The following is a 64,765-nucleotide window of genomic DNA, read 5'->3' on the forward strand; positions in this document are numbered from 1 at the left end:
TGAACCCAGGAGGCAGAGGCTGCAGTGAGCTGAGATTGCACCATTGCACTCCAGCCTGGGGAACAAGAGTGAGACTTTGTCTCAAAAAAAAAAAAAAAAAAAAAACCACCTGAGTCAGCTTGCTCTGGATGAGAAGAATGAGGACTGTGTAGGAAAAAAGGGGGCTTTCTCAGCTTCTCCTGCCCTACTGGTAATATTACTACTGTCTTACCCTTAGATTGCAGCAGTTTGAGGTCATTAACTCCCTGCACGGTGACATGAGCTAAATCTGATGGTAACTCAGAGAAGCAACCTCCCTGAGTTGCCCTTACAACAGTATTTGGCATTTTTTGTTTTGGTTTGTTTTTTGGTTTTTGGGTTTTTTTGAGACAGGGTCTTGCTGTGTCACCCAGGCTGGAGTGCAGTCACGCAGTCATAGCTCACTGTGTCCTTAAATTCCTGGACTCAAGCAATCCTCCCACCTCAGCCTCATGAGAAGCTGGGACTGCATTATACCCAGCTAATTTTTTTTTTTTTTTTTGGAGAGACAAGGTCTCACTATGTTACCTCAGCTGGTCTTGAGCTCCTGGCCTCAAGCAGTCCTCCCACCTTGCCTCCCAAAGTGCTGAGATTATAGGCATGAGCCACCACACCCCATTTTTACTACATGTTTAAGATAAGAATAACTATCTAATATGGGTCGGGCGCAGTGTGTAATCCCAGCACTTTGGGAAGCTGATACAGGCGAATCACCTGAGACCAGAGGTTCAAGACCAGCCTGAGCAACAAGGCAAAGCTCTGTCTCTACTAAAAATAAATAAGCCATATATGGTAGTGCATGCCTGTAATCCCAGCGACTCAGGGGGCTGCGGCATGAGAATCACTTGAACCCAGGAGGCGGAAGTTGCAGTGAGCCGAGATCTCGCCACTGTACTCTAGCCTGGGCTACAGACAGAGACTCTGTCTCTAAAAAAAATAAATAAATAAAATAAAATAACAATCTATTTTGCATAATTATCATGAGGATTCAGACATTCAGAGGAACATCCAGATTTTCTTCTTTTTCTAAACATCCTGGATGCTATCCTGGATGCTTCCAGTGGATGCTCTCCATTATCCTGGCTGCTCATTGGCCAAGGAGAGTGAGGTGGGGTTGAATGTGCACAGGGCTCCTTCCTTATCATCCTGGTCTCATCCTCTGACTCAGGAACCTGGCGGACCGAGGCTGTGTTCAGCGAGGAAGCACTGATCCAAGTTCCGAGTGACATCCCTCTTCAGAGCGCTGCCACCCTGGGTGTCAATCCCTGCACAGCCTACAGGATGTTGATGGACTTCGAGCAACTGCAGCCAGGTAGGAACCCGGAGTTGGGGGAGCAGGCCAGGGTCTCCCAACTAGGGTGCCACTCACATCCTGACCCCAAGGCCAGGAGAACTTGCAAGGTGGAGGTTTTGGCAGGGTGATGGACCTCCCACCTGGGTGAATGTTGTTGCTTTCATGTAGAAAGATGTTAGCTTGGTTTCTAGGAAGCATGCTGAAACCTCACGAGGAGTACACTCTCGAAAACTGCTGCAGGGTCACATTCCCTAGAGCTTGGGATTGAATTCTGTCATTCAGCAAAAATGTGTTGAGCTGTGTTAAGCTCTGGGATACAAAGCCAGACAAGATAGACACAGTCCCTGTGTTTTCAGTAAAACGCTGAACTTAGTGTTAATAATTCCACTCAGCGTTTACATAGCACTTTCCAGTTCACAGAAGTGCCTTGACAGGCATTATCCCCATTGAGTGCATTAAATCTTCAAAGTGTTGCAGTGAGGTTGGTACCATCATTGGTTAAGAGCTCAAGCTTTGGGCAGATAACCTGGGTCTGACCCCAGGCTTCACCTTTCCCTGACTGTGAATTCGCCTCTCAAATCATCAGATTTTTCTTCTGTAAAATGGAGACTAAAGAACGTGGAGGGTGAAACACTACAGCATAACACTTCACACAGTGCTGGGCATACAGTGCAGAGACTGTCCACTGCTTTTATTCATCTTCCCTTTCATAAATGGGAAAACTGAGGTCCAGAAAGGTAAACTATTGGCAGGAGATCAGCCAGCAAGTAAATGACAAAGCCAAGCGTTTTATTTGGGTTCCCCTGAAAGCGGAGCCGAAGACCAGGACTGGGTGCAGACAGTTTGTTTCGGAAGCAGAAGTGAGGGGAGTGGGGAGAGTGAGACCGAGATGGAGGCAAAGCCCAGGAAGCCCGGTTACCGCTATGGGCAACTACTGCTCGGGCTGTTTTTTTGAGACGGAATCTCACTCTGTCGCCCAGGCTGGAGTGCCGTGGCACGGGCTCACTGCAACCTCCGCCTCCCGGTTTCGAGGGACTATAGGCCCCTGCCACCACACCCGGCTAATTTTTGAAGTTTTAGTAGAAACAGGGTTTCACCACGTTGGCCAGGCTCGTCTTAAGCTCCTGACCTTGTGATCCGCCCACCTCAGTCTCCCAAAGTGCTGGGATTACAGGCGTGAGCCACGCCCCCCACTGGCCTGCTCAGTCTTGCTGGGGGCCCTCTGAAGACTCTCATAGAACCCACCGCAGAATTAACCCTTAAGGCCGGGCATGGTGGCGGCGCCTGTGATCCCAGCTCCTCAGGAGGCTGAGGCAGGAGAATCGCTTGAACCTGGGAGGCAGAGGTTGCAGTGAGCCGAGATTGTGCCGCTGCACTCCAGCCTGGGCAACAGAACAAGACCCATCTCAAAAAAGAAAAACTAACCCTTGAATGATGAGTTTTCCACTAATTCTCATACCCCATTGTTTAAGAGTCACCCTAAGGGCATTAACTTCCTGGGCTGCCTCTGCACACCTTGCTCATCTGTGAGGCGCAGTGGCTATAGAACTCACCCAAGCCACCTCTCATGCCAGTGAGGAAACTGAGGCCCAGAGCTGTTGGAGTGTGATGAAACATGGTGCCCAGCCACTGTCCAAGGCCTGGCTGAAAGCCGATGCCAGTTCCCACAAAGAGAAATACAGGATTCTCACAACTATGGCAGAGGAGTCCTGGGAGCGTTTGGTAGAGAAAAACAGTGGCTGTGACCAGGGACCTTTGCTGGAGTCCTAGTGCAGCAGACGCTTTGTTTGCCTGCATCCCATGCCCTAAAGCCACCTCCCATTTGGGCTGCAGCTGTGGTAACAGATCTAGGCATTTCGACACTGCCCACCCTCAGTACCCACTGTGCACCTCTCCACTTTCCTGCCTCAAGGCTGATGTGGCCAGAACTGTTGAGTAAACTTAGGATCTTGACAAATGGTGAGAATTACATTTTACATTGTGATCAGTTTATACAAATAGGGATATATATATATATAATGGAAACCAAAGTTTCGTGAAATACCCTTACTATGTGTGACATACTCTGTTATTTTTTATTCTCCTCTCAATTTTAACTTTAAAAAAATGCTGCTTATAGCCAACTAGATTGATTCATGATCCACTAGTGGGTGACAACCTGTACATTGACCCCTGGTGAAGGAGGGTGGGCATTCTTCTTCCAGGAAGTCCTCTATCTCTAGTTTCAGCCTATTGTGTGACAGATCCCTGCTGTCTCTCAAAAACCAGAAAGCATTTCAAAGTCAACAAAGCACTTTCCCAGACACGATGCATTTGACTCTAATCAGGGGCACTTTTTTTTTTTTTCATACAGAGAGTCTTGCTCTGTCGCCCAGGCTGGAGTACAGTGGCATGATCTTGGCTCACGGCAACCTCCGCCTCCCGGGTTCAAGCGATTCTCCTGCCTCAGCCTCCCTAGTAGCTGGGATTACATTTTAAGGGAAGGAAACTGAAGTTCACAGAGGTCATAACTTGCCCTGTCTGTTTAGTTACAATCATTGGTGAAACTGAGACTCATGCCCAGGTCCGTCTCATTCTAGAGCCCACATTTTTCCCAGCATGCCACACTGCCTTCCCCAGTGGCCAGGTCCAAAGCTAAACCTGGGCTTTGCCATAAAACTGTAGGACCCTGTTTCAGGGGCTGCCAATTTCTCCAGCACAGCTCTAATCCCATTTCAAGGCAGTACGCCTTTATTAAACACTGCGGAGGGGAATAGGGCATGGTCCTTCCCTCTCAAGAAGCTACAAGCTTTTCATAGAAATGGACCTATATACAACAAAGTGTAAGACTAAGACGGGGCAGACCAGCACTGTGGGAGCACATAGAGGGAACAATCCAGGAAGGCTTCACGAAGGCTGCACTTGAGCTGCACTTCAAAGGATCTACAGGATTTCAATAGGAAGGAAGAGAGAAGGAGGGAAACATTGCAAACCAAGGAAATAACCTAAGCAAAGACCTGAGGACATAAAAGTTGGGAGGATTATGAAGGCTATAAAATCTTTTCCATAGCAGGGCAGGGTCTAAATTATGTCCAGTGCAGATGCTGAATTACCAAGTCCTGGGAGGCATCGTGAGTGTTGTGGAAGTTTAGGAAGCATTAGGGAAACAGTGAGAAACAATGTAAGCTCTGAGAAGACTCAGCAGCCAGGTTCTGGGTCCCTGTTGAGCCTGAGGACTCCCTTGCCTATAGTAGGATCCCCAGCTGGAAGCCTTTGACCTATTGCAGATCTATACAGGGCTTGATTTGGTTCTCTTCCTGGCTCCACAGGGGATTCTGTCATCCAGAATGCATCCAACAGCGGAGTGGGGCAAGCAGTCATCCAGATCGCCGCAGCCCTGGGCCTAAGAACCATCAATGTGGTCCGAGACAGGTGCGTGGGGAGGAGGCTTCATCCCAGACCACAACTTCAGCCTTTCCCACCTCCCATCCCTGCGGTGCCCACTTGTACACCAGAGGGCGCCCTTGCATAAGCATAAACTGGCCTTAGGTGTCACTAACGGAGTTGGTGGCTGAAACAGATGAGTCAGCCCTAAGAAATGAAGTCCAGCTGAGTTTTGGCGATAGGATGAGTGAATCTGAAATGTAAAGAGAGGGCAGGAAGGAGGTGGAGACTGCCCTTACTGAACAGCTAAGACTTTCTGAGACTCTTGGCTTGTGATAACCTCATGTTTTCAAAACCCCAGTTCATATTTGGGAATGTTTTGAGATGTATTATTCTTTCTGTGAACTGTCTAACCCAAGGCCCCTTTACCCTTGCTTTTGTGTGGTACTTGGAAGTGCACTAAATACAGACAGGAAGGAGACAGAGGCAGGTTTGTCATCTGTCTTTTACAGATGAGGAAACTGAAATTTTAGAGAGCAGCTTGCCCTGGAAGACACAGCAAGTCAGTAACAGACTCGGTGTCCTCACTCTCTTTCCATCATATCGTCCAGTTTCTCTAAGCCTCAGTGTTCATGAATGTGGCTGTGGCTGTCATGGAAGCCCAGTCTTAGTATAATTGACACCAGCTTCAGTTCCTCACTTGTACTAACAAAAATCATTCTGTTTGCCTTAACCAAAGAGACCCAGGACCACTCCCGGGCTAGAGTGTGTGTGCACAACACTCTGAAGGGCCCTTGAAAAGAGGGGGAAGTGGAGTTTGTCTTTTCAGTAGAAGAAATCAGGAAGTTAAGTGACTTCTTCCTGGGCACAGATGGCTTCTAGCACTATTGAGCTGTCAGGGCCTGTGGAAACCACCCAGTCTCACTCTATTTCCAGTGAGGAGACAGCCAAGAGCTATTGAAGCCAGATGAAATTAGGTGGCTGTTCCCTGCTCAAGCCTGGCTTAAACCTAACCCCAGCTTCCTGCAAAAAGAAGCATGGTTCTCCCAGCTGTGGCAGAGGGGTCCTGGGAGACTTTGGTGGAAAAAGCCAGCAGATGTGACCAGGGAACTATATTTGGTTTCCAGACCTGATATCCAGAAGCTGAGTGACAGACTGAAGAGTCTGGGGGCTGAGCATGTCATCACAGAAGAGAAGCTAAGAAGGCCCGAAATGAAAAACTTCTTTAAGGTACCTAGTAAGAGGGACACTGCTCCTCCAGTCCACGCACATCTCCCTGAAGAAAGTTGACATGCATTAGAGAAGCTGGGGACTGGCACCATTGTTCCTCTCTGGAAACCTCCCTTTGCCTCTTCTTGGTTGGTTAAAGCCCGTTCTCCCAGCCAGGTGGCAAGCAGCATGCATTAAGTGCCCAGATGCTGGGAGGGAGGCACGAGAAACAGACAGAGTTTAGGAAACCCAGTGTGACTTGCAGTTTTAAACATTTGTGGTGGGCCACGTCAGCCCACATGTGTGACTCTAAGAACTGGCAGGAGAGGACCTGAGGAAACAGAGACACAGAAAGAGAAAGGAAAGAAGTAACCTTTCCCAACTACCTGCCTTGATTTTATCTGATAATTTCCACAAAAGCTATTCAAAGGAACTGCTATCTGTTTTACTCAGAAAAGAGGAAGTGCTTAACCAAAATCATGCAGTTTATAAGGGGGAGGATCACAGCTGGCCTCAGTCTCTCTGAACTTAAAGCCTCTTAACCTTCCAGAACCTCCACCCCACAACATGCCTAGTAAGTGACCAGACCCCCAGCCCCTTTTTACTGAACCATCTGGAGGAACCAAAGACACACACTCGAGAGCGTGCGCTTCTTGCAAACATTTCTGAGGCAGTAGATCAGCATATATAATACTAGCTGAATCACAAGGACTGAAAAGGGGAGCACACAGGGAGCCGAAGCCCACCAAACTGCATGCAGATGCCCTCTGCCTATTCTTTCCCAGAGAAGGTGAGTTCTGCCAGGTCCTAAAATGGACAACAGGATTAAGTTGCTACAGAAAAGGCCCTTGGCCAGATGAGGTGGGTCATGCCTGTAATCCCAACACTTTGGGAGGCCAAGGCAGGCGGATTGCTTGAGTCTGAGAGTTTGAGACTAGCCTGAGCAACATAGTGAGACCTCTGTCTCTACAAAAACATTTTTAATTATCTGGGCATCATGATACACATCTGCAGTTCCAGCTACTCGGGAGGCTGAGGTGGGAGGATTGCTTGAGCCTGGGAGGGTGAGGTAGCAGTGAGCCACGATTGCACCACTGCACTCCAGCCTGGGTAACAGAGCGAGACCCTGTCTTAGGAAGGAAAAGAAAAAAGGAAGAAAAGACCCTTCCTAAGCAGAGAAAAAGGTGAGTTCAAAGGCATAAACACATACACACATGCGTGTACGCAAACAAAGGCATAAACATCTCATTTTATTTACTCCCTCCTTCTAACACAGCACTTGGGCAAGCTTCATACCCCACATGTAGAGGGGGGTTGCTCCCTCACTGCACTTCTATTGCTTTCCAGGACATGCCCCAGCCACGGCTTGCTCTCAACTGTGTCGGTGGGAAAAGCTCCACAGAGCTGCTGCGGCAGTTAGCGTAAGTCCCTTGGGCCTGCAGGTCCAGCTCGCCGGAGCTCTCCAGGTCTTTAGCTGGGAGGACCATCAAGTGACCGAGTCCCAGTGGCCAGTTCAAGCCAAGACCAGGTCAGCACAATGTTGAGTGGAAACTAGGACCAAAGTCATCCAGCTATTTGGGCACTGCTTTCTCAGCCTCCTCCTTTGTAGATGACCAAAAGGCCTATCCAGCTTTATTTTTCCAAGGGACCCCAGAAGTAGACTGCTAAGCTGTCTGCCAGAGAGGAATAGTCAAGGATTTATAACCTAGGGATGTCTGAAAAAATCACTTAGTCCTGGCTTATTTAACCTTCCAAATTTGTACTACCTTTTAAAATAGATTCTAATTTTAAAGGGAACATTATGCTTATTACAAAACATTTTGAAAACATGTAAAAGTGCAAAGGAAAACTTAAGCATAAAAGTTTCCTGTTGGCTGGGACTGTGGCTCATGCCTATTATCCCAGTACTTTGGGAGGCCAAGGAGAAAGCATCACTTGAGGCCAGGAGTTCGAGACCAGCCTGGGTAACACAGCGAGACCCGATCACTACAAAAAAAAATTTGATTTTTTTTTTTAAGTTACCTGGCCAGGCATGGTGGTTCATGCTTATAAAATCCCAAAAAGACGAGCAGATCACTTGAGGTCAGGAGTTTAAGACCAGCCTGGCCAACATGGCGAAACTCCATCCCTACTAAAAATACAAAAAAACTAGCTGGGTGTGGTGGCAGGCACCTGTAATCCCAGCTAGTCGGGAGGCTAAGGCACAAGAATCATTTGAATCCAGGAGGTGGAGGTTGCAGTGAGCTGAGATCATTCTACTCCAGCCTGGGTGACAGAGGGAGATTCCATCTCAAAAAAGAAATAAAAGTTACCTATCACCCCACCACCAAGGGGGATAAGCCTTGTTGACAATATTAATGCATGTCCTTCCATTCTTCTTTCCTTTAATATAAGCTTCTAGGCCGGGCACGATGGCTCACGCCTGTAATCCCAGCACTTTGGGAGGCCGAGGTGGGCTGATCATGAGGTCAGGAGATTGAGACCGTCCTGACTAACACAGTAAAACCCCGTCTCTGCTAAAAATACAAAAAATTAGCTGGGCATGGTGGTGGGCACCTGTAGTCCCAGCTACTGGGGAGGCTGAGGCAGGAGAATGTCGTGAACCCAGGAGGTGGAGCTTGCAGTGGGCCGAGATCGCGCCACTGCACTCCAGCCTGGGCAACAGAGGGAGACTCCGTCTCAAAAATAAATAAATAAATAAAATAAGCTTCTTGAGCTAGAGTGTGCGTAAAAAGACACTTCCTAACTAAAGCAGGAACCCCCTCAGTAGCACGGATTCAGCTAGCACATACTTGCTAAGCACTTACTAGCAACCAGGCACAGAGAGGGCCGTGGCACTGATGCGCCCTCTGAGATCTCACAGGCTAGATGAGCAGGTGAGTCACGTGGCCAGAGCGCTGTGGCGAGTATTCATCGTGTACCAGACTGTGCAGTGCTTGACTTACCTCTCCCACAACCACCTAGACAGGGGGTGCAGTTCTAATCTCTGTTTTATACTTTTCAAAAATGAGGCCCAGGCCGGGTGCGGTGGCTCATGCATGTAAACCTAGCCCTTTGGGAGGCCGAAGCAAGTGGATCACCTGAGGTCAAGAATTCGAGACCAGCCTGGCCAACATGGTGAAACCTCGTCTCTACTAAAACTACAAAAATTAGCCAGGCATGGTGGTAGGCACCTGTAATCCCAGCTACTTGGGAGGCTAAGGCAGGAAAATCGCTTGAACCCAGTAGGTGGAGGTTGCAGTGAGCCAAGATCATGTCATTGCACTCCAACCTGGGCTTCAGTGACAGACTGTGTCTCAAAAAAAAAAAAAACAAGGCTCAAAGAGGTCAAGTACCTGGCCCAAAGTCTAGTCAGCAGGAGAGCCAGGCTTGACCCCACATTTGAGCACGCCGCTTCAGCCCTACACCTGACGCCCCTGTGGCAGACCTCAATCCCAATGTCATTGCAGGAGGAAGCGTTGTGCAGTGGTTATGAGTGTAGGCACTGGAGTCAGAATGACTGGGTTCAAGCCCCAGCTCTGTCTGTGACTTACTAGCTGTGGGCCTATGGAAAGTTAGGCAATACGTGAAAAGCAATCCAGGCCTCCGTCTCTTCATCTTTAAAATGGGGGTTTTATAAACCCTCTGCCTCTGAAGGGTAATCTAACACAGGGGCCCCCACGTCTCAAACCAGTGCCAGTTCGTGGCCTGTTAGGAACCAGGTCACACAGCAGGAGGTGAGTGGTGGGTGAACGAGCATGACTCCCTGAGCTCTGCCTCCTGACAGATCAGCGGCAACATTCGATTCTCATAGGCCTGTGAACCCTGTTGTGAACCACGCATGCAAGGGATCCAGGTCCCGTGCTCCTTATGAGAATCTAATGCCTGAGGATCTGAGGTGGAACAGTTTCATCCCAAAACCATCTTTCCTCCTCCAGTCCATGGAAAAATTGTCTTCCATGAAACTGGTCCTGGTGCTAACAAGGTTAGGGACCACTGGTCTAAAGGACACTGGGTGATATACAAATTGCTGTACAAGTGATGGATGGGCTTCAGCTTTCTCGTCTCTAAAACAAGGTTGTTATGAGGATTCCCTGAGGCAGTACATGCAAAATGCTTAGAACTGTGCCTGGCACATAGTAGAAGCCTGGTAAGTGTTAGTTACTAGTCTGGATAGACCAAGTGCGGCAGGGATACAGAGGAGAGAGGGCTTGGCTCCCAGGAGCTACTTTCTACAGCAGGTGGCAGTCGAGGGGCACTTAAGACCAAACTACCCAGCAGCCTCAGGGACAGAGGTACCTGCCCTAGGACAGCAGCTCCTTCCATTCGGTAGTTTTCAAAGTCTACCTTGTGTTGTCCCCAAATGTGCTTGAGGTCATCCTTGATCAACAGACTCCTAGAAGAGCCAGGGAGTGGGGAGGGGAACACAGGTTAAGTCAAGCATGTGAACTCCAGGCTTATTCACTTAGAAATTATATTAGCTTCACTCCTGTATGTCAGCTGATGTCGGGGTGTGAGTGTCAGACAGTAGGTACTGAGAAGGCACCTCCTGCAGTGAGAGGACGCTTGTCATTGTTCCTTCCACCATCCACATCACTCCTTATCTGTAGATATCTGTAGAGCTGTTTCCTCACATTGATTCTTAGAATGAGCATTGACAGATGAAGAGATGAGGTCTGGGCCATTTTCACTGCATCACCCAAGGTCGGACACCTGTAGTGAGAGCAGAGCCAAGGCTGAACTCAGGCCTCGAGCTCATCTGGGGAGAGCAAGTTTCTTTTCAGCACTTAATCAAAACCTGACTGATTGGGTTAGATCAGTGGATTCCCAACCCTGGCTAAACATCCAAGTCATCCAGATGGGGTGTGTGTGTGTGTGTGTGTGTGTTTAATATACATTCTTGTCTCCTGATTCACTGGGTCTGGGATTGGACCTAGGAATCTGGTTTCTTTGTTGTTTTGTTTTATATTCAGACGGTCTCACTGTGTTGCCTAGGTTGGGGTGCAGCAGTGCAATCTCAGCTCACTGCAGCCTCAACCTCCCAGTCTCAAGTGGTCCTCCCACCTCAGCCTCCTGAGTGGGACCACAGACATGTACCACCATGTGCAGCTGATTTTTTTTATTATTATTTGTAGACACAGGGTCTCACTATGTTGCCCAGGCTGGTCTCAAACTCCTGGGCTCAGGCAATCCTCCCACCTTGGCCTCCCAAAGCGCTGGTATTACAGGTGTGAGCTGCTATCCCCAGCATGCATGCATTTATTTATTTATTTATTTATTTATTTATTTACTGAGATAGAGTCTCACTCTGCTGCCCAGTCTAGGGTGCAGTAGTGTGATCAGGGCTCACTGCAGCCTCAATTTCATGCCCTCAAGTGATTCTCCCACCTCAGCCTCCCAAGAAGCTGAGATCACAGGCATGCCACCTTGCCTGGCTAATTTTTTGTACTTTTTTTGTAGAGATGGGTTCTCCTTTTGTTGCCCAAGCTGGTCTTGAACTCCTGGGCTCAAGTGATCCACCTGCCTCAGCCTCCCAAAGTGCTGGAATTATAGGCATGAGCCACTGCACCCAGGTGGAATCTGTATTTTTCAACCTTCCCCAGAGATTCTGAGAGCAGGATTTAGGAACCAGGGTTGAAGTAGAAGCACCATGTTCAGGAAGGGCTCTGTCTCTGCTTTGCACCCAGTCTTTGTTCTCTTTGGACTCTTTAGGCGTGGAGGAACCATGGTAACCTATGGGGGGATGGCCAAGCAGCCCGTCATAGCCTCTGTGGTAAGCTGGGTCGGAGGGAGGCATGCCTGGAGCCGGGCCGGACACCTCAGCCTGGCCACATCCCCTGGCACGACAGCTGTCTTAACTTAGGCAATGCCCTGTCCCTGGAGGGGAGTCTGTACCCTTAAGCGACGCCTGAAGTTCTTGCCCTCAGAGCCCAGCATGTCCTTCCTGTGTCTGCAGAGCCTGCTCATTTTTAAGGATCTCAAACTTCGGGGCTTTTGGTTGTCCCAGTGGAAGAAGGACCACAGTCCAGGTGAGTGCACGGTCCAGTGCAAGGAGTCACAGATGAGGGCGGTGCCTAAAAATGGCAGCAGAAATGACCAGCTACTGAGCCCTGGAGGGGTGATTGGGTCCCCAGCCCCACAGAAAGATCAAAGAGAATAGCCTTAGGCCAGCTACAGTCAGCAAATAGTTATTGGACTAAACTAGGTTAGTCTTAGGGGCACAGAACAAAACAGACACTGCCCCCATCCTGAAGAGCTGACAGTGGGGAAAGATGGATAGCGAAGTAGAGAGAATAGACTCTGGAGCCAGCCTGCCTGGGTTCAAATCTGCTTCCACACTACTGGGTAGAGGTTCTGCCTAGACAGTGGTGGGACCCTGGGCAAGTTACTTAATCTCTGCCTCAGTTTAAATTCATAAGTTTAAACTCTTGTTAGCCGTGTTTGACAGAGGAGGAAATCGAGGTTCAGAGTGATTAAGTAGTATGCCCAAAGTCACCTCCCCACGGGGAGGGATGCAGCCAGGATGTGAACAGATCATCTCCTGTTCATCTCCTGGAGGACTGGCTCCCTAGAGTGGGATCTCCAAACTCAGGATGAAGAATAACATGGGATTATCCAAGTGAAGGGGAGGAAGGTGGTGGCGTGAGTACAGTGTTTCAGGCAGAAAAAATCGAAAATCACATGTGCAACGGGGCACTGAAAGTGCTTCCGAGCGACCTGGAGTACTAGATCTGAGCTGGGGCTGAGAAATTGGGTGAGTGGGTTGTGACCAGGTTACAAAAGGCCTTATAAACCTGATTAAGGCATTCAGACTCACTGGGGGTTTTTTGCTGTTTTGGGGGGTTATTTGTTTTGAGGCAAGGTATCGCTCTGTTGCCCTGGCTGGAGTGCAGTGGTGTGTTCACAGCTCACTGCAGCCTCAACCTCCTCGGCTCAGGTGATCCTCCCACCTCAGCCTCCCAAGTAGCTAGGACCACAGGCACATGCCACCATGTCCAGCTAGTTTTTGTATTTTAAGTAGAGATGGGGTTTCTTTTTTTTCTCTTCTTCTTTTTTTTTGTTTTTTTTTTTTCGAGATGGGGTTTCATCATGTTGCCCAGACTGGTCTCAAACTCCTGGGCTCAAGGGATCCACCCACCTCAGCCTCCCAGAGTGCTGGGATTATAGGCATGAGTTACTGCGCCCAGCCAAGACTCACTCTTAAAGGCACCTGAGGAGCCACTAAAGTGTTTTAACCAGTAGATATGACTAGATTTGAAGGTTGAATGAATGTATGTCTGTGGGAAAACACTTCTTCGCCAAGGCCTTCACTGCTCAACTTCCTGTACCATACAGGATCCTTCACAGGAGGCAGGCCCAGGGAGGGGATGTGCGTGGCCTCAGGTCGTGGGGTTCTAAGGGAGTCCTGGGCTCTCAGGGAGAGCTCCTTTTCCTGAGCAGAGCTCGACTATTCCACATCACTTGGCATCCCAGGCACACCCACTCCCTCCCCAGGCCTCCTCTGGCCTCCCTGCCTCCGCCATCCTTCTCCTCCCGCCATTCAGTGCTCCTGGCTCCACTGCGGCTAGGTTCTGTGAGTCTGTGCCATCTTAATCACCACTCTGAAGAGTGGTCTCTGCCTGCCGCCCCTCAGACCCTAGAGCCACTCCTATGTTCCTCTCTCCCCACCTGGACCTCACTGTCCTGAAGACAGGCAGGGACCGGGCTGCCTCCACAGCTACCCCTATCCTTGGCACAGCCAGGACTCAAGGCTTTATTGGAGCTCGGTGCCAGCTCCTGTCCATAGGGCAGCCCCATGCCACATCTCACCAATCTCCAGCTGCTGTTCCCCTGTCTGATTTCCTCCAACCTCCCACAGACCAGTTCAAGGAGCTGATCCTCACACTGTGCGATCTCATCCGCCGAGGCCAACTCACAGCCCCTGCCTGCTCCCAGGTCCCGCTGCAGGACTACCAGTCTGCTTTGGAAGCCTCCATGAAGCCCTTCATGTCTTCAAAGCAGATTCTCACCATGTGATCATCCCAAAAGAGCCGGAGTGACGTGGGAGGGGAGGCGGATCTGAGGGGCTGGGTGCAGGCCCCTCAGTCGGGGTTCCCACCTTCCCCAGACTACTGCTCTCCTCACTGCCTCTTCCTATTAGGAGGATGGTGAAGCCAGCCGTGGTTTTCCCCAGGGCCAGCCTTAAGGTATCTAATAAAGTCTGAACTCTCCCTTCCAAAAAGTAGAAGTCATCCCTGTCAAGAAGGACCGTCACTCTGCACTGGTCAGCTCACAGCACCAAGAGGCCCCCTTCCTGCTTTTCTGTCACGTGTTCCCCCAGTAATCATTTTCTGACCACCCTGAAAGCAAAGCCTGGGTGGGCACTGCCAGGGCAAAGACCAGTAGGCCACCATCCCTGGCTTCAAGCTGCACAAGCCCACAGAGGAGGGTCCTGTAGAACAAGTGCTTTGCTGTGCTTCTCAGGAGTGTGCGGCCCGGTCCAGGGCTTCGGGAGGATCAGCTGTACGGAAGAGTCAGTGCCAGGCTGAGGTCATCAGAGCCCTGAGGAATGAGGACGTGGGGTCTCCATTCTCATGGAACTGCCGTTCTAACTGGAGACATAGACAATATACCAGTGGTTCTCAACCAGAGGCAGTTTTACCCCCAGGAGACATATGACGACGTCTGGGAATATTTCTGGCAGTCACAGCTTGGGGAGGAGGTTGCTACTGGCATCTAGCAGGCAGAGTGAGTACTGCTGTTAAACCCACCACAGGACACACAACAGCCTCCTGCAACAAAGAATTACCTAAGGCCTGGCGCGGTGGCTCACACCTGTAATACCAGTACTTTGGGTAGCCAAGGCAAGCAGATCACTTGAGCCCAGGAGTTCAAGGTCAGCCTAGGCAACATGGTGAAACACCATCTCTACAAAAAATACAAACATTAGCCAGCCGTGGTGCTGTGCACCTGTAGTCCCAGCTACTCAGGAGGCTGAGGTGGGAGGATCACCTGAGCCTGGAAGGTCTAGACTGCGGTGAGCCATGATCATGCCACTGCACTCCAGAGCAAGACCCTATCTCAAAAAAAAAAAAAAATCAGCTCCCAAATGTTCAATGTTCATGAGGTCATTGATAAACCCTGCATTAAACAGTCTCACAGTAATTACCATAGTGACTAATGCTGTGAAGAAGATACGTGGGGTGCTGTAAGAGCAGAATGAAGATCTTGCCCTAGGCCCCAGGGTCAGGGGTATGCTTCTGTGAAGTTTGAAGGTGGGCCCTGACAAATGAGTGAGCTTTATTCAGGCTGAGAGAAGAGCTTGACATATGACATGTTGGTATTTGCTTCACGATTCATTTGCTCAAAGCAAAGAACAGAGGCTTCAGGGTGTCTCCCTTATCACCTGGCCCTCTGTACCCAGTACTCAGGAGCCTCAATCAGGACTCATTTATTGAGTGCCTAGTGTGTGCCCAAAGCTAAGGATACCAATGAGAGAAGTGCTACTGGCCTTCAGGTTGCTTAGCCTAGTGCAAGATTGACCAGTACAGTGTAATGATGAGGTCACTGACATGGAGGTGTTCAGAGGGCCTTGGGAGGACACACAGGGGCCCCAGTTCTGCCTGAGGGTATCAAGGAAGGATTCCTAGAGGAGGTATCTTCCACAGCCAGTCTTGAATACCGAGCAGGAAACTGCATATCAAGCAAAGCCAACAGCACATATGAGAGTTCAGAGGCCTGAGAGCCTGGCACTCAGGGAACTGCAGTCAAGTGTAGCTGCTGCCTTAGACATGGGGGAAATGTGGGAACTGAGGTGGGAGACATGGGCGAGGGTCAGATCACAAAGGACCATGATGTCAGGACTTACCCTGAAGCCCTAGGGAGGTACCAAGGGATTTTAGGAGTGGAGCAATATGGAAAAAACTGGCTCAGAAGGTTTTATTTATGTATTTATTTTATTTATTTATTTATTTATTTATTTTTGAGACAAAGTCTTACCCTGTTGCCCGGGCTGGTGTGCAGTGGGGTGATCTCGGCTCTCTGCAGCCTCCGCCTCCCGGATTCAAGTGATTCTCCTACCTCAGTCTCCCGAGTGGCTGGGACTACAGGCCCATGCCACCACACCCGGCTAATTTTTGTATTTTTAGTAGAGACAGGGTTTCACCATGTTGGCCAGGCTGGTCTTGAACTCCTGACCTCGTGATCCACCCACCTTGGCCTCCCAAAGTGCTGGGATTACAGGCGTGTGCCCCCGCGCCTGGCCAGAAGTTTTAATTGCATGCCAGTTTGCACACAGACTCCCAGCATAATCATCTTTTCTTTGGGAGCATCTTGTGTGTCCGCTGGAAAAAAGGACTCAGCTTCAGCCTGGGGCTGGGAAAGGTCTGCATTGCCCTCTGGGGAAAATTTGCCACCTTCTGGGCTCAAGATCAGCCCCAACTCTTTCCTGTTCCCTGTCCTCTAAGTTAATGGGACAAGTGATTGTACAGATGATCAATGCAGGCAAGCGAAAAAAGCCTAAGAAGGAGGGAAGGCTGCCAGAGGCCACAGGAGTAAAATTAAGATCAGGTTCTTTTAGGCCGGGTGAGGTGCCTCACACCTATAATTAGCAGGGCGTGGTGGTGCGTGCCTGTAGTTCCAGCTACTCAGGAGGCTGAGGCAGGAGAATCACTTGAACCTGGAAGGCAGAGGTTGCAGTGAGCTGAGATCGTGCCACTGCACTTCAGCCTGGGCAAGAGAGAGAGACTCTGTCTCAAAAATATATATATATGTAGGATTATTCCAGGAGAATCCATAAGGTTGGGGTTTAGGGAGAGTGGTGAGCCTGAGTCCTGGTGAAGGAGCAGGCCCCTGGTGCCCATTCTAAGAGTAGGCATACAGGAATGTAAGTAACACCATGCTTCAAGATCTGGAGGAACATGCAGAATGTCCTGAGAACAGTGAAGGCAATGATTCCTTGTACCTTTAGGGGTCTGGAGGTGACACTTGGACTGATCTTTTTTTTTTTTTTTTTTTTTTTTTTTTTTTTTTTTTTGAGGCGGAGTCTCGCTCTGTCGCCCGGACTGGAGTGCAGTGGCCGGATCTCAGCTCACTGCAAGCTCCACCTCCGGGTTTACGCCATTCTCCTGCCTCAGCCTCCCGAGTAGCTGGGACTACAGGCGCCCGCCACCTCGCCCGGCTAGTTTTTGTATTTTTAGTAGAGACGGGGTTTCACCATGTTAGCCAGGATGGTCTCGATCTCCTGACCTCGTGATCCGCCCGTCTCGGCCTCCCAAAGTGCTGGGATTACAGGCTTGAGCCACCGCGCCCGGCCTAAAGGATGATTATAATTTACTCAGGGAAGGGTTTTGACAAGCATTACAGACTAAGAGACCAGATTAGGCAGTTATAGAAACAGGGCATTTATGTTAGAACTGTTTCATTTTCCCCATTCTCTTCCTGAGAATTAAAACCTACCACTTTTAGGTGGGTATATAGTAGGCTGGAATAAACACCGTGTCTCTGCATCCATTGCAGCTAACAAGATCTGCCCCAAGTGATGTAAGCAGAGGTGTTAGGTGTCAGTTTCTTAGGAACCTCTTTTTTTTTTTTTTTTTTTTTTTTTTTTTTTTGGAGAGGTGGGGTCTTGCTGTGTCACCTAGGTTAGAGTGCAGTGGCACAATCTCGGCTCACTGCAACTTCCACCTCCCAGGTCCAAGCGATTCTCCTGCCTCAGCCAAGTAGCTGGGATTACAGGTGCCCGTCACCACACCCAGCTAGTTTTTGTATTTTTAGTAGAAACAGCGTTTCACCTTGTTGGAAAGGCTGATCTTGAACTCCTGACCTTAGGTGATGATCCGCTGGCCTCTGCCTCCCAAAGTGCTGGGATTACAGGTGTAAACCACTGTGCCCAGGAACCTCTTTAAAATATAGCTGGCCTGCATCCTGTACCTTTTTCTTCCCCTTCCCCTTCCACCTTCCTTATAGCTGGATACACAGACGTGATTCCTGGAGTTTACCCAGCCATCTTTGACTGTGTTAAGAATGGGATAGCAGGTCAGGCGCAGTGGCTTATGCCTGTAATCCCAACACTTTGGGAGACCAAGGCGGGTGGATCACGAGGTCGAGAGATCAAGACTATCCTGGCCAAGATGGTGAAACCCCATCTCTATAAAAATACAAAAATTAGCCGGGCATGGTGGCGGGCACCTGTAATTTCAGCTACTCGGGAGGCTGAGGCAGGAGAATCACTTGAACCTGGGAGGTGGAGGTTGCAGGGAGCCAAGATCCCACCACTGCACTCCAGCTCGGTGACAGAGCAAGACTCCCTCTCAAAAAAAAAAAAAAAAGCCGGGCGTGGTGGCTCACGCCTGTAATCCCAGTACTTTGGGAGGCCTAGGTGGGCAGATCACTTGAGCCCAAGAGTTCGAGACCAGCATGGGCAACATGAGGAGACCCCATCTCTACAAAAATACAAAAATTGGGCATGGTGGCTCACACCTGTAATCCCAGCCCTTTGGGAAACTGAGACAGGCAGATCACCTGAGGTCAGTTCAAGACCACCCTGGCCAACATAGTGAAATCCCATCTATACTAAAAATATAAAAATTAGCCAGATGCAGTGGCTCACACCTATAAATCCCAGCACTTTGGGAGGCCGAGGCAGGCAGATCACCTGAGGTCACTTCAAGACCACCTGGCCAACATGGTGAAACCCCGTCTCTACTAAAAATACAAAACTTAGCTGGGAGTGGTGGTGCACGCCTATAATCCCAGTTTTTCGGGAGGCTGAGGCAGGAGAATCGCTTGAACTCAGCAGGTGGAGGTTGCAGTGAGTTGAGATCGCGCCATTGCACTCCAACCTGGGCAACAAGAGTGAATCTCCTTCTCATACAAAAAAATAAAATAAAATAAAAATTAGCCAGGCATGGTGGTGGGCGCCTGTAATCCCAGCTACTAAGGAGGCTGAGGCACAAGAGTCGCTTGAGGCCGGGCGCGGTGGCTCAAGCCAGTAATCCCAGCACTTTGGGAGGCCAAGACGGGCGGATCACGAGGTCAGGAGTTCGAGACCATCCTGGCTAACACGGTGAAACCCCGTCTCTACTAAAAAATACAAAAAAAACTAGCCGGGCGAGGTGGCGGGCGCCTGTAGTCCCAGCTACTCGGGAGGCTGAGGCAGGAGAATGGCGTAAACCCGGGAGGCGGAGCTTGCCGTGAGCTGAGATCCGGCCACTGCACTCCAGCCTGGGCGACAGAGCGAGACTCCATCTCAAAAAAAAAAAAAAACTGCACTCCAGCCTGGGTGACACAGCAAGACTCCGTCTCAAAAAAAAAAAAAATTACCCAGACTTAGTGGCACGTGCCTGTAATCCCAGCTATTTGGAGGCTGGGGTGTCAGGATCACTTGAGCCCAGGACATCAAGGTCTCGGTGAGCTGAGATCAAGATCGAGCCACTACACTCCAGCCTGGGCATCAAAGCAAGACTCTGTCTCAAAAAAAATTCAGACTGAATAATCTCTGTGGAGCTGGGACAGCTCTCCTGGCCCACTAAGTAAATATATTCCCGCTTGTTTTTTGTTTTTTTTTTTTGTTTTGAGACAGTGTCTTGCTCTGTCACCCAGGCTGGAGCGCAGTGGCATGATCTTGGCTCACTGCAACCTCCGCCTCCTGGGTTCAAGGGATTCTCTTGCCTCAGTCTCCCAAGTAACTGGGACTATAGGCGCGTGCCACCCTGCCTGGCTAATTTTTCATATATATATATATATATATTTTAGTAGAGACAGGTTTTCACCGTGTTAACCAAGATGGTCTCGATCTGACCTCATGATCCGCCTGCCTCAGCCTCCCAAAATGCTGGGATTACAGGCATGAGCCACCGTGCTGGGCCAATATATTTCTTTTAAATGGCTAAAGGAGGACTCCCTGGCTCCAGGAGATTAAAAGAAGACAAAAAGGCCGGGCACGGTGGCTCACACCTGTAATCCCAGCACTTTGGAAGGCCGAGGCCAGCAGATCGCCTGAGGTTGTGAGTTCGATACCAGTCTGACCAACATGGAGAAACCCTGTCTCTACCAAAAATACAAAATTAGGCTGGGCGCAGTGGCTCACACCTGTAATCCCAGCACTTTGAGAGGCCGAAGCGGGCGGATCATGAGGTCAGGAGATCAAGACCATCCTGGCTAACACAGTGAAACCCCGTCTCTACTAAAAAATAGAAAAAATTAGCCTGGCATGGTGGCGGGCACCTGTAGTCCCAGCTACTTGGGAGGCTAAGGCAGGAGAATGGCGTGAACCTGGGAGGCGGAGCTTGCAGTGAGCCGAGATCGTGCCACTGCACTCCAGTCTGGGCGACAGAGCGAGACTCCGTCTCAAAAAACAAACAAACAAAAAAACAAAATTAGCCGGGCATGGTGACTCATGCCTGTAATCCCAGCCACTTGGGAGACTTGAGGCAGGAAAATCACTTGAACCTGGGAGGTGGAAGTCACAGTGAGCCAAGATGGCACCATTGCACTCCAGCCTGGGTAACAAGAGTGAAACTGTGTCTCAAAAAAAAAAAAAAAAGACAAATAGGCATTACCTGCTAAAACAAAGCTTCAGCGTTATCGGAAGCCCTGTGGCTTCATGACTTCTGGGACCATCCACCCGGTGACTACCTATAGTTGCTGCCATAATATTGGTAAATGGAAGGCAGGCACAGTGGTTCATGCCTTTAATCCTAACACTTTAGGAGGCCAAGGCGGGCGGATCGCCTCAGGTCAGGAGTTCGAGACCAGCCTGAGCAACATGGAGAAATACTGTCTCTACTAAAAATACAAAATTAGCCGGGTGTGGTGGCGCATGCCTGTAATCCCAGGTACTCAGGAGGCTGAGGCAGGAGAATCACTTGAACCTGGGAGGTGGAGGTTGCGGTGAGCCAAGATCACACCATTGCACTCCAGCAATGAACAAAACTCCGTCTCAAAAAAAAAAAAGAAAAAATATATATATTGGTAAATGGAGGCCAGGTGTAGTGGTTCACACCTGTAATCCCAACATTTTGGGAGGCCAAGGCAGGCGGATCATTTGAAGTCAGGAGTTTGAGACCAGCCTGGCTAAAATAGTTAAACTCCATCTCTACTAAAAATACAAAAATTAGCCGGGCATGGTGGCAGGCACCTGTAATCCCAGCTCCTTGAGATGCTGAGGTAGGAGAATTGCTTGAACCCAGGAGGTGGAAGTTTCAGTGAGCCAAAATTGCACCACTGCATTCCAGCCTGGGCAACAAAGTGAGACTCTGTTTCCAAAAGAAAAAAAGTAAACTCCAAATCCTTCCCATGATCCTTGAGGCCCCTCAAGATCTGGTCTCTCCAGGAGTTCAAGGCTAACCTGGCCAATATGGCGAAACCCCATCTCTACTAAAAATACAAAACTTAGCCGGGCGTGGTGGTGTGCATGTTTAGTCCCAGCTACTTGGGAGACTGAGGCAGGAGAATTGCTTGAACCCAAGAGGCAGAAGTTGCAGTGAGCCGAGATCGCACCACTGCACTCCAGCCTGGGCGACTCTGTCTCAAAAAAAAAAAAAAGAAAAGAAAAGAAAAATTGGTGTGTGTTCTGTCTTGGGAGATAAGATAATTACGCCCATTTTCCTCCAGGGAAGACTGAGGCCCAGAAGAATAAAGCTCTTGTGGCCAGGCATGGTGGCTCACGCCTGTAACCTAGCACTTTGGGAGGCCGAGGTGCACAGATCACCTGAGGTCAGGAGTTTGAGACCAGCCTGGCCAACAGAGTGAAACCCAGTCTCTACTAAAAATACAAAAAAAAAATTAGCCAGGCATGGTAGCTCATGCCTGTAGTCCCAGCTACTCGGGAGGCTGAGGCACAAGAATCACTTGAGGCCGGGCGCGGTGGCTCAAGCCTATAATCCCAGCACTTTGGGAGGCCGAGACGGGCGGATCACGAGGTCAGAAGATCAAGACCATCCTGGCTAATACGGTGAAACCCTGTCTCTACTTAAAAATACAAAAAAAACTAGCCGGGCGACGAGGCGGACGCCTGTGGTCCCAGCTACTCAGGAGGCTGAGGCAGGAGAATGGTGTCAACCCGGGAGGCGGAGCTTGCAGTGAGCTGAGATCCGGCCACTGCACTCCAGCCTGGGTGGCAGAGCGAGACTCCGTCTCAAAAAAAAAAAAAAAAAAGAATCACTTGAACCCGGAGGCAGAGGCTGCAGTAAGCCAAGATCTCACCACTGCACTCTAGCCTGGGCAACAGAGTGAGACTTGGTCTCAAAAAAGAAAAGAAAAAAGCTCTTGCGTTAACCTGTGTGTGCCAGGCTGTACTTGTGCATGGAAACTCTCAGAACACCCACCAGCCCTACGCTTATTGTCAGGCACCATGCCCTGAGTAGAGCACTAGGCCAAGCCAGAGCAGCTGGAAATGGTGGAGAAGAGAAGGTCCAGTCCTGGTACAACATCTGCTTGCATCTGAAGGCAGGAACATTCCTGGTAAGACAGCAGGGCTAGCTGAAAGGTAAGTGGAAAGGAGACATTGGCACCTTCTGAAAGAGAAAAAAGAGATTCTTACAACTTTCCTATGTCATTGAGATATTAATGTCACCACTTGACAGAAGCAGCAGCCTTGAGAGACGTGAAGTGAGTTGTTCCAGATCACACAGCAGGCAGCAGAGCTGGCACTAGAAGCCAGGTCCCCTGAGCATATCTGGTCACTACAACAGACAGTTCCAATTCTTTTGGTTCCACAGGTGGCCTTGGAGGTCACACTCTTCTCAAGACTCCTTGATTTTGTTCTTGACATGTCAACTGGAAGGGAGTTCAAATTTCCCTGAGTCTGTGTCTCATGGGGAGGCATGAGAAAAAGGCAGAATCAGGAGGCCACTGAAGTAGTCCAGGTAAGAGATTATTTATATATTCATTCAACAAGTATTTTAAACACTCTTTATGTGAAAGGCACTGTTGTTAGGTGCTAGGGATAGAGCAGAAAACAAAAAACATGGCCCCTGAGACCAACAAGCTTACATTCCAGTGGTGGAGAAAGACCATGCACCAGTAAATAAATAAACAAGGTAATTACAGACTGTGTAGTAAGCGTTGTGAAATATGACAGATAGCATTTGCGACAAGGTGGACAAGGAAGGCCTGAGGCCTGAATAAGTAGCCAGACATATTCCAGGCAGAGGGAGTAGCGCATACAAAAGCCCTGACTGTGAACAGTCTGATGAGGCCTGAACTAGTTTAAGAAGTGGGAATGGCCGGGCGCGGTGGCTCAAGCCTGTAATCCCAGCACTTTGGGAGGCCGAGACGGGCGGATCACGAGGTCAGGAGATCGAGACCATCCTGGCTAATACGGTGAAACCCCGTCTCTACTAAAAATACAAAAACTAGCCGGGCGAGGTGGCGGGCGCCTGTAGTCCCAGCTACTCGGGAGGCTGAGGCAGGAGAATGGCGGAAACCCGGAAGGCGGAGCTTGCAGTGAGCTGAGATCCGGCCACTGCACTCCAGTCCGGGCGACAGAGCGAGACTCTGCCTCAAAAAAAAAAAAAAAAAAAAAAAAAAGAAGTGGGAATGGAAAGAAGGGATGAATTTGTGAATATTTAGAAGGAATAATCAGAAGGACAGACTGTGTAATCCCAGCACTTTGGGAGGCCGAGACGGGCGGATCACGAGGTCAGGAGATCGAGACCATCCTGGCTAACATGGTGAAACCCCGTCTCTACTAAAAATACAAAAACTAGCCGGGCGAGGTGGCGGGCGCCTGTAGTCCCAGCTACTCGGGAGGCTGAGGCAGGAGAATGGCGGGAACCCGGGAGGCGGAGCTTGCAGTGAGCTGAGATCTGGCCACTGCACTCCAGCCTGGGCGACAGAGCGAGACTCCGTCTCAAAAAAAAAAAAAAAAAAAAAAAAAAAAGAAGGACAGACTGAATGCGGTGGTTGAAGGTTGAACTTTGGCACCTTGCTGATGGTGGTGCCACTTGCATTGGGAAAGGAGGAGCAGGTTTTAGAGACAAGCATTTCCCCTCTGGAGGGCTCTCTTTCCCATCTGTACAATAGGTTAACATAACAACCAAGCTTAGTGCTAGGATTTTTGTTTTGGTGGTTTTTTGTTGTGTGTGTGTGTGTGTGTGTGTGTGTGTGTGTGTGCATTTGATAGGGTCTCACTCTGACACCCAAGCTTGAGGACAGTGGCATGATCACAGATCACTGCAGCCTCAACCTGCCTGGGCTCAGGAGATTCCCCCCTACCCCAGCCTCCCAAGTAGCTGGGACTACAGGCATGCACCACCATGCCTGGCTAATTTTTTTTGTTGTTTTTTCTGTAGAGATGGATTTTCACCATGTTGCCCAGGCCAGATTGCTAGTTCTTAAGAATGTTATGTTCCTCACACCTTACTGAATTCCAAATGAATTAAAGATTATGACCGCACGTGGTAGCTCACTCACACCTGTAATTCCAGCACTTTGGGAGGCCCAGGCGGGTGACTCACCCAGGGTTGGAAGTTCAAGACCAGCCTGACCAACATGGAGAAATCCCTTCTCTACTAAAAATACAAAATTAGCTGGGCGTGGTGGCACATGCCTGTAATCCCAGCTACTCGGGAGGCTGAGGCAGGAGAATCGCTTGAACCCAGGAGGTAAAGGTTGCAGTGAGCGGGGATCGTGCCATTGCACTCCAGCCTGGGCAACAGGAGTTAAACTCTGTCTCAAAAATATACATATAAAAATTAGCTTGGCGTGGTTGCACAGGCCTGTAGTCCCAGCTACCCAGGAGGCTGAGGCAGGAGAACCACGTGAACCCAGAAGGCATAGGTTGCAGTGAGTCAAGATCATGCCACTGCATTCCAGCCTGGGTGACAGAGCAAAACTCTGTCTCAAAAAATTAAATTTAATTTAAAAAATAATAAATTGGAGGTCGGGGGCAGTGGCTCACGCCTGTAATCTCAACACTGGGAGGTCAAGAAGGGAGAATTGCTTGAGCCCAGTTGCTTGTTTGTTTCTTTTTTGAGACCAAGTTTCACTCTTGTTGCCCAGGCTGGAGTGCAATGGCATGATCTTGGCTCACTGCAGCCTCCGCCTCCTGGGTTCAAGCTATTCTCCTGCCTCAGCCTCCCAAGTAGCTGGGATTACAGGCGCCTGCCACCATGTCCGGCTAATTTTTTGTATTTTTAATAGAGACGGGGGTTTCTCTATGTTGACCAGGCTGGTCTCGAACTCCTGACCTCAGGTGATCCACCCACCTCGGCCTCCCAAAGTGCTGGGATTACAGGTGTGAGCCACTGTGCCCGGCCTGAGCCCAGTAGTTTAAGACCAGGCAGGAAAACAACGAGACTCCATCTCTAAAAAAGTAGAATAGGCCAGGCGCTGTGGCCTGTTTTTGAGATGGAGTTTTGCTCTTGTCACCCAGGCTAGAGTGTGATGGCACGATCTCAGCTGACTGCAACCTCTGCCACCTGGGTTCAAGCAATTCTCCTGCCTCAGCCTCTTGAGTAGCTGAACTACAGGCCCACAAAATCACACCTGGCTAATTTTTTGTATTTTTAGTAGAGATGGGATTTCCCCATGTTGACCAGGCTGGTCTTGAACTCGTGACCTCAGGTGATCCTCCTGCCTCGACCTCCCAAAGCGCTGGGATTACAGGCGTGAGCCACCGCACCCAGCCACTAATTATTACTTTCAAAATAGAGTTCTTGCCGGGAGTGATGGCTCACGCCACCTCACCTGAGGTCAGGAGTTTGAAACCAGCCTGGCCAATATGGTGAAACCTAGTCTCTACTAAAGATACAAAAAAAATTAGCCAGGCGTGGTGGCACATACCTGTAATCCCAGCTACTTGGGGCTGATGCAGGAGAATTGCTTGAACCCAGAGGCAGACACTGCAGTGAGCCAAGATTGCACCACTACACACCAGACTGGGCGACAGAGCGAGACTCCATCTCAAAAAAAAAAAAAGCCAGGTGCAGTGGCTCACACCTACAGTCCCAGCACTCTGGAAGGCCGAGGCAGGCAGATCACGAGGTCAGGAGATCAAGACCAGCCTGGCCAACATAGTAAAACCCCTTCTCTACTAAAAATACAAAAAAATTAACCGGGTGTGGTAGCAGGTGCCTGTAATCCCAGCTACTCTGGAGGCTGAGGAAGGAGAATGCTTGAACCCAGAAGGCAGAGGTTGCAGTGAGCCGAGATCGTGCCACTGCACTGCAGCCTGGGTGACAGTGCGAGACTCAGTCTCGGAAAAAAAAAAAGTAGAATAAATAAAAATTTAAAAATAAAATCCAGAATCAAAGAAAAACAGAGGATGGATAAATTAATCCCATAAATATCTAATGTTTTTGCATGGCTAAAAAACACTCTTGGCAAAGTCAAAAGTCAACAAATGGAAAACATATTTGCAACTCATTTGACAAAGAGCTGATTTTCCTCATATATAGTGAGCACCTATGAATAAGAAAAATGGGGAAAGGATATACACAGACACAAATAGGAAAATATATCTTAAATATATGAAGAGAGATTCATATCTCTGCAAAATATAGTATTTGCAAATTAAACCACTTGGAGATAACATTTTTCACCTCTCAGATTGGCAAAGATCAAAAAGTTTGATAACATGGTGTTGATGAGGATATGAGGAAACAGCCACTTAAGGGGAATTGAGCAATAACTATTAAAACTCTGACCCAAATATCCTACTTCTAGGAATAGATGCTATATATATATAGAGAGAGAGAGAGAGAGAGAAATGCAAAGTTACTGTAGCAGTGTAATAACAAAAGGTTGGAACTTATTCCAATGTCCTTCACTGGGGCACTGGCTAAATAAATTACTGTGTATAAAATGGTATGAGCCATAAAACTAGTCCTTTTACACTCTTATGGAATAATTTTCAAAATATGCTTTGTGCAGAACCATATGTATAGTATCCTACTATTTGATTTATAAGGGTAAATTAACCTCCTAAAGGACATTTCAGAAACTGTTTGCCTCTGGGAAGAGAAACTAAGTGGCTGGTGGACAGCAAAGACTTTTCACTGTATATCATTTGAACCTTGAGTTATCCTTTCAAAATATTCAAAAAGCAAAAACAAGCAAAGAAACAAAACCCTTTGTGGTTCTAGGTACATGGAGTTAGTGAGAAGGGAACCAATATTTATTGAGCTCTTACCATGTTTCAGACACTGTTCCAAGTACTTTCATATATACTACCCCATTTAGTGACCTATGTAATCCTTGAGATGGGTATAAATTATCCTAATTTTACAGGTTAGAAAATAGATTGGATAGGCCAGGCGCAGTGGCTCATACCTGTAATCCCAGCACTTTGGGAGGCCAAAGCGGGCGGATCACCTGAGGTCAGGAGTTCGAGACCAGCCTGACCAATATGGTGAAACGTCGTCTCTACTAAAAATACAAAAATTAGCTGGGCATGGTGGCGGGCGCCTGTAGTCCCAGCTACTTGGGAGGCTGAGGCAAGAGAATCGCTTGAACCTGGGAAGCGGAGGTTGCAGTGAGCTTAGATCACGCCACTGCACTTCGGCCTGGGCGACAGAGTGAAACTCCTCTCGGGGAAAAAAAAAAAAATAGGTTGGATTGTGGTCAAGTAATTTGCTCGGTGTCATGCCTAGTCTAGCTCCAAAGCTCCAGCCTTCTCCGCTTCTCACACTGCTTCTATTTAAGCAGTGTCTTCTCTTAAAAATAATACTGGTCTCATTTATTGGGTATTTGACATGACAAAACTACTAAGTGCTTTATATACGTATTCTCTCATAATTCTCAAGACAACACTGGAAGGTAGGAACTACTCTCCCCCTTTTGCAGAAAAGATAAAGGAGGGTCCAAGACATCGCGCGTAACGAGCCCAAGGTCACGGGTACACAACCGTTTGGAAGCCAGGTTTGATTCCAAAGCTCCGGCTCCAAAATCCAAACCACACCCGGTTCAAAGGACAAAAGCAGGAACGCTCGCTCCCTCGGCTCTGGGAGGTGCGGGCACTTCCGGGGGAGGGGCGAAGCCAGCCGGCTGCGGAAGGCGGTGCAGGAACCCCTTTGGCGAGCTCGCAGGAGGACGTGCCGCAGCGCCGCCTGTCGATCACCTTGCCCCGCCTCACGTCGGCGCGCCCCCGGGCAAGCTCCTCCCCCAGTCCTGGCCGGGCGGGAAGCGAAAGCGCGCTCTCTCCGGTTACCCCCCGCCTAGGGGAAGGGTGGGGGAAGTGGAAGCGCGCGCTCGCGAGCTGCGTGCTCGCGTACGTCGCCGGGGTTCGGCTGCGTCCGTCCCGCCGCCCGTCCGTTGCCGCCGCCGCCGCCGCTGCCGCCGCGCTCTCGCTTTGCCCGCCGCCGCCTGAGGGGGGCTGGGGCCGGGGCCAGCCACCACTGCCGTTGCCGGGATGCCGCGGGTGTACATCGGCCGCCTGAGCTACCAGGCCCGGGAGCGCGATGTGGAGCGCTTCTTTAAGGGCTACGGGAAGATTCTGGAGGTGGATCTGAAGAACGGGTGAGGAGGGCGAAAGAGGGTCCGGCCGGGCGGGGACAGACCCCAGAGACCCCAGCGGTGGTGGGGAGACCGTGGGGACGGGAGAGGGACGCCTGGTCCGCGCGGAGCGGCTACCGGCCTGACCAGGCTCCGCCATAGTGGCGGCGCCTCGGGGGCGCGGGTAGGCCCCGATTCCCACTGCGCCTGCGCGGGTGGGGGTGGTAGAGGCATAATGGGAGCTGTGGTGAGGCCCTGAGTGGGACAGGGAGAAGGAAAGCCCGAGTGGGGCTGGTGCTCCGGGCAGGAGGGCACAGCTCCAGGGCGCCCGGGAGACCTGGGTTTTCCCTTCCTAGGCCCGGGACTGGGGCCTGGTTCGTCTCTGGGTAGAGACCAACCTTTCCCGCTCTGAGGATTACTGGAAATAAACAGGATTTCCTGCTCCCTTTCACCTCTTCCCCAGTCTCGTGGATCAGACGGTCACAGCGCGTCTTTCCCAGGGACTGGAGCGTTGGAGGGAGGCCCTTTTTAGCCATGTGCCATGTTCTTTTGGGCGGGAGACTCCAGTTTGAGTAGTCTAGTGACAGTTTCGAAAGTATCGTCTTGCCGTGCTGAAAGCCTTCACCGTTCCATCTGCAAGAGTAAATTAAAGTCTTAGCTCCTTATCTTTAAGACTCCGTGCAGAGTTTCCACGCTGTGGTTTCCGTTCTCCAACTTACCGAAAAATTGCTTTGCCGTTTTAGAATTTGTTAGCCACCCTGGCTAGTATCTGCGTATCGTTAACGCAGAAGGAGACGAAGTTGTTAAGTTACTGCCTCCCCCAGAGTATCATCTATTGTATTCCTAATCTACTTCGGCAAAAATAGGGCCAGTATGAGCTACAGGTTTCAGGGGAATAAGGTCTGGAGAAAATACTCAACTGGGAAAACTGGGAACCAGGAAGTGTTAGATAGGGCTTGGAAGGCATGGATATAAAATTAAAAGGACTGGGATACATTTTAGGGCACTAAACCTTGGGTGTCAGAGAACTCCCGACTTAAAAAAATACCTCTACTTTGCAACAGGTCTAATATAGCTACCGTTTACTCCCCGGGGTTATACTAGCAACTGACACCTGAAACATTTTGAAAGTTGCCTAAGTATGTTTCACGTTTGAGACAAGTTGGTAGCTACCATATTCTCAAATGATTGTCTGGGTTTAGAAAGTCGTTCCAAATTAATCGTTAGGAAGAATCGTTTTCTGAGGACGTCATTAGTAAAGTACTGATTTCTTTTACAGTTAAAGGCTTAGAAAATTACTCCTTTTGTACAGTAAAACGTTCAGTTCTTAAGGATATATTGAAGTGGGGGCTGGATGTTATTGTATACATATCGTATATGTGAAAGTTAAAACTCCAGTTGTTTACAGAGCCCAACTAAATTGACAGTAACTAACTTTTGTGAGCAGAGTGTGGGCTTTGAAGCCAGCCAGTTCTAAGTCAAATCGTGGTTCCACCACTTACTACGTATGGGCAAGTTACTTCTCTGAACCTGGTTTCTCATTCATGTGGAAAAGGAAGATCAGAGATAATAAATATAAAGCATTTGGTTTAGGCAGTAAGTGGCAGCTATAATCAGAGGGATGAGGAAACATCTTTGCTTGTTGGTGTTTGATAACATAAAGCATGTTTGGTGAGGTCTGTTTTCTAAGGTTACTCAGGTGATAGTGTGTGGGAAATGACAAGACTGTTAATGGGAAACTGATTCATCAACCAAATGTATTGATAACCCATCAACAAAATGTCCACCACTGTGCTAAATGAATTGGGGGAGGAGGCAGAAAACTGTTCTGCTCTTGAATAAATTAAGCATTATGACATGTGCACGTTGAATTAAGAAATGTTTGCTTTCGCTTTAAACTCTAACTAGTAAAACTTGGAATGATTTGCTTGAAAAGATGTGTTGAAATAGGCTTTGAAGAATAGATTAAGTAGAGCTTGAAGTGAAGAATTTAGGTGTCTGGGAATAGCATATGTCGTAGTTGGGGCTCAGACATGGTGACCTGTGCCTGTAATCCCAGCTGAAGTGTGAGGATTACTTCAGGCCAGGAGTTTGAGACCAGCCTGACCCCATCTCTACAAAAATATTTTTTTTAATTAGCCACACGTGGTGGCACTCGCCTATAGTCCTAGCTGGTTCAGAGGATGAGGCAGGAGGATCACTTCAGCCTAGGATTTCAAGGCTACAGCAAGCTATGATTGTGACACTGCACTCCAGTCTGGGTAATAGCAAGACCCCCACCTCTAATAAAAGTACAATGATGACTTTTTTTGCTTTTTGATGAATAGGGAAAAAATATTTTTTAATGTCATAATTGGTGTTGAAGACATGGTCTTCAACAAAGAAGCAATTATGAGAAATAATAAATAATCTAGCATGGATTGAGCCTTATGAAGGATCTAGAAATTTAACAACATAAACCAGAAACAACAACTATTAAGATTTTACAGTAAAAATTCAAAATCAGTAAGTAGGAATTCAAAAGCTCTGGAAGGAAGAAGTGAGCAACCCAGAAGGAAGATGGAGCGATAAGAGGAAAGAGCCTTTCAGGACCCTAAATACCTGGGTGGTTTTTTAAGGAACTGTTCATTCTTACAGTTACGCTGCCAAACCGTGATATGCATGAAATGTCATTGAAAGTCAAGGTTGAAATGAAGTCATTTTAGAGTTTCAAAGAGAAGTATGACGGTCACCAGACAGCACACAATAAGACCTCCTGGCATCATTGAGGAATCATTACAGAGGAAAACCAGTTCTGGGAAGAAGACCAATGGTAAAGATGTATATCAAGCAAAAATTGCCTGTAAGGCAAAAATGCTGGGGAGTCTGAAAGGAAGGAGTGAGTACAAAGGAAAAAGTATAACTTAGCTATATATGTAAGCTTATAGTTCTCAAACAGAAGGGCAGTGGATCTCCCTACTGATAAGCATGTTTGAACATATCTAGATTGTGATTAGTAATTGAAACTCAGAAACAGATTTTGGGGCCGGGCGCGGTGGCTCAAGCCTGTAATCCCAGCACTTTGGGAGGCCGAGACGGGCGGATCACGAGGTCAGGAGATCGAGACCATCCTGGCTAACACGGTGAAACCCCGTCTCTACTAAAAATACAAAAAACTAGCCGGGCGAGGTGGCGGGCGCCTGTGGTCCCAGCTACTCGGGAGGCTGAGGCAGGAGAATGGCGTGAACCCGGAGGCGGAGCTTGCAGTGAGCTGAGATCCGGCCACTGCACTCCAGACCGGGCAACAGAGCAAGACTCCGTCTCAAAAAAAAAAAAAAAAAAAAAAAAAGAAACAGATTTTGGATGCTTTAGATAGGTCTTTGAAGAATTGCTGGAGTTCAGATTTGTAGAAGTGAGATGTATCAGTAGATATGTTAGGCTGAAGGGTTGTAGGTTAAATTTAGAATTAAGGCATAAAATGCTTGTATAGACCGATCACAGTGCTCACACCTGTAATCCCATCACTTTGGGAGGCCGAAGTAGGTGGATCACTTGAAGTCAGGGGTTTGAGACCAACCTGGCCAACATGGTGAAACCCCCATCTCTACTAAAAATACAAAGATTAGCCAGGCGTGGTGGTGGGCACCTGTAATCCCAGCTCCTCTAGAGGCTAAGGCAGGAGAATTGCTTGAACCTGGGAGGTGGAGGTTGCAGTGAGCCGAGATTGCATCACTGCACTCCAACCTGGGCAACAGAGCAAGACTCTGTCTCCAAAAAAAAAAAAAAAAAAAAAAACAAGCTTATATAATAGGAAGATGACCAAATAAGGAAACAAATGAGTTCTTCAGAGGAGATTTAGTGTCCAGGAAAGAATTCTATGGACCCTGATAGGATTTGGAGAAGAGGTATGTAAGCAACAGTTCATTGCCTGCCATTTTATTATACCAGGCAATCGTAATGTAGATTGCCACTGTTTTAGAGAACTTTTTGAAAGATGGTTTGGTACCACAAATACAACGAAGATCTCCCAGGATCGTATAGACCATTGCAGTTCCCATTAAGGTCTCCTACATTTCTACCCGCCCGATAAACTTCATCGAGTCATTGCAAGGGCCAGGCACGGTGGCTCACGCCTGTAATCACAGTACTTTGGGAGGCTAAGGCAGGCGGATCACCCGAGGTCAGAAGTTCAAGACCAGCGTGACCAACATGGAGAAACCCGTGTCTCTACTAAAAATACAAAATTAGCCAGGCGTGGTGGCATATGCCTGTAATCCCAGCTACTCAGGAGTCTGAGGCAGGAGAATCGCTTGAACCTGGAAGGCACAGGTTGCAGTGAGCGAGATCGTGCCATTGCACTTCAGCTGGGCAACAAGAGTGAGACTTTGTCTCAAAAAAAAAAAGAGTCACTGTAGGGAAGGGAGGGGCAGGAATCCTAGACGCATGTCAGGGAAGCAACAATATTAGCAGCACCTGTTTATAGCTTTTCAGCTCTGTGGTAACTTTTGCTGGCTTTGATTGTATATAGATTTTATTTTTTATAATAAGCCACTTCATGGAAAGTGTGCAAGAATTTTGAGTACACTAGTTGCCCTTTTGCCACCAAATCTTCTGGTTTTAGTCAGATCTTTATATCATAGCTTTTCCAAATTTTAGTTAATGAGTAAACTTACCACATGCTAAGATTATTTTGCCTGTCTGGTAGCTGGAAGGATAAACCCCCAGATCATTGAAATTTATAGTTTTATTTTTTAGTTAAAGTCATGAATTAAAACTCTCAAGGGAAACTTGGATTTAAACTTCAGAACCTATGTTTCATGTAACAGTGAAATTATGAATAGCCTGAATTTTCAGGGGATGTTGTGGTCTGTTTAGTCAAGCTATCTAATTATTACCAGAAAATTTTTGTTTTCATCCTTGTTTAATGCACTGTAATTTTTTTAATGTGGAGTTCAAGACTCTTCGAGTGAGGCAGGTCGTTGTTCTGTGTCACTGATCACTGGAGGGCATTATTAAGCCTTAGATACTGAGAGGAATCTCTGCCAACCCCAGCACCTACACAGGGATTTTTCTCTTTTGACTCCTGAATTCTTGAATTATTGACAGATTAGGAAGTATATAGTTAATGTTCCAGGTTGCTGGTTTCTGGTTAGATGAGCTGTTGCAGTATTTTGTTTTTCTTTTTTTTTTTTAAGTTTTTAGTTTTTAAGTCTTTCAAGGCTTCTCCCAAGGCCCTGTCATTCATCGTTACTGTATTCTTAATCATTAGAGGGATTATCTTCACCCACCACGAAGTGGCAGAGAAGTGCTTTATCATTTTTATGATAATGCTGTAACTAATGAGTGACAAAAAATGACAAAAGAAAAAGCAGACACTTTCCCTTTAGGAACCCTACCACCTTTTTGTTTTTAAGCCCTTCTGCCAGCCTTGGAAGTAGCATCCCATTTGCAACGGCATATACAAAGCATTAGAGTCTTTGTTAAGAAAAGGAAGACATTTGGTTCTAGATTAATTTTAGGATTATCTAAGAAGAGATTAAAACAAGTTTTGTTTAAAAGCTTGTTTGAACGCCTCTGTTTATGTATACTTAAAGACCCACTCTTAATTTTCAAAATAGCACATAAGTATTTATAATTGGACTTTTTTTTTTTTTGAGACGGAGTCTCTCTCTCTCTCTCTCTCTCTCTCTCTCTCCCCCTCTCCCTCCCTCTCCCTCCCCCTCCCCCTCCCTCCCTCTCCCTCTCCCTCCCCTCCCCCCTCCCTCCCTCTCCCCCTCTCCCTCCCTCTCCCTCCCCCCTCCCCCTCCCTCCCTCTCCCTCCCCCCTCCCTCTCTCCCTCCCCCCTCCCTCTCTCCCTCCCTCCCCTCCCCCCTCCCCTCCCTGTCGTTCAGGCTGGAGTGCAGTCGTGCGTCTCTCCTGCTTCAGCCTCGGAAGTAGCTGGGAGTACAGGTGCGTGCCACCACCCCTGGCTAATGTTTGTATTAGTAGAAACAGGGTTTCACCATGTTGGCCAGGCTGGGTTTGAACTCCTGACCTCAAGTGATCCTCCTTGCAAAGTGCTGGGATTACAGGCATGAGCCACTGCACCTGGCCTATTATAATTTTTTTATATGGAGAAGGACCGAGAAAAAAAAGTCCGAAGATGAAGCTCTTTGCATGTGGGAATTTTTAGTTTTGTTTTTTTTCGCATACAGGTATGGGCATGTGCACACACACACACTCTGTCTCCTTTTTTTCTTAATTAAAAAACCCACCATCCGGTTGCAATGGTTCATGCCTGTAATCCCAGCACTTTGGGAGGCTGAGGCGGTCAGATCACGAGGTCAAGAGATCGAGACCATCCTGGTTAACATGGTGAAACCCCCTCTCTAAAAATACAAAAATTAGCTGGGCATGGTGGCGCGCGCCTGTACTCCCAGCTACTGAGGAGGCTGAGGCAGGAGAATTGCTTGAACCCACGAGGTTGCAATGAGCCGATTTTGGGCCACTGCACTCCAGCCTGGTGACGGAGCGAGACTCCATCAAAAAAAAAAAACTACCTCCTGCACAGTCTCTCCCTTTTCTTATGCCTCTCCCCACTCCTTTTTTTATTTTTTATTTTTCAAACTTGGAATCATACTATAAGTTATTTTATAATTTGCCTGTTTCACCCTAACAGCCTGATCCTTTTCCTTTGTCATTAAGTCTTCTCCTACAGCCTGGTTTCTAATGGCTACATAGCACTCTTTCATACATACGGTATTTAATGGACATAATTAGAACCGTGTTGCAAGGCATTTAGGTTATCTTTGTTTTTGTACTATTTTATGCATGTATAATACTGTTGAATATCTTTTATATGAATTTTTGTATACATTTCTTTTTACCTTAGGGCAGATTCCTGCAAGTAGACTTTGGGAGTCAAAGCATATACACGTTTTAATGCTTTTGCTAGCTATTCCATTACTTGGTAAACTATTTGTGTTTCCACCTGCTGTGTTTAAGAGCTCCTATTTTTCTTTTTTTCTTTTTTTTTGAGATGGAGTCTCGATCTGTCTCCTAAGCTGCAGTGCAGTGCAGTAGCACGATCTCAGCTCACTGCAACCTCTTCTTCCCGGGTTCAAGCAATTCTCCTGACTCAGCCTCTCAAGTAGCTGGGATTACAGACGCCTGCCACCACAGCCTGCTAATTTTTGTATTTTCAGTAGAGATGGGGTTTCACCATGTTGGCCAGCGTGTTCTCATACTCCTGACCTCAGGTGATCCACCCACCTCATCCTCCCAAAGTGCTGAAATTACAGGCATGAGCCACCACATCTGGACAAGAGTTCCTACTTTTCTGAACAGTGCCCTTTGTTATAACTTTTTTAACTATTTTTTCTAATTAAAATGTTTAGAATTATGTATAAGGAAATCATCTGACAGTCTTTAAGGCTCGTCTATTTAGCCTATCAAGCATAACAAATTCAAGAACTTTTTGGACCAGGTGCGGTGGCTCACACCTCTAATCCCAGCACTTTGGGAAGCTGAGGTGGGCAGATCACTTGAGGTCAGGAGTTTGAGACCAGTCTGGCCGGCATGGTGAAACCCTGTCTGTACTGAAAATACAAAAATTAGCTGGAGGCCGGGCGTGGTGGCTCACGCTTGTAATCCCGGCACTGTGGGAGGCCGAGGCGGGCAGATCACAAGGTCAGGAGATCGAGACCATCCTGGCTAACACGGTGAAACCCCATCTCTACTAAAAATAAAAAAAAAATTAGCCGGGCGTGGTGGCGGGCGCCTGTAGTACCAGCTACTCAGGAGGCTGAGGCAGGAGAATGGCATGATCCCGGGAGGCGGAGCTTGCAGTGAGCCGAGATCACGCCACTGCACTCCAACCAGTGGGACAGAGCGAGACTCCATCTCAAAAAAAAAAAAAAACTTTTTGACTCACTAGAGAATAAATGTAGGTTAATTGTAGATCATTTAGATATTATGAAAGCATAAAGTGAAAAGTATTAAGAATCTTTTTAAGATAGGTGAGGTCTTACATGCAATTTTGTGTCACACTTTTTTTACTTAATTTATCTCGTACTTTTTTCTATTACATTAAAATCTTCCTTATTAATGAGTTCATAAAATCCGTTATATGGGCATATTATGATTTACCCAACCATTCCTCTTATATTGTCTACCTTTTTTTTTTGGTCTCCTAATTCTTGCTGTTATAAGGAACCCTGTGATGGGTATTATGTGCATAAAACTTCGTTTGCATTTTTATTATCCCTTAGTATATATGGATTCTATGAAATAAAATTCATGTGTCACAGCAGGAGTGAACATATTCAAGTATCTCAGTGCATTTAACCAAATAACTTTCCAGAAAAGCTGCACCAGTTACACTTAACACCAGCAGTGTATGAGCATGCCCATGTGGCAGCCACCTCAACAGCATGGAGCACCCCTGTTGTGCTTGCTGGCGGGTTGTGGTGGCTCACGTCTGTAATCCCAGCACTTTAGGAGGCCAAGGCGGGCAGATCTGAGGTCAGAAGTTTGAGACCAGCCTGACCAACATGATGAAACCCTGTCTCTACTAAAAATACAAAAATTAGCTGGGCAATCCCAGCTACTCGGGAGGCTGAGGCAGGAGAATCACTTGAACCTGGGAGGCGGAGGTTGCAGTGTGAGATCACACCATGCACTCCAACCTGGGTGACAGTGAGACTCTGTCTCAAAAATAAAAAATAAAAAAATGTTAATTTACCGAGTGAAAAATAATCAAGAAGTTTTTCTTGAATGAATAGTAAAGAATGAGAAATCGGACTATGGATTAAGTAGCATGCTATCATTGTTTTTTAGTAATATAACTATTACAAATGTGATCAAATTTTTTTTTAATTAAAAGTCACTTTTTGGCCGGGCACGGTGGCTCAAGCCTGTAATCCCAGCACTTTGGGAGGCCGAGACGGGTGGATCACGAGGTCAGGAGATCGAGACCATCCTGGCCTACACGGTGAAACCCCGTCTCTACTAAAAAATACAAAAAAAAAACTAGCTGGGCGAGATGGCGGGCGCCTGTAGTCCCAGCTACTTGGGAGGCTGAGGCAGGAGAATGGCGTAAACCCGTGAGGCGGAGCTTGCAGTGAGCCGAGATTGCGCCACTGCACTCCAGCCCGGGTGACAGAGCGAGACTCCGTCTCAAAAAAAAAAAAAAAAGTCACTTTTTGAAGTCAACTTACCTCCAAAAAAGTATATTACTTTTTCCCCCCAAGACATGGGGGATTTAATTTTTTTCTGTCATTTTGAAAAATCAATGCCAAGAGATAATACCATATTGAGATTTTTGACCAAATGTTACTAGCATAAATTGCCCTGGTTTAAGACCTCCACTCCTTGGTTCTTGGTTCCTTCAGTTTGTGGTGTGAATAAACATCATTAGTAATTATTTGACTAAGTCATTTAAAACCCCTATTCTTCAGTTTAACTTACTGTTTAGCTCCTCGCTTTCTCATTGAGGTATTGTATGAATTTAAGGGCCATGTGAAATATTTGTCCCTTCTTAAAAGATAGGCACAGGATATAGACTGGGTAATAAAATGTGGTTTGGGTTTCTAGTGTTTTTTATGCTTCCAGGTACCCAGAACCGCAAATTGTACTTTGAGCTCCTCAGAAGAAAGGTGCTCCAGGCATCTAAGAGAATACCGTTGGGGTGATACTTACAAATTTGTAAGCTAACACTGAAATCTTAAAACTTTAAAAATATTAATGCATTTGTGTGATTTATTTTTCAACTGAGTATATCAAAGCACTTTATAAACAAGTGTTGTCCGTAGTTTGTACTGATGGGAAACTGAGGCATGGGGTGATAAGGTGACTGGCCCAAGGTTACAAAATGAGTTTTTGACAACTCCGGAAATAGAAGATTTTTAAAATTCACATATTAGATATATATGGGCATTGGCATTCAAAGCTTCCCTCATGCTATTTCCTTTAGTCCTGTCCTTTGGGGACTTGCCTTCAAGGGTGAGAGGGTAGTTCAGGTTTCCTGGCTTGTTCAGCCTTTAGTCTCTGTAGAGGCTTCCAGCAAGCTGACAAGTTACTGCCAAAAGTGAGACAGATGGTATTTTTTATGATGTTGTCCTTAGTTAGAGACTGTTAGTGATTCTTCTCCTCAGGCTACTCTTTGAAAAGCTGTAAGGTGGTATCAGCTTTATCATGGTTGGCTGAGGAAGGATTTGTACAAGTAAATGTTCTCTGCCCTATTGTCATTCCTAGGGTCATCTGGTCTTGGAGTATCCTGAAGTTGAGGGATTAGATTATGCTCTGAATTGGTATGCCCAAAGTTTGAGGAAATGTTTTACTTTTCTGTGTGTTGAGATGAAAGTCTCCCAGGCTAAAGATTGCTGAACTGCACATAATGCCTGAAGAAACACTTGAAAGGCACTTTATTTCTCCCAGGTCCCCAACCATGGGTTTAGGCTTTTATGCCAGAAAGGGGACCTTCATGAACAAAGACCCCCAAGACCTAGAGAGAAGAGGAAGTCTGAAAGAGGGAGGTTTGAATTCAGCCTTCAGGAAAGAAGAGGGCAGAGCAGGAGGCTCAGGCAAGGGAGTCAGGAACCACAGACCAGAAGCATGGACTTGGAAAGGTTTTCATGTAATTGAAATGAAGCTATTGATTCATCCATTTTAAAAGAATTTGAAAAATTCATTAAAATATTAGTGGCATCCACTAATTAATAAAAGCATAGGGAGTGGCATCTTTAAAACCAAAAATGAAAATGAAGAAACAGACTCCAGCCCAGGGACCAGGGGCGATTATGAGGGACATGGTGCCTCATACAGCCAAGATGATCCAAGAGGCATCATCTTTATGAAGCTTTAACACCTGGCAGCCTGCTCATTGTGTTGTTTAAGAGGTAAGTATGAACTGGTTTTGTTCGTAGCTTTTGTGTGGAATCAGGTAGTGCTGTCTGCAGAGTGTAAACCTTTATTTCATTAAGTAGGAATAACAGACACGGTAATTCTGTATTAAATCCCAAGAGTTTTATTCTAAATTGGTAATGTGACTTTCATCTCTGGAGTTTTTTCAGATCGTTTTTAATTTGTGGTTGAGTCTCCATGAACTTTTAGTGTGTCATCAGGGAATAGTTGATTCCCCTTTTTTGAAACCTTTGAATTTCATTTACCCTTAGTGTTCAAAAGTATCAGAAAATTGAAATGGATGCAGATGATTTGTATCTGCCCTCCCTTTCAGGAAAGCCATGTTGACTTTAAAATATCAAAAAAGTAAGTTCAGTTATGATTGCAGGGGGTAATGATAGTTTGATCTACAAACTATTTGCAGTGTAAAAGTGAAATACCTTAGCTGACTTAGTTCATTTTTGAAAGTTTTGGATAGCTAAAACAAAGTTGGCAAATAGGCTCATAGAGCAGTTACGCAGTAAGACTAAATTCATATTTGATACAGATTCCTCTCTACCTCCCATTCTGGGAGGATTTAGTTTTACTGTTTGGTGTTTAGGATAATGATTGTTCTGTTTTTCTCAACCCACTATGTGAATATGTTTTCTGTTAGAGATGGGCTGTTATCTGCAATGTGGACTCAATACCCTGGGCTTGAGTTTGGTTATTTCATCATTAGAGATTTTTTTTCAGCAGTTGGTTTACTTTATGAGAAAGGATCATGAGTTTAATTTTCCCAGTGATATATTTGTGTTCTCATTGTCAAGATAAAAGTTTCTTAATGATTTGTTATCTTTTTCTATTTTCTTAGACTAGTATTAAAATTTTGGTAGCATATGGGTTTGGTTCCACTTGTAGAGAATAAATGTTCACAACTTACTGGTGTTAGCACACATCACATGCAGAAATGGTGTTTTCTTGCCACTTACTCTTTCTCATGAGATGCTTATATTCCTGTGGGCATTTGTCTACCACACTACAGCACATAATTTGATGAAACATTTTCTGTGCAAGAGCTTGCGTTTCTCCAACTCTGGTTTTATGGACCACTTCTTTTCATTGGTGTATAGAAGGCGGTTAGAACGTGGTGGTAGAATGCAGGTTTTAGGTTACCTGGATGTGAAGAATCCCAGGTCTTTGGAGTAGCTTTGGAAGTTACTCAACTCTTCTAAGTTAGTTTCTTGATCTGTCAGATGACAGTAAACCTCAGAGTTGTGAAAATTAAATGGATATAATGTGTATAAAGCACTTAGCATAATGCTTTATACATCGTAAAATTTTCAAAAATAGGAGTAGTTATTACAAAGAAATTTGAAGAAGAGGCCTAGTGGGCTGCATGTTAATAATAGTTTGTAGTTAATGAAAATTAAATCACAGCATCTTAGGTGTTTATCATCTGCATAGTACTTTCCTGGTTGCTGCTTTAATCTTTGTATAGTTGAAAGTCTGTAAACTTTCTAGTATTCTTGATTTCTGGCCCATTTCCCCCCTACCATTCACACTTATATTTTTTGGTTCGAGTCACCATTCCTTGCAAAACTAATTAAATACATTCCTAAACACATGATATTACCAATATTCATTCACATCCACCATGTCTAGGTCCAAGTCTTCGTCTTCTTTATGCTAGTCTAATTTTTGCTGAGCCTTAGAACCAAAGACAGACTCCAGGGGTTGATATGGGACCTCCAGAATGGGGATTGCACAGAATAATCTTATTTTTCCTCTATTCTTCTAGTCTGTTATGTTCTGAACCCACACATGTTTTCGGAAGGACCAGATGGCTGACACTGGCTAATGGGAACCAAAAGACGAGTGAAAGTAACCTGGTTGTCACATACCCCCAGCTTAGAGGTGCTTCACCCTGCCCCAAGGTCAATTTCTATTTTTTCTAGAGACTTTATCCCATTATATCAAAAACCTTTACTACAGCCTGACTTATCTGGAGTATCATTAAGTCAAGCAGCAGCATTTGTTGAATGAAAAAAGATTGTACACAGGACTGGGAGAGAAGCATCTGCCTTTAAAATACAGTAGAAAGCCGGGCATGGTGGCTCACGCCTGTAATTCTAGCACTTTGGGAGGCCGAGGCAGGTGGATTGCCTGAGCTCAGGAGTTCGAGACCACCCTGGGCAACATGGTGAAATCCTGTCTCTCCTAAAAAAAAAAAAAAAAAAAAGTACAAAAATTAGCCAGGCGTGGTGGTACACACCTGTAGTCCCAGCCACGCTGAAGGCTGAGGTACAAGAATTGCTTGAGCCCAGAGTCAGAGGTTGCAGTGAGCGGAGATCGCACCGCTGCGCTCCAGCCTGGGCGACAAGGTGAGACTATGTTTAAAAAAAGAAGTATAACCTTGTGGTTTAGAGCTGGGGTTTTTAAGAGTCATGGGTCTGGGTTCAAATCTAGCTCCTCCACTCATGAGTTCCTTGACAATGAGCAAGTTGCTTAGCCTCTCCAAGCCTCAGTTTCTCATTGTAAAATGGGAATAATAATAATACATTCTTCACATTTGATATATGAATGAATGAAATATTATGGATAGGCCGGGCGCGGTGGCTCAAGCCTGTAATCCCAGCACTTTGGGAGGCCGAGACGGGTGGATCATGAGGTCAGGAGATCGAGACCATCCTGGCTAACACGGTGAAACCCCGTCTCTACTAAAAAAAATACAAAAAAATTAGCCGGGCGAGGTGGCGGGCGCCTGTAGTCCCAGCTACTCGGGAGGCTGAGGCAGGAGAATGGCGTGAACCCGGGAGGCGGAGCTTGCAGTGAGCTGAGATCTGGCCACAGCACTCCAGCCTGGGCGGCAGAGCGAGACTCCGTCTCAAAAAAAAAAAAAAAAAAAAAAAGAAATATTATGGATAAATTATTTACTGTTCCAGGCACTGTGCTAAATAAGTAGCCAACAGATACTAGCCTTTGTTGTTCTTAGTGAAGAGGTCATAATCAAAAGAGAAGGTAAGCACAAAGACAAAAACAAGGCTTAAAAAGCTACAGAAACATGACTGGGTGCAGTGGCTCACTCCTGTAATCCCGGCACTTTGGGAGGCTGAGACAGCTGGATCACGAGGTCAGGAGTTCGAGACAAGCCTGACCAACATGGTGAAACCCCATCTCTACTAAAAATATAAGAATTAGCTGGGTGTGGTGGCATGCGCCTGTAATCCCAGCTATTCAGGAGGCTAACGCAGGAGAACTGCTTGAACCCGGGTGGTGGAGGTTGCAGTGAGCCAAGATCGCACCATTGCACTCCAGCCTGGGCGACAAAGTGAGACTCCTTCTCAAAGAAAACAGAAACAAAAAACATAAAATTGAATAGAAGTGCTAAAGCTAAAGAAAGTCCTAAAATAATTGGAATAGGCACATTTTTTGAGGCTTCATGAAAGAGGTAATTCTCAAGCTTATGGAAGAAGATTGGTATAATTCAACTTGTGTAGTCAAGGTGTTCCAGGTTTAGAGAGTGACATAAAGATACTTAGGAGTCATTATAGGCTTCTAAACAAAAAAATGATTTAGCAGCAGATTTTTCCTGATACAATACAAAAGACAAGTTGACTAAGTAAAAATAGCTCTAGCCTAGAATTATATAAATTAATCCAAATGGTAGAGACAGCCCTGAAGGCCCAGCAAATGAGAAAACTGCAGAATTTGGCAGTAGACCCAGTGGGTAACCAACCAATAAGGTATAGTCAGAAGTGATTACAAAGGTGTTGGGAGCAAATTAGATGGTCAAGGGATCTGGAAGAGAGACATCATGAGGTAGGTTTTCTTCTTTGAAGGTGGGGAAAGATCAAGTGCAGACTGAGCTGTGGCCAACGTTTGCAGACCAGGAATCCACACTAGCTCTAATCAGAGAGCCCTTGGTGTGCGGGAACTGCCAGTTTGCCGGCGTGAAAAGAGTCCCAGACTGGGTAATGGTGAGCCCTGAAGTCGCACCCCAGCTCTGCCACTCAGTGAGCACGGGTAAGTCATCCACCTCCTCCAGGTGGCCTTGATGGCCCTCCCTCCTCTGAGACTAAAGAAAGAGAGGCCACGATGCCCAGAGCAGCCTCCTTCCTGTCTCAAGAAAGGAAAGGATCTCAGGAACCCATTTCATGTGGTAGCAGCTTTTAGTTGTGGGTTTTAAACAACCCTCTGTTGCCAGGAAAATCAAATTGCAACCATAATTCCTGATCCTAAGCAGTAAATGTGACATTGGTTAATTCTTCTGTGAGGGCCTGAACGCTGGTTCCCTGGAATGTTGCAGACCTTTGGAATCGGGGCAGTTACACTGTTCTCATTCACAAGCTTTTCTCTGAGTTGTCCTCTTCTGAGCACTAGAGTTGGTTGCAGAAGTGTCTTTCTACAGTTGGCCAAGCACTTTTTGCAGACAGCAAGAATTGCCATTTTTTAGTACTGTCCTATCAGTGTGTCCTAACTTTTTACCTCATCAGACCAAGTTGGCTGAAGCATAGGACATCACTGAGTGCTTTGAAAGAAAGCTGTTTGATTCCTGTTCACTGAATGCCATTTCTTTCAGGGTAGATTTGAGGGCTTTACCCTTAAAGTACAGTGCTACTGACTCTAGATTGAGGGTTCAAGCCACCCCATGGGTTAACTTCAACAGATGAAAATTTTTCCTTGGCTACAGCAACATCCCTAATCCTGACCAGCCATGGAGAGGTTCGGTTCTTACAAGGAAAATGAGTGAATGTGGGAATGGCTCACCACATTGTGAAAACAAAACTCACATCCTGCTGATGGTTGGCTGAGGACTGTCATGTCCACATACAAAGAAAAGCATGTGGCACAGTTTTAGGACAAAGGTGAGCAGAGATCCACCGTGGAAAGGGGCATATTTTCTTATAGAGAGACCATCCAAGGCATGCCCCTCGGTAAGCAGTGTTGGTGGGTGACCGCGGTCACACGCATGGAGGCTTGCTTTCCCCTGCTCCTCATACCCACTCCCTAGCAGTTTCTGGTATTGAGCACCCCCTTAGTCATGCCTTGCCCAGTTAGCCATTGATCAGCCTGTTTCCAGAGCAAGTCATGGGCATCAGATTGCAGACAGGACTTTGTCTCCCTGTTCAGTGAAGATGTTTGGAAGACAAAAGTGACCCTAAGCTGTTCTGAAAAGGGTTGAGATAAATCCTCTTCAGTAGAACATGACAGAGCAAAGGGCAGACTTGATGGTGTTTGGGACCATTGGTATAGGCTGTTAGGATCAGGAAAAGCATATTTAGCAAGGATACAAACTCAGATGATAATTCTTGCCTGAAGAAGTGTGGTTAACGTTTCTAAATTTGAAGTCTTAGAGTACCTTAGTTTTAAAAATATGTCATTCCAGTTCTGCCTTTTCAGAATTCTGACTGATAACCTGAGCAGTACATCAGCTGTTGAATGAGGAAGATGAGTACATTGGCAATGGGATAAGAATGGACTAAAGTTTAGAGCAGCCCATGTAATTCAGTGTGGCTTTTGTTTGTGGTATCCAGATACCTGTCCATACTTGGTAAAAATTATGGTGCCTGCCTTTTTTAGAGGGAAAATGACAGTAACTTCCCCTCATTCTTTTGACTAGGTTTGTCAGGATAGGATGTGACCAGAGGAAAATAGTTTTGGTAAAGACAACACAGTGCTTGGGATCAGATGAATTTTGGATTTCAGATTTTTTTTGGATTTGGGAATGTTTGTATTGTACTTAATGGTTGAGCATTCCTAAAACTGAAAATCCAGAATGTTCTGGTGAGCGAATTTGAGCATCTTGCTGCTCAGAAAGTTTCGGATTTTAGAGCATTTCAGATTTTGGATTTTCGAATTCAGAATACTCAACCTATTGCAGAGAAACATTGAAGAAAGGAGTTTCTTCTTTTACTTGAAGGGTGTTGTATATTGAATAGTGACGTCATGCTTTTTATTCTTTCATATGCATAGGGGAGGAAGATTGAAAGTGTATTGCAGGGCTCTTTGTGTTTCTGTCAATCCATGCTGTGGAGGGGTTTTTACATTTGTCTTAGATTCTTCTGAATTCCTGCATCCTATGAATTATTGAAAGATGTTTTTTGTTTTTAATAGAGCAGAAGAGGAAGGATTTCTGCTGTTAGAATTAGAGAAATTTATCTCTTGGGTTGTTTTGTGAGGCTTACTCACAAGTCACACCAAAGATGCATGTACATATATGTACACATATGCATACATATAATAGTATGTATACATGCATGTATGTATTTTATATTCCTTTTTACTCTGACAGAGGATTCAAAAGGAGATTCCTTTCTGAGACAGATTTGTTTCACATTACTTGCTGCAAAGCACAAAGGGAGTGTTAAGCTTGGCTTTAAAAGGCTCTAGTGTTAGTTACCAGGAAGAGCTTTACTTTGTCGAAGGCACTAATTAATTTAGGAACAGTTGAAGTGTTTAAGCTAAAATTGGGACCTATACATAAAAGGTATTTTAGACAATAAAAATTTATCCCTTTTCACCTGTTGGTGTCTGGTGGTACCATCCTAGTCCAGGCATGTCAAATTTTAGAGTTTAAATTTTCCATTTTTGAAGCCCATCACAGTGGTATGTGCCTATAATCCCAGCTACTTGGGAGGCTGAAGCCACAGGATCCCTTGATCCCAGGAGTTCAAGTCCAGCCTGGGTAACATATTGAAACCCCATTTCCATTGTTAAAGGAGCACTAATTTTAACACGTAACCTGTCATACTTTTGATGTTAGTTATAGCCTTGGAGATATGCAGTAGCTCCCTCATTTCATGAATAAACTAAGACCCCAAAGAAATAAAATGATTTAAATTTGCTGTTCAAAGTTTATAGCAGAACCAAGACTAGAACCCAGGCCAGTTCTTGCTGCTTCAGTCTTAATAGTTAGGGAGTTTCAGCCCTGGTGTCAAACCACAGGTTTGAATGCCAGCTCGGCGGGGTTTTTTAATGCAAGTTATTTAATACTCTGTGCCTCGGTTTTTTCATGTGTAAAACAGAAATAATAGTACCTAGTTGAAGGGTGCTATGAATATTAGCTATGATACCATTGCTTAATATAGACAGATTGTTTAGTCAGAGTTAGGTAACATTTTATTATCTAGTCTTCCTGTCTTAATTTATTTCTATCTTACTCACTCTATTTATTGAATGAAATTAAGTCATTCTTCAAGTAAAGCAGATATAGTAGAAACAACCACACTTATCTGCTCTTTGCTTTATTCTCAGAACAAGAGTCCCTATCAGGTATGGTTTGTTGTATGGGAAGATGTTTGTTTTAATCTTCCAAACCCACTCAGCAGAGAGAAGTGACAGTCAGTTGCCTGATTTGATCCTTGAACTGAACTTTGATATGTTTCGAATAGATTTTTTTCACAGAATAGTAGCCAAAATTTTTCTGTAAAATAAATTTAATCTCAAGTCAGCTAATTTAATAAATGTTTTGGATACCCCCAAACAAGGCTTACCAAGTGACCCACTTGTTGGAACTTTTTAGAAGTAAATACTGGGGAAGGAAGGCTTGTAGGAAATTTTCTGTAACATTACCAATTGTCCCTGTAACTCGAGGAATTTGTATTGGCAAGATATGCCTTGCTTCATTCTCAGCTTGCAAAGAAAGATTCATCTGTCTTAACATTAATTTTTATTTTTAAATTATCCTGCCTCCACTGAACAGATTGTCACTGCTTTCTCTGAAAGGTCAGGATAAGTTCTGCATATGAGCCTTGGAACAGGGTGATCTTTGAGTCTGGGAGAATGTATGACCACATAGGTCTGACAGAAGCATCACTTGCCATCAGCGGCCACTGGGCTTTCTGTTTCAGTTGACCTGCAGAGCTTAAGGATGTTGCATTCTGTGACCGCCTGCTCTGCCCAGTAGTTGTAACCCTTAACTATTTTAAGGAAAACAGTTGGTGATTTTCCTGTGGTTTGTTTAATCCTCAGGATTCTGTGGTGTCCTTCTAAGATCACATTAGATCAGTCCTGGTCATTGAACAGTGCCAAGCCAGAGTGTGACTCGAAGGGAGTGGAGGCCATTCCTTCATGCCCAGGCCGAATGTCCCTCCTCCCTCTGCATGGCATCAGGCTCTCACATGCTACCAAAAGCAGTGATGCTGTGGATAGAGCAGACTTGGGACAGAGCAGTCTTGACAATTAAATTCAGGAGGGCAGTTTTATTATTGTTACTGTTTTGAATCCATCTAGAGATAAACCAAAGTAGAAAATAGTTGAGTTGTTTTTTTATTTGCCTTAAAAGAAGAATTTTCTCTGAAAATAATGTAGTTTTCCTAATGATCCATTCTAAGAAAGGAAAAAGCAGCTACATTATATTATCTATTACAGGTTTTTAGTCACTGTTAAAGCACTTTTGTACATAGTAAGTCAGTGATTTGGAGAGGCTTTACTTGCCTTGTCTAAGATAACAGCATATTCAAAGTCCTTCTTATTAAGCTGCTCAGCAGTTCTAGCCTATGGAAGCGTGAAAGTATGTTTTAGAGACTTCACAGCCCATAAATTGAGCCAGGTGGCTTCTGAATTGTGTTACTGCAAGACACTTCCTGTTAAATAACTGGGTGTGTCTCTATTATATTTTTTTTATGGAGTTGACATTCAGTGCCAGGCAGACATTTCAACATAAAGAACCTCCAGCGTTGTTACCTACACATTGTAACCTAGCACGTTGTCACCTTGAGAGACTTGTATGAAAGAAACTCTATAGTAAAGGAAAAATTTCGCAGTTCTGAGTTCTCACTTCATTAACATGTAACTGAGTACAGCATTACATTCTAAAACTGGAGGCTGGGCGCAGTGGCTCATGCCTGTAATCCTAGCACTTTGGGAGGCCCAGGTGGGCGAATCACCTGAGGTTTTGAGACCAGCTTGGCCAACATGACAAAACCCTGTCTCTGCTAAAAATACAAAAATTAGCCAGGCGTGGTGGCGTGCACCTGTAATCCCAGCTAGTTGGGAGGCTGAGCCAGGAGAACCGCTTGTACTCAGGAGGTGGAGGTTGCAGTGAGCCGAGATCGCGCCACTGCGCTCCAGCCTGGGCAATAGTGAGACTCCGTGTCAAAAAATAAAATAAATAAATAAGTAAAGTGGAATCATTTTTTGTTAGCAGGCTGGGTGATCCTCTGACAAGTCCTGTAACCTGTTTGTAGTGTCAGTGTGTTTAAATGCAGAGGAACATTGGTCAGTGTGTCCCCGTGTACACACAGCCTTATTAGAGTTTAAATAAATTGCTTGTAACTTTCTTTTCTGGTTAGTTATGATCAATAAGATGGTTTTGGTTTTTAAATATAGGCAGTGGTCACAAAGCTGGACTTTTCACAGCTGTGTCAGACCAAACTAAATATTTCTTGAAAACGTAATTTACAGGGCATTTGTATAATCTTGCTTATAAGTATCTTTCAAATTTTGCACTTTAGTTATATAAATTGTACTCTTTAATAGGCATTAATAGGATGGGGGGATTCTTTTGGATATATATGTTAAGCTACCAAACCTCTTGGCTGGAAAGATATAGCAATACCATTTAAAGACGTTTGCACGAGGTGTATACAGATTTCAGAGAATTCCAGCCTATTCTAAAACTTCATGGAAATGAATTTGGAATCTCACAGGGAAGTAAATAGCTCCAGTCTTTTTTTCACTGATAATCACATGTGACAGATGTGTTTTACGTAGAGTAACAGGAACCTTAAAAAAAAGTTTTTTTCTTTCACATGATTTAACAGTTATTACACAGTGCCTGAATGTAGGTCTAATTGTTCTCTAAGATACCACTTTTAAAGCTAAAAAAGATGAGTTTTTTGTGGTGTTTGAAAGAGCGTTATGTATCTTGTAGCGTTATATATTTTGGATTCTCATACCAAGCATCCCTGTCTTTGCAGTTGCCACCAACTACTTGGGAAACATAAGAAGTGTCCTGTGTGTGTAGCCAGCCTCCTCCTAGAAAGATAGGAGTCTACTTTGAGAAGTCTCCCTACCTCTTGCAGTGCCTGTTGGCACAAAGCAAAGTGATTTCACCTAAAGAGAAGACAAAGCTGATCCTTAGTTTGCAAAATCCACCTAACCTTTGCTAAGCATGAACCTCATTGCTTTCTCTTTAATGTTAGTGAAGCTGGATGTCAAAATGGTACCAACCAGTATTTTCTTTGCTCTCTTCTAGATATGGTTTTGTGGAGTTTGATGATCTGCGTGATGCAGATGATGCTGTTTATGAACTGAACGGCAAAGACCTTTGTGGTGAGCGAGTAATTGTTGAGCATGCCCGCGGCCCACGGCGAGATGGCAGTTACGGTTCTGGACGCAGTAAGCATTCAAAGGGCATACTTTTATCAGTAACGTGCTTTTATTATCAAATGCTAATTATTTAATTAATTGATATTGCATTTAAATGTATTGATGTTTAAGCTATTTTATAAATTATGTGTCTTTTTAAAAAATGTAGAATTACAAATAAGCCTTTGATAATGTTTAATTTTAATTAAATCAATGACAATTTCTTGTTTGTAATACTTTATAAATATGTTTAATGATGTGTGTTTGTGTTGTTTTTTTTCTCTGTAATGCAATTGTTTAACATAGATTTAACAAAGACCTCAATGTTTTAATTAAAAGAATCCTTTGAGGCTAAGATGACTGCCTGTTCCATTTGCTGACCTTGGGTTACCTTTCCATGCGTGGCTCTTTGAACCATTGTGGCCCTTGGCTGACCAAAAACAGGAAGCCATGTGACGACCGCAACCTTTCCCCATTAGACCTGGGTGGTGAGGATCCCAAGGGTTAGACACAGATGAGATTAAACTGAAATAGGTGCCTGAAAATCTTTTTTTTTTTTCATATAAAATATTCACAAAATTTTTAATCACTGTGAGTAACACCAGTAACTGATTAGTAATTTGATTACTTATTTCTAAATTGTTAAATTGTTAATAGTTTTTAATTTATGCATGTTAATCTTAAATATAAATATTAATGAATATGTATACTTACAACTTTTTAAATTAAATGTTTATATTTAGCTGATTGCTTCTTTAAAAATCTATTTTAGAATTAAGGATGGGAATAGAGTTAAAACGTGCTATTGTTTGGGGTGGGGGTAAATAATATATTTAAGGGGGGGATGTGTGCTGTGTCATTTTTTTTCCTTTTCCTCCACTGAAATAATCTTATTTATTTGAACCTTCCAAAGGTGGATATGGTTATAGAAGAAGTGGCCGAGATAAATATGGCCCTCCTACTCGCACAGAGTACAGACTTATTGTGGAGAATTTGTCAAGTCGGTGCAGCTGGCAAGACCTAAAGGTTTGGGCCCCTTAACCTTTTGGGGTAAGGTTGGGCAGGAGTTAAAGTTGGGAAACAGGTAAATTTGTGTAGGCCTAGGCATACCCAAAATATAATGTTATATGTGTGAAAGCCTGCACACAGCTGGAAGTAATTAAAGGTTCCATATGAGTACAAAATATATCAGAATTATACTTCCACTGAACATTGTGGGACCATCATTCTAAGGACACATCTGTGAGTTTGTTTGGTTTTGTTTTGTTTTTTGTTTGTTTTGTTCGAGACGGAGTCTCACTATGTTGCCCAGGCTAGAGTGCAGTGGCGCCTTCTCGGCTCACTGCAACCTCCGTCTCCCGGGTTCAAGCAGTTCTCCATCTCAGCTTCCTGAGTAGCTGGGATTACTGGCACCCGCCACCACGTCCGGCTAATTTTTTTGTATTTTTGGTAGAGACGAGGTTTCACCATCTTGGCCAGGCTGGTCTTGAACTCCTGACCTTGTGATCCACCCACCTCAGGCTCCCAAAGTGCTGGGATTACAGATGGGAGCCACCGCATCCAGCCTGATTTTGTTGTGAGACAGAGTCTCACTCTATTGCCCAGGCTGGAGTGCAGAGGCACGATCATGGCTCAGAGATTGGTTGTCACTGTGTTACCTAGACTGGTCTCCAACTCCTGACCTCAAGTGATCCTCCATCCTCAGCCTCCCCAACTGGTGACATGACAGAAACTTGGCCCAAATGTGTTATATGAAATTTCCGTCTGTAAAAAATGTTTGAAACCACTCTCTACTTAAAAAGATACAAAAATTAGCCAGGCGTGGTGGTGGGCTGGGCACCAATAGTCCCAGCTACTCGGGAGGCTGAGGCAGGAGAATTGCTTGAACCTGGGAGGTAGAGGTTGTAGTGAGCCAAGATCGTGCCACTGCACTACAGCCTGGGCAATAGAGCAGGACTCTGTCTCAAAAAAAAAAAGTTACAGGAAGATGCCAGTATAGGTACTCACCAGTCAGTAAAATGGTTGAAACCACCAGTGTTTCTTGCAGCATTTGCTGTAATATGCAAATTCACATCAGCTTCAATGTGTATCCTTACTGGTGAAATTGACAGTCTGACCCATGTTCTTTCATAAGGTTTTTGATGGAATATTTGTCCTGAAAGAGTTTTGGTGTCAAAAATTAAGATTCATTGCTAATGTTGGCCATCCAGTGTAGTGATTCCAGCTTTTTTTAATTATTATTTTTTAGACAGAGTCTCTCACCCTTTCACCTAGGCTGGAGTGCAGTGGCGCCATCTCAGCTCACTGCAACCTCTGCCTGGGGTTCAAGTAGTTCTCCTACCTCAGCCTCCTAAGTAACTGGGATTACAGGCGCATGCCACCATGCCCAGCTAATTTTTGTATTTTAGTAGAGACCGGATTTCGCCATGTTGGCCAGCCTGGTCTTGAGCTCCTGACCACAAGTGATCCACCTGCCTTGGCCTCCCAAAGTGCTGGGATTACAGGCGTGAGCTACCACACCCGGACCCATTTATTGACAACAGTGTTTTTAATCTCAATAGGGAAGAAAAACTTACTGAGCAGTATCATAATCTGAATGGTCTTAGGAGGATGCATGAAACAGGTGTTTTGTCTTCCTTCTTGCTTTTTTTGGCCATATTTAAACATGTCATCTCTAGCAAAATGAGTGAGTGTATTTAGGTTCAGGAAAGAATAGTTAGGAATCCTTTACATTTGTACAGTTTTAATGTAAAGCACTTCTATTTTCCCCCCCCTTTTTTAAATTTAATCCCAGCAACCTTCAAGTAACAGATGCAGAAGAGCTGGGACCAGGACTCTTAACTCCCAGTTTTTTCAGGTGCATCGTGCTTATTGTCAGCACCGTAGTAGACCTTTACTGAATGTCTGCCAGCACAATTCTGCTTGCTGAAGGAATGACTCCAGTATTCTGAGAGTTAGGGATTGAACATCATGGATAGAAACTGGAAAGCTACTCTCTTCATCAGTAGAATGCTAACTCGTCATGTGGTGTCACTAAATGTAATAGTAAATTAACTTCGTAGAAAACCTCTTAATTTTTTTGTTAAAACAGAGCCTAGTTACTGTTGGGGGAAAGGCTTATGGGGTGCCTGTATAAACTGGCCATAAAAATATGGGACAATAAGTTGTGCAAAGCCACAAGAGGCTTCTTGTGGGAGGAGGAAAGCCTTATCGCCATTATGTTCCCATGCTCTGAGCAAGACTTGCTCTCTTACCCATAAATACTGTGTTCAAGGAGAAAGACACTCCTTTGAAGCATTGGAATGTGGCCAGACATGCAGCCTCCTAGTTAAGCCCGCTCCCACCAGCTACTCTGATAAGTTAAAGATATGCTGTTTGAGCACAAAGGAGATTCATTTAAACCACCCTGCTATAGATTATGCGTATGACACACTGCCTGCCTCCCTTTCACCGTTTTGCCCTAAACGTCGGCTTCTTAGATCTAAGTGATTGTACTCAATAAATAGTGTGGAGACCAGAACTCTGAGCCTTTTGCAGCCTTCATTTTGCAGTTGGCCACCTGACCCCCACTCTTTATGCAGTCTTAACCTCTCTCTTCTCATTCCTTCATTGCCACCAGACTTTGGATGTCCTATGGGTGGTATTGAGGCTGGTCCCCCACAGTTACCACCCTTGGTTGGCTCTACACGTCTGTACCTTCAGAGAGTTCCATTCTCAGGAAACGAGAGTAACAGATAATTGAGCAGATTTCCTAGCTCTCAAGCTGGCCAGCCTAGATAGAATCCGGGCTCTGCCACTAAGGTCACTTACGTGACCCTTAGCAAGTTACTTACGTCTTATGTCTCATAGTCCTCAACTATAAAATGGAGTTAATATTAATTTCTACTCAAGGTTATTGAGATAATTTAGTGAATTTTTTATATAAAAAGCCTAGAATAGTTTCTGGCACAATGTATGTTAGCTATTTATCAAGGAAATACAAAAAGAAAACAAATTAGGGGATATTAGTAGTTTAAAAAATAAATTTTTTTTTTTTTTTTTTTTTTTTTTTTTGAGATGAAGTCTTGCTCTGTCGCCTGGGCTAGAGTGCAGTGGCATGATCTTGCTCACTGCAACTTCCACCTCCTGGGTTCAAGCGATTCTCCTGTCTCAGCCTCCCAAGTAGCTGGAATTACAAGCGCCTGCCACCACGCCTGGTTGATTTTTGTATTTTTAGTAGAGACAGGGTTTCACCAAGTTGCCAGGCTGGTCTTGAACTCCTGACCTCAGGGCTATGCCCACCTTAGCCTCCCAAAGTGCTGGGATTACAGGTGTGAGCCACTGCGCCTGTCCTTATTTTTTTGTTTTGAGGCAGTGTCTTGCTCTTTACCCCAGGCTGTAGTGCAGTGGCACGATCACGGCTCACTGCAGCTTCAACCTGCCTGGGTTCAGATGATCCTTCTACCTCAGCCTACTGGGTAGCTGGGACTACAGGCGTGTGCCACCACACCTGACTAATTTTTTAAATTTTTATAGAGATGGGGTCTTCCGTGTTGCCAAGGGTGGTCTCGAATTCCTGGAATCAAGCAATCCTTCTGCCTCAGCCTGTCAAAGTGCTGGGATTACAGGCATGAGCCACCACATTTAGCCCCAAAACTTTATTTAAAGGAATAATTTAATGTGTATTTATTGTCTCTCCCACCCACCTAATATGGCTGGTGCTTTAAAGAACCTCAGTACAGCCGGGCGCGGTGGCTCAAGCCTGTAATCCCAGCACTTTGGGAGGCCGAGACGGGCGGATCACGAGGTCAGGAGATCGAGACCATCCTGGCTAATACGGTGAAACCCCGTCTCTACTAAAAAAATACAAAAAACTAGCTGGGCGCGGTGGCGGGCGCCTGTAGTCCCAGCTACTCAGGAGGCTGAGGCAGGAGAATGGCATGAACCTGGGAGGTGGAGCTTGCAGTGAGCTGAGATCCGGCCACTGCACTCCAGCCTGGACGACAGAGCGAGACTCCGTCTCAAAAAAAAAAAAAAAAAGAGTAAACTTTATTCTGTGGAACGCTGGCATTTGTTAAGAAAAGAAAAGTTCACTCAGATCATTGCATTCGATATTTTAGCAAAACATAATATAGTCACGCTTTTTTTTCTTCAGGATTATATGCGTCAGGCAGGAGAAGTGACTTATGCAGATGCTCACAAGGGACGCAAAAATGAAGGGGTGATTGAATTTGTATCTTATTCTGATATGAAAAGAGCTTTGGAGAAGTTGGATGGAACTGAAGTCAATGGCAGAAAAATCAGATTAGTTGAAGACAAGCCAGGTTCCAGACGACGCCGGTCCTACTCCAGAAGCCGGAGTCATTCAAGGTACTGTTGATGTCTTTTGTGTATTGGAGCTCACCATAAATTCATTATTGAGCACATAGATAATTTATTTACATTTTCCTGTTGAGTTCTTAATAACATGATTCCATCTGGTTCAATAACTTAGAATTTTGAACTGAACATTTATTTGTAAAACTCTTGAACTCTTAGGTCATGAGTACAAATAGAAGTAAAGTCCCTTCTCTCAGAAATCAGAGGCCTTGCCGGGCATGGTGGCTCACACCTGTAATCCCAGCACTTTGGGAGGCCAAGGTGGGTGGATCACCTGATGTCAGAAGTTTGAGACCAGCCTCAACATGGAGAAACCCCGTCTCTACTAAAAAATACAAAAAAATTAGCCAGGCGTGGTGTTGCACGCCTGTATTCCCAGCTACTTGGGAGGCTGAGGCAGGAGAATTGCTGGAACCTGGGAGGCAGAGGTTGCGGTGAGCCGAGATCGCGCCATTGCACTCCAGCCTGGGCAACAAGAGCGAAACACCGTCTCAAAAAAAAAAAAACAAAAAGGGAAGTCAGAGGCCTCCTTTCACATTTCTTGGGATCCCTAGATCCTACTACCTTGGTTGAGGGCACACATGGAAACTTTGTCTTATTTAGCACCTGAACAGGCCAGGCACTGGGCTAAGCATTGGAAAGGCATTATAAAGAAGACAAATGGCCAGACGCAGTGGCTCACGCCTGTAATCCCAGCACTTTGGGAGGCTGAGGCGAGTGGATCACCTGAGATCAGGAGTTCAAGACCAGTCTGGCCAACGTGGTGAAACTCCATGTCTACTAAAAATACAAAAGTAAAAAAAGAATTAGGCAGGCGTGGTGGCACACACCTGTGGTCCCAGCTACTAGGGAGGCTGAGGCAGGAGAATCGCTCAAACCCGAATCCAGGAGGCAAGGGTTGCAGTGAACAGAGATCATGCCACTGCACTCCAGCCTGGGCGACAGAGAGAGACTCCGTCTCAAAAAAAAAAAAAGACAAATATGGTCCTTGCCCCCCTGAAACTCAGTCTAGTGTAGAAGATGAGTATTGAATAAACCATGCCGTTGTGACAAGGACATGCACACAGCACAGTTAGTCTGAAACAGCTGCCCTAAAGACATGCTATAGAACGGAGCCCTGATGGATAAGACAGAGATGGTGAGCAGAAGACAATGCCTTTTTTTTTTTTCTTTGAGACGGAGTTTCTTTCACTCTGTCTCCCAGCCTGGAGTGCAGTGGTACGATCTCGGCTCACTGCAACTTCCACCTCCCAGGTTCAAGCGATTCTCCTGCCTCAGCCTCCTGAGTAGCTGGGATCACAGGTGCACACCACCAGGCCTGGCTAATTTTTGTAATTTTAGTAGAGACAGGGTTTCACCATGTTGGGCAGGCTGGTCTCGAACTCCTGACCTCAGATGATCCACCCACCTCGGCCTCCCAAAGTGTTGGGATTACAGGCTTGAGCCACCGCGCCCGGTGAGAAAATGCCTGTCTAATGCCTGTCTATCTAGCAGAGAAAAGGGTGTTTCTGAAAGCCTGGGGGCAGGAAAAAGTTTTCCAGAGTAGAGAAGCTAATATAGAGAGGTAATGGGAAGAGTGGCTTGAGATAAGGCAGAAAAGGACCAGATACACTGACCATTAGGCCAGAGCAAGAATGGAAGAGTAGTAGGAAGTCATTAGAGACTTTTCAGGTTTTGTTGTTTAGTTCTTTTGACTTTTTATTCTGGAAATTTTGAAATTTATATATGAAGCATTGGAGAAGTCTGAATTGCACCTCACACTCCTCCAGCTTTAGTAGTTTTTATTTTGCCAGTCTTGTTTCACATCACCCCCTCCTGCTGCATTGTTTTAAGGCAAGTCTAGACATCCTATCATTCTACCTGCAACTGCAGTCAGTTGTAGAAATTATGATACTTTGCTCCTAAATCCTTCAGCATGTGTCTCCAAAAATGAGGAAAACCACAGTTCTGTTTTTTTACCTAAGAACATTAATAGTAATTCCATCAAATTACTAAATTTCCAGGCCATATTTATGTTTCCTCAGTTACTCCATGGATCTCTTTATAGTTGGGTTTTTTCTTAATCAGGATCTAATCCAGTCATGTAGTACAAGGGGTTTTTAGTAGTAAAACCTCATGTAGTCACGCTTTTAGTCTAGAGCAATTCCCTTCATTACATTTATTTTGCTTAGGTTTGGGTTTGTTTGTTTGAGACAGGGACTCTTGCTCTGTCACCCAGGCTGGAGTGCAATGGCGCCATCTCAGCTCATTGCAACCTCTGCATCCCAGGTTTAAGCTATCCTCCTGCCTCAGCCCCCCAAGTAGCTAGGATTACAGGCGTGAGCCACCACGCCTGGCTTATTTTTCTTATTTTTTTAATAGTATCTCACATTCTGTATTTATCTGTTTCTTCTTGGTATTATTGAACTTGTATCTTACCCCCTGAACTTCCTGTATACTGGAAGTTAGGTCTGGAGAGGTGTGATTGAAATGCAGGTTCAACATTTTTAGCAAGAATACTTCACAGGTGATGGTGCCTGGGCAGCTTTGAAAGCTTCCCTCTTTCTGTCATAATGAGATGGTCTAGGCCTATCTGTGTGCACTTCCTGCTTTTATGCCTGGAATCAGTCATTTTCCCAAGGAGTCCTGGTTGGTAGAAAATAAGAACCTACAGTCTGGATGCATTTAAAAAATGTTGTAAAGCTTGGATTGTCGGTCTCTTTAAAACAGCTCTCGTCAGAGTGAGATGAATAGATCCTGAAGGGGAAAAGTATATGCAGAAAGGCTGGTTGTTGAACAAGGGGAGACATGATGGTGGCTTGCCCAGGGAGGCAGCAGCAGAGGTGGAAAGACTGAAGATCAGGAGGCATGATCATGGGTGTGTAAGGGGATAGGGGAAAGACGAGGGAGTCGAGGATTGCTGTGATTTCTGTTACGAGGAACCATATGAATAACAGTGGCATCAGTGCACATAAGGAGCTCAGCAAAAGGAGCAGGTATCAGGGGCAGTTAGAATTTTAGGAGCTGGTAAGAGGTTCAGGTGAACTATCCAGATGGAAGGTTTGCAGGTGACTTCATCTGTGAACCTAGAACCCAGGAGAGAGTTTGTGCCTGGACACAGCCAGTGCTGTACATATTGAAAAAATATCTTGGCCGGGCGCAGTGGCTCATGCCTGTAATCCCAGCACTTTGGGAAGCCGAGGCAGGTGGATCACCTGAGGTTGGGAGTTCAAGACCCGCCTGACCAACATAGAGAAACCCCGTCTCTACTAAATACAGAATTAGCCGAGCATGGTGGCAGACGCCTATAATCCCAGCTACTCGGGTTTCTGAGGCAGGAGAATCACTTAAACTCGGGAGATGGAGGTTGTGGTGAGCTGAGATTGCGCCGTTGCACTCCATCCTGGGCAACAGGAATGGAACTCCGTCTAAAAATATATATATATATATATATATGTCTTGATTGATGCTTATCAGCTAGACTCTTGTCAGCAAGTGTTAAAAAATATTTTCTCCCCCTAGGTCTCGCTCTCGAAGCAGACATTCCCGTAAGAGCAGAAGCCGAAGTGGGAGCAGCAAAAGCAGTCATTCTAAGAGTAGATCCCGGTCCAGGTATGTCTTCCATGGTATAAGTGGAGGTGGTCAGCAGGTAATGCCTGTACCCTGTCTCACTTTTTTTTCTTTTTTTTTCTTTTTTTTTTTTTTCTCAAAGAGACGGGGTTGGTCTCTGTCACCCAAGCTGGAGTCCAGTGGTACAATCATGGCTCACTGCAACTTCACCCCACTGGGCTCAAGCAAACTTCCACCTCAGCCTCCCAAGTAGTTGGAACTACAGGCACATACCACCACACTCAGCTAATTTTTTAAATTTTGTAGAGACGGGGTCTCACTGTGTTGCCCACGCTGATCTTAAACTCATGACCTCAAATAGTTCTCCCAGACTACTGCGATTACAGACATGAGCCATTGTGCACAGCCTCACTTAGATTTCAATCATGTGACCAGTCTTCCTTCACCTCTGCTTTTCCAACTCCCCCCCAGCCCCCAAGACAGAGTCTCGCTCTGTCACCCAGGCTGGAGTGCAGTGGTGCGATCTCTGCTCACTGCAACCTCTGCCTCCCGGGTTCAAGCGATTCTCCTGCCTCAGCCTCCTGAGTAGCTCGGATTACAGGCATGCGCCACCACGGCCCGCTAATGTTTGGTATTTTTTAGTAGAGACAGGGTTTCACCATGTTGGCCAGGCTGATCTTGAACTCCCGACCTCGCGATCTGCCTGCCTTGGCCTCCCAAAATGCTGGGATTACAGGCGCAAGCCACCGCACCTGGCCAGTTTTTCCAGCTTCTGATTGGCATTGTGGGGGTTCAGAAAGCAATCCTCAGCCAGTGCCAGCCATGCCTTATATTGGGGGGTGTAACTCCACATGTATGCCCTTTGATCTTTTTATCTCCTGATAGCATGAAGTCACATGTGACAAACAATATCCCATGTCTCCTCAGGTCGGGCTCCCGCTCCCGGAGCAAGAGCCGGAGCCGAAGCCAGAGTCGGAGCCGGAGCAAGAAGGAGAAAAGCAGGAGCCCCAGCAAAGACAAGAGCCGCAGCCGCAGCCGTAGCGCTGGCAAGAGCCGCAGCAAGAGCAAAGACCAAGCTGAAGAGAAGATCCAAAACAATGACAATGCCGGGAAACCCAAGAGCCGGAGTCCTAGCCGGCATAAAAGTAAGAGCAAAAGTCGGAGCAGGAGTCAGGAGAGGAGAGTGGAGGAGGAGAAGCGAGGGAGTGTGAGCAGGGGCAGGAGCCAGGAGAAGAGCCTCCGCCAGAGTCGGAGCCGGAGCCGGAGCAAAGGGGGCAGCAGGAGCCGGAGCAGGAGCCGCAGCAAGAGCAAGGACAAGAGGAAGGGCAGGAAGAGAAGCAGGGAGGAAAGCCGTAGTCGCAGCCGCAGCCGCAGCAAGAGTGAGAGGAGCAGAAAGCGAGGCAGCAAGCGAGACAGCAAGGCGGGCAGCAGCAAGAAGAAGAAGAAGGAAGACACTGACCGCTCCCAGTCCAGATCTCCATCCCGCTCCATGTCAAAGGAGCGGGAACATGCCAAGTCTGAATCCAGCCAGAGGGAAGGTCGAGGGGAGAGTGAGAATGCTGGCACCAATCAGGAGACCCGGTCCAGGTCGAGATCCAATTCCAAATCGAAACCAAACCTTCCATCAGAATCACGCTCCAGATCAAAGTCAGCTTCGAAAACCCGATCTCGGTCCAAGTCTAGATCCAGGTCTGCTTCCAGATCACCCTCCCGATCTAGATCTAGGTCCCACTCAAGGTCCTAACTGGCTACGGCCACAGCTGGAACTACCCGAGAAATCTTTTGTACATGTTTGGTAGCCGTAGCACAAGTGATTGGAGTAGAACATGTCACTGCTGTACATTTTTAACTCCCCTAATGGTGTGTCTATAATTGTTAAATCTAAGTGCTTCCTCTCAGTAAAGCCTCCTGGCGCCAGGCCTTCCTGCTCGACTGAAAAAAATTTTCTCTTTGAAAATTCCCTTTTACTCATGGCCCACGGTAGAAGATCCAAAACGCCTTGGCTTTCAGGCCTGGCCTTTCCTACAGGGAGCTCAGTAACCTGGACGGCTCTAAGGCTGGAATGACCACGTAGGTAGGTATGGTGAGTTCAACCATTTTTGCTCTTGAATTGATGCCCTTCGATGTATGCCATTTAGTGAAAGTGCTAAGTCTTAAGTTTCCTACCACTTTGGTTTCATATTTTTGGACTTAACAAAGTTGTGAATAGCACAGTCGAGGAAAATTGATACCTGCAGTAACCCATAGGAAATAAACTGTAGAGTTCCATATTCTGGTATTGTGATTATATTGTTTTATATTAAAAAAGAAAAGAAAAGAATTTTTTTTAATTTTATTTTTCCCCGTCTTGCAAAGTATAGTGACCCCTGTTTCCATTAAATTTGAATAAAGACTATTTTTGCTTGACAAAATTTCATGGTGCTTGAATTGAAGTTGTACTTTCTGATATATCTTGATATGTTTTTTCTTAGCATAAAAAGTTCATGTGTAGGCCAGGGGCGGTGGCTCACGCCTGTAATCCCAACACTTTGGGGGACCGAGGCGGATGGATCACAGGTTCAGGAGTTCAAGACCGGCCTGACCAACATGGTGAAACTCCATCTCTACTAAAAATACAAAAATTAGCTGGGCGTGGTGGCACACGCCGATAATCCCAGCTACTCGGGAGGCGGAGGCAGGAGGGTCACTTGAACCCGGGAAGTGGAGGTTGCAGTGAGCTGACATCATGCCACTGTACTCCAACTTGGGCGACAGAGCGAGACTCCATCTCAAAAAAAAAAAAAAAGTTCATGTGTAATGACTGTTCTCTTCCTTGGGATCACCCATCTTAGGGAACCAACACGTTCCTAAAGGATTTTTCTCACCCAACAGAATAAAGGCAGGTTTCCGAGGAATTTACCATCCTTTCTCTTAAGAAACTTATGGCCAGGCTGATGAGGAATGAATCAGTTTGGAAACTTGGAGCATTACCAGATGAGTTGTTCATGAATATAGAGTTCTGTGCTGTTTGTCGAAATTGCCACGAATCTGCAGTGTCATGATCTCATCACCTTAAGATCTGAACTAATAAAACCAGGGGAAAAAACAATACTGGACTATTTTTTTTTTTTTTTTTTTTGAGGTGGAGTTCCGCTCTTGTTGCCCAGGCTGGAGTGCAATGGTGCGGTCTCAGCTCACTACAACCTCTGCCTCCCAGGTTCAAGTAATTCTCCTGTCTCAGCCTCCTGAGTAGCTGGGATTACAGGTATACGCCACCACGCCCGGCTAATTTTTGTATTTTTAGTAGAGACGAAGTTTCATCATGTTGGTCAGGCCGGTCTCGAACTTCTGACCTCAGGTCATCTGCCCGCTTCAGCCTCCCAAAGTGTTGGGATTACAGGCATGAGCCACCGCACCTGGCCTACTGGGTTACTTTTGTCCTAATTATTCTTCCACTGCTTGTTTGGCCTAGCCCTCTAGGAGGCACCAGAAGTACAGTGGTTCCAATCTGGTCTCAGCCCTTGAGGGACTGTTGAGGGACATCAAAGCAGGGAGGAAGCTTGAGGACTTTCATTACGTGCTGCAGCAAAATCTTGGGAAGGAGATTGACTTGACTGCTGCCTGTGAATTTGTTGGGGGCTGTCCCTAGGCTTAAAACAACTGTCCCATTGCTTCTGATAGACCAAAATCTTAGAATTCACTGGAAATACAAAAGCAGAGTGTCTCTTGCCCTTCTGGAGTTTGTGATCTGGTTGCTAATGATGAAGGCAAAGTGGATGTTCAGAGAAGACAGTCAGAACTTCATCTAGGATCAGAGATAGCACTTAAGCTGAACCTTTTGGGGATGTAAGGTGGGATGCATTCCTATTGAAAGCCTGTGAGCAAAGCCATGGAGTTGGGAAAGCACAGGGCACTGTGCCCAGGGAACAAGGAGTTTGATACTGGAGATTTAGAGTTTAACAAAATGGATTGTGTCATAGAGGGCCATAGATAACCAGGAAGAGGAATTTGACCTTTATCCTGTAAGCACTGGGTAACATTGAAAGTATTTGAATAGGAGGGTGCAGGGAGTAGGGTTATGCCTCTAGACCTGGCAGCAGTGTGAAGGATTGGATGCAGGGAACCCAGCAGTTCAGGGCATGCAACCCCAGATGATACCCGGCCTGCTTGATCAAAGCCGTGATAGGAGGGAGCAGAGGAGGCAAGATCAGCAAGACGTGGCAGATGTCCTAGCACAGGAGCTACTGGAAGCAGTCACAAGATGATGAGGCATCATCTGAGGAATGGGGAAGATGACGGGAAATTCAGTTTTGAAAATGTGTAGTTTCAGAAGCAGACTAGGCAGCCAAACCAAGGAACCTCACTCAGTTTCTGGAGAGTTTCCCAAATCATTTTCTGGACCCATTCTTGTGTCATGACAAGGTGATGAACCCAACCACTGAAATTCCCACTGCCTCAGTGGATCTCATGCTGGTCTCCAGTGATGACAGTAATTTATTCCGATTTTATCTCTATAAGGATAGGGATTTTCGTTGGGGCATTTTGTTTCTTTCACTTTTTTTTTTTTTTTTTTTTTTTGAGATGGAGTCTTGCACTGTCACCCAGGCTGGAGTGCAGTGGCACAATCTCAGCTCACTGCAACCTCCACCTCCGGGGTTCAAGCAATTCTCTTGCCTCAGCCTCCCAAGTAAGCTGGGATTACAGGCGCCCGGTACCACACCTGGTATTTTTTGTATTTTTAGTAGAGATGGGGTTTCACTATTGTTGGCCAGGCTGGTCTCAAACTCTTGACCTCATGATCCGCACGCCTCAGCCTCCCAAAGTGCTGGGATTACAGGTATGAGCCACTGTGCCTGGCCGCCTTTCACTGTTTTTTGAGGCCAGGTCTCAATCTGCTGGGCAGGTTGGGGTGCAGATCATAACTGTAGCCTTGACCTGGACTCAAGCGATCCGCCCCCTCAGCCTCCCAAGTAACCAGGACTACAGGTGTGTGCCACCACACCTGGCTGATTTTTGTATTTTTTGTAGAGACAAGGTTTCACTATGTTGTCCAGGCTGGTCTCGAACTCCTGGGCTCAAGTAAGTGATCCCACCTCGGCATCCAAGAGTGTTGGTGTCGTAGGTGGGAGCTACCACACCCGAACTCCTTTGTTCTAATACAACTCTCTATCTTTCCAAATTCCCTTCCAAACTTTGTTCCTATTGATTCATATTGTAAAGAGTTATGTAATTTTTTTTTTTTTTTTTTGAAATGAGTCTGTCTCTGTCACCCAGGCTGGAGTGCAGTGGTATGATCTCGGCTCACTTGGCGTCTGCAACCTCTGCCTCCCAGGTTCAAGCGATTCTCTTACCTCAGCCTCCTGAGTAGCTGGGATTACAGGTGTGTGCCACCACACCCAGCTAATTTTTGTACTAAGTAGAGACAGGGTTTGACCATGTTGGTCAGGCTGGTTGCGAACTGATCTCATGATCTGCCCTCCTCGACCTCCCAGAGTGCTGGGATTACAGGCGTGAGCAGCCATGATCTGGCATGTTTATGTAATTTAATAAACTCGCCAGGTGTGGTGACTCAACACCTGTAATCCCAGCACTTTGGGAGGCCAAGGCAGGCGGATCACAAGGTCAGGAGATAGAGATCATCCTGGCTAACACAGTGAAACCCTGTCTCTACTAAAAATACAAAAAATTAGCCGGGTGTGGTGGCGGGTGCCTGTAGTCCCAGCTACTCAGGAGGCTGAGGCAGGAGAATGACGTGAACCTGGGAGGCGGAGCTTGCAGTGAACCCAGATCGAGCCACTGCACTCCAGCCTGGGTGACAGTGAGACTCCATCTCAAAACAGTATATATAATAAATGAAAATTGAATAAACTCAGTATCATGAGCATTAAATGTTTAAGGCACATGGATTCTAATCAAATGAGTTTCACACTGTGTTAATAGTGGCAAGGAAATTCCATGTGTACATAGATAGGACCCTTGGTCATGTTTTTCCCAGCAATTTTTTTTTTTTTTTTTTTGAGACAGAGTCTTGCTCTGTCGCCCAGGCTGGAGTGCAGGTGGCACAATCTCGGCTCACTGCAAGCTCCGCCTCCCGGGTTCACGCCATTCTCCTGCCTCAGCCCCCCAAGTAGCTGGGACTACAGGCGCCCGCCATCACACCCAGCTAATGTTTTCTATTTTCAGTAGAGACGTGTTTCACCGTGTTAGCCAGGATGGTCTCGATCTCCTGACCTTGTGATCCGCCCGCCTCGGCCTCCCACAGTGCTGGGATTACAGGCTTGAGCCACCGCGCCCGGCCCCCAGCAATTTTTGAATCCTTTTGTGTTGGATTCTGAATGAAAAGAGGATAAATCAACAAGAAAGATGGAAACTCTCATCTGTTGAATTCTGAGTGTGCACTGGAGAGAGAACACTGGGTATTTTCATGTTCATTTTTCATTTTGTTTT

General features: G+C 46.0%; 2 protein-coding genes across 4 annotated transcripts in view; both read left to right on the top strand.

Annotated features, from left to right (window-relative positions):
- MECR (mitochondrial trans-2-enoyl-CoA reductase) overlaps window positions 1–14,084 on the top strand; it is a 38,156-nt gene extending 24,072 nt beyond the window's left edge. The window contains exons 4-10 of the mRNA XM_033227432.1: window positions 1,187–1,330; window positions 4,621–4,723; window positions 5,803–5,905; window positions 7,232–7,305; window positions 11,576–11,636; window positions 11,820–11,892; window positions 13,722–14,084. Coding sequence (XP_033083323.1) covers window positions 1,187–1,330; window positions 4,621–4,723; window positions 5,803–5,905; window positions 7,232–7,305; window positions 11,576–11,636; window positions 11,820–11,892; window positions 13,722–13,879 — 716 coding nt within the window. The 3' untranslated portion in view covers window positions 13,880–14,084. The remainder of the gene's footprint in view (window positions 1–1,186; window positions 1,331–4,620; window positions 4,724–5,802; window positions 5,906–7,231; window positions 7,306–11,575; window positions 11,637–11,819; window positions 11,893–13,721) is intronic.
- A 13,478-nt stretch (window positions 14,085–27,562) lies between these two features.
- SRSF4 (serine and arginine rich splicing factor 4) lies at window positions 27,563–60,746 on the top strand. Of its 3 annotated transcripts, none has more exons than XM_033227434.1 (7): window positions 27,981–28,303; window positions 40,920–41,055; window positions 49,320–49,462; window positions 50,346–50,458; window positions 54,567–54,781; window positions 58,292–58,381; window positions 59,267–60,746. In XM_033227434.1, the coding sequence occupies exons 2-7, from the start codon at window positions 40,979–40,981 to the stop codon at window positions 60,081–60,083; spliced, it is 1,455 nt and encodes a 484-aa protein (XP_033083325.1). In that variant the 5' UTR covers window positions 27,981–28,303; window positions 40,920–40,978; the 3' UTR covers window positions 60,084–60,746. The 3 variants fall into 3 exon arrangements, with proteins under 3 accessions (XP_033083324.1, XP_033083325.1, XP_033083326.1); XM_033227435.1 differs by lacking the exon at window positions 27,981–28,303 and adding an exon at window positions 37,500–39,135; XM_033227433.1 differs by lacking the exon at window positions 40,920–41,055 and having other exon boundaries at window positions 27,563–28,303.
- Window positions 60,747–64,765: the final 4,019 nt, after the last annotated feature.

This window comes from Trachypithecus francoisi, unplaced genomic scaffold (genome assembly GCF_009764315.1).
Source record: "Trachypithecus francoisi isolate TF-2019V2 unplaced genomic scaffold, Tfra_2.0 Lachesis_group12, whole genome shotgun sequence".
Taxonomy (NCBI): Eukaryota; Metazoa; Chordata; class Mammalia; order Primates; family Cercopithecidae; genus Trachypithecus; species Trachypithecus francoisi.

Bases quoted from the DNA above. Each gene is read 5' to 3' on its own strand.
- SRSF4 (XM_033227433.1), top strand. From the start codon at position 28,197: ATGCCGCGGGTGTACATCGGCCGCCTGAGCTACCAGGCCCGGGAGCGC. The intron at 49,463-50,345 runs GTAAGCATTCAA...AACCTTCCAAAG, and splicing joins CAGTTACGGTTCTGGACGCA to GTGGATATGGTTATAGAAGA. The intron at 58,382-59,266 runs GTATGTCTTCCA...ATGTCTCCTCAG, and splicing joins AAGAGTAGATCCCGGTCCAG to GTCGGGCTCCCGCTCCCGGA.